The 59,200-nt window shown below is 40.5% G+C and overlaps 4 protein-coding genes across 4 annotated transcripts; 3 read left to right on the top strand and 1 right to left on the bottom strand.

Moving 5' to 3' along the window:
• Window positions 1-16,981: 16,981 nt before the first annotated feature.
• On the top strand, window positions 16,982-17,917 carry LOC311596613 (olfactory receptor 1f45-like; the record flags this gene model as incomplete). Its single annotated transcript, XM_084780230.1, has 1 exon — window positions 16,982-17,917. The coding sequence occupies one exon, from the start codon at window positions 16,982-16,984 to the stop codon at window positions 17,915-17,917; it is 936 nt and encodes a 311-aa protein (XP_084636356.1).
• Window positions 17,918-31,840: 13,923 nt separating this feature from the next.
• LOC311596608 (olfactory receptor 12D3-like) lies at window positions 31,841-32,785 on the top strand (the record flags this gene model as incomplete). The annotated part of the gene is made up of 1 exon (XM_084780222.1): window positions 31,841-32,785. One exon carries the CDS (start codon window positions 31,841-31,843, stop codon window positions 32,783-32,785), a length of 945 nt encoding a protein of 314 aa, XP_084636348.1.
• Window positions 32,786-37,491: 4,706 nt separating this feature from the next.
• Window positions 37,492-40,949, bottom strand: LOC311604434 (saoe class I histocompatibility antigen, A alpha chain-like; the record flags this gene model as incomplete). Its single annotated transcript, XM_084794360.1, has 6 exons — window positions 37,492-37,678; window positions 38,602-38,703; window positions 38,823-39,098; window positions 39,905-40,180; window positions 40,414-40,683; window positions 40,877-40,949. 6 exons carry the CDS (start codon window positions 40,947-40,949, stop codon window positions 37,647-37,649), a joined length of 1,029 nt encoding a protein of 342 aa, XP_084650486.1. The 3' UTR covers window positions 37,492-37,646.
• Window positions 40,950-54,190: 13,241 nt separating this feature from the next.
• LOC311604548 (olfactory receptor 5V1-like) lies at window positions 54,191-55,123 on the top strand (the record flags this gene model as incomplete). The annotated part of the gene is given in 2 exon segments (XM_084794506.1): window positions 54,191-54,634; window positions 54,638-55,123. Coding segments are annotated over 2 exon segments (930 nt in total).
• Between the last annotated feature and the right edge of the window lie 4,077 nt (window positions 55,124-59,200).

Here is a 59,200-nt window from a genome sequence, read left to right as displayed (position 1 = left end):
TTTGAAGTGGACTTTTCCTAGGCCTGGATGGAACAGGAAGAATCCTAGCTAACCCCCACAAGCCAGCAGGGGTTCCAGCACTCTAGGGTGGACAGAGACAAAGCCCCCAAAGCCCCCCTCCCCGTGCCCTAGGGAAATGTTTTCAAACTCAGCCGAAGACAGGAAAACAAGCTTTATCTACACTAGCTTGAACTGATCTTTGGGCTTCAGAGCACCAGCATCAGCCTTTTCTGACCCAGTGAAGAGCCCAGATTGTAAAGTAAAGTCCCCTGGAGCTGAAACCAGGTCACCTGCCTGATTCAAGGAAGGAAACCAGAAACCACCTCTCAACCTAAGAGACAGCAAGATGACTAAAGCTCAGCATAAAAACATAAACAGCAAAAACCAAAGCAATATGGCATCTCTAGATTCCAGCTTTCCCAAAGAAATCAACCCTGAGAAGTTAAACATAGTTGAAACACAAGAAGATGACTTGAAAGCCATAGTAATGAAGATGATAATGGAGGAAACAAATACAGGAAAATGCAGCCAAACAGACTGAAGACATTAAAGAGGCCTATAGAGAGACACTGGAAGAAATTCAGGAAAATAGAAACAGTCACATGAAGGAAATCAATAAAAGAGTTCAAGAACTGAAGATGAACATGGAAACAATGATAAAGGCACAGACAGAAGAAAACTGAGAATGAGGAAACTCAGATAAACAAGCTGGTAATGCAGACCTAAGCTTCTCTAACAGAATTCGAAAGATGGAGGAACAAATCTTGGCAGTAGAACTTGGTAGACTATGGTAGAACTTGAAACAACCATCAAAGAAAATGCTAAATCTGAAAATTTTCTGACAGAAAATATCCAAGAAATCAAGGACAACATGAAAAGATGAAATCTGAGGATAATAGAAATTGAGGAAAGAAAAGATGCCCGGCTCCAAGGCCCAGAAAATATCTTCAATAAAATAATGGAAACTTCCCCAATTTAAAGAAGTAGATGCATATAAACATACAAGAGGCTTATAGAACACCAAATAGAATAGACCAGAAAAGAAAATCCTCCCTCTGGATAATAATCAAAATATAAAATATACAGAATAATGAAAAAATATTAAAAGCCACAAGGGAAAGGGACCAAATAACATATATTGGCAAACCTATCAGAATTACAATCGATTTCTCAGCAGAGACTATATAAACCAGAAGGGTCTGGACAGAAGTCCTTAAAACCCCAAGAGACCACCGGTGCCAGGCAAGACTCCTTTATCCAGCAAAACTTTCAATAACCATCGATGGAGAAAACAAGATATTCCCAGATAAAAACAAATTCAAACAATACCTAACCACAAATCCAGCATTACAGAAGATACTAGACGGAAAATTCCAACCCAAAGTGACAAACTACCACCAAAATTACATGGGCAACAGACAACTTCAATGTTGCAAAAACACAACCACACAAACACTCTACTGCACCAACATCAAAATCAAGGGACTTAACAGTCACCAGACATTTATGTCTCTCAGCATCAATGGTCTCAATTCTCCAATAAAAAGGCACAGACTAGCTGAATGGATGTGTAAACACGACCCAACATTCTTCTGCATCCAAAAACCAAATCTCCACCACAGGGATAGACATTACCTCAGGGTAAAAGGCCGGAAAAAGGTATTTCAAGCAAATGGACTCAGGAAGCAAGCTGGTGTAGCTATTTTAATAGTCTTTAAACAAAAATTAATCAAAAGACATGAGGAAGGACACTTCATACTTATCAAAGGTAGGGTCAACCAAAATGACATCACAATTCTGAACATCTACACTCCCAATACAAGGGAACCCACATTTGTAAAAGAAATATTAACAAATCTTACCCCCACACATTGATAGTGCGAGACTTCAGCACTCTACTTTCACCAAAGGATAGGTCATCGAAACAGAAAATAAATCGAAAAACAATAACATTAATCAATATTATGAATCAAATGGATCTAACAGATATCTACAGAACTTTTCACCCAACAAAAAAGATTATGCCTTCTTCTCAGCACCTCATGGAACCTTCTCTGAAATTGATCATATAGTAGGCCACAAAAAAGCCTCAGCAGATACAAGAAGATTGAAACATTACTTTGTATCCTATCAGATCACTATGGTCTAAGGCTGGACTTCAAGAGCAACAGAAATAACAAAAAGCCTATACACATGCAGAAATTAAACAACTCTCTACTTAATGACACCTGGGTCAGGGAAGAAATAAAGAAACTGAAGACTTCCTAAAAGTCAATGAAAATGAAAGAATAACATACTCAAATTGGCACCACATGGAAAGTGGTGCTAAGAGGAAAATTCATAGCACTAAGTGCCTTTATAAAGAAATTGGAAACATCCCACATAAGCAACTTAATGACAACTCTGGAAGGCCTAGGAAAAAAAGAAGCAGAAACATTCAAGAGAAGTAGACATCTGGAAATAATCAAATTCAGGGATGAAATCAATAAATTAAAAACAAAGAGAACAATTCTCAGAATCAACAAAACCAGGAGCTGGTTCTTTGAGAAAAATCAATAAGATAGACAAACCACAAGCCAAACTAACTAAAAGGCAGAGAGACACTATCCAAATCAACAAAATCAGAAATGAAAAGATAGACATAATGACATGCCGATGCTGCTCCTGTCCAGCAGGAAAGACACCAACACCGGGAATTCTTCTTGCAGCAGTTTTTATTCAGGATCCTGGAGTGACCCCGGGAAAAGCTCCCACAGAACCTTTTATAGTGTGCCTGTCCTATCAGAAACTGCCACGTCACCACTCCTGGTTGGTGCATTCAGATCACACCACCTCACGCCATGCCTTCAGGCATGCGCATAAGGGGCTTGCTCACTGCACACGTGCAAAGGTTTACTCACTGAGCATGCACAAAAGGCTTTCTCACTGCGCATGTGCAAAAGGGGGCGCATTGGGCCGGTGAAGCAGCAGGGGGCGCTGCTATCTGTGGCTCTCCACGATGACAGACACTGAAGAATTACAAAGAATCATAAGATCCTACTTCAAAGGCATATATGCCACAAAATTTGAAAATCTAAGAGAAATGGACAATTTTATTGATCAATTCCACTTATCAAAATCGAATTGAGAACAGATAAACAAACTAAATCGTCCCATTTGTCCTATAGAAATAGAGGCAATCACTGATAATCTCCCAATGAAAAAAAAAAGCCCAGGGCCAGATGGTTTCAGTGCAGAATTCTACCAGACCTTCAAAGAAGAGCTAATACTGACACTATTCAATCTATTACAAAGATAGAAATGGATGGAACATTGCCAAATTCATTCTATGAGGCCACAGTCACTTTAATACCTAAACCTCACAAAGACACAACAAAGAAAGAGAATTTCAGACCAATTTCTCTTATGAACATTGCTGCAAAAATACTCACTAAAATACTTGCAACCAAATACACATCAAAGATATTATTCACCATGACCAGGTAGGCTTCATTCCAGGCATGCAGGGATGGTTTAATATATGGGAATCCATCAATGTAATCCATCATATAAACAAACTGAAAGAGAAAAACCACATGATCATCTCCTTAGATGCAGAAAAAGCATTTGATAAAATCCAACACCCATTCATGTTTAAAGTTTTGGAGAGATCAGGGATACAAGACACATACCTCAATGTAAGAAAGGCTATATAAACTCTATATACAGCAAGCCAATAGCCAACATCAAATTAAATGGAGAGATACTCAAGGAAATTCCTCTAAAACCAGGGACCAAGCAAGGCTGCCCACTCTCTCCATCTCTTCAATATAGTTCTTGACGTTATAGTCAGAGCAATAAGATAACAAAAGGATATCAAGAGGATCCAAATGAGAAAGGAGGAAGTCAAATTATCCCTATTGGCAGATGATATGATAGTGTACATAAGTGACCCCCAAAATTCCACCAGAGAACTCCTACAGTTGATAAACACCTTCAGAAAGCTGGCAGGATACAAAATTAACTTTAAAAAGTCTGTATGATAATTTCTAGTTCAATTGATTTGTCCAAAAATTTTGGAAATTCCTTGTTTTTAATAGCTGAGTAGTATTCCATAGTGTATATGTACCACAGTTTCTTTTTCCATTCTTCAACTGAGGGACACGTAGGCTGTTTCCATGTTCTGGCTATTATGAATAAGGCAGCTATGAACATGGTTGAGCATATGTCCCTGTTGTGTGGTAGGGCATTTTCTGGGTATATTCCAAGGAGTGGAATAGCTGGGTCTTGAGGAAGCCCTATTCCCATTTTTTTCTGAGAAAGCACCAGATACATTTCCAAAGTGGTTGTACTAGTTTGCATTCCCACCAGCAATGAAGGAGTGTTCCTCTCTCCCCACATCCTCGCCAGCATGTGGTGTCAGTTGAGTTATTGATCTTAGCCATTCTGATGGGTGTAAGATGGAATCTCAGTGTCGTTTTGATTTGCATTTCTCTGATGACTAAGGAGGTTGAGCATTTCTTTAAGTGTTTCTCAGCCATTTGATATTCTTCTGTTGAGAATTCTGTTTAGTTTTGAGCCCCATTTCTCAACTGGGTTACTTGGTTTGGTGATGTTTAATTTCTTGTGTTCTTTATATATTCCTACAATACATTTTAAAGACATTGAAAGATCAATTCTCAACTTCATATGGAAAAACAAAAAACCCAGAACAGCTAAAACAATCCTGTACAATAAAAAAGCCTCCAGAGGACTCTCCATATCTAAATCTCAAGCTGTACTGTAGACCAACAGTAACTAAAATAGCATGGTACTGGCATAGAAATAGGCTGGTTGGTCAATGGAATTGAATCAAAGACCCACAAATGAATCCACACACATATGATCACTTGATTTTTCACAAAGAAGCCAAATCTATTTAATGGAAAAAGGATAACACCTTCAACAAATGGTGCTGGTCTAACCAGATGTCTACATGTAGAAACATGCAACTAGACCCATATTTATCACCATGCACAAAACTCGAGTCCAAGTGGATTAAAGACCGCAATATAAAACCAGAGACATTAAATTGGTTAGAAGAAAAAGTGGGGAAGAGCCTGGAATGCATTGGCACAGGAGACAACTTCCTGAACAGAACACCAACAGCCCAGACCTTAAGGTCAACAATTAATAAATGGGACCTCATGAGGCTGAGAAGCTTCTGTAAAGCAGGAGACACTTTCAACAGAACAAAGCAACAGCCTACAGACTGGGAAAAGATCTTCACCAACCCTACATCTGGCAAAGGTCTAATATCCAAAATATATGAAAAACACAAGAAATTAAGCGCCACCAAACCCAATAACTCAATTAAGAAATGGGGCTCAGAACTAAACAGAGAATTCTCAATAGAGGAATACTGAATGCCTGAGAAACACTTAAAGAAGTGCTCAACATCTTTAGTCATCAGAGAATTGCAAATCAAAATGACTCTGAGATTCCATCTTACACTCATAAAAATAGCTAAGATGAAAAACTCAAGTGACACCACATGCTGGTGAGGATGTGGAGAAAGAGGAACACTCCTGCATTTTTGGTGGGAGTGCAAACTTGTACAAACACTTTGGAAATCTATCTGGCACCATCTCAGAAAACTGGGAATAGGGCTACCCCAAGACTCACCTATTCAGCTCCTTGTAATATACCCAGAAGAAGCTCCAGCACACAACAAGAACATATACTCAACTGTGTTCATAGCAGCCTTATTCATAATAGCCAGAACATGGAAACAGCCTAAGTGTCCCTCAGTTGTAGAATGGATAAAGAAACTGTGGTACATTTACACTATGGAATACTACTCAGCTATTAAAAACAAGGAAATTCCAAAATGTGTGGACAATAAATGATCATCCTCAGTGAGTTAACCCAGGAGCAGAAAGGCTCACAGGGTATAGACTCACTTATAATTGGGCACTCCAAAAGGGAGTCCTACTGGGACTCTAGGTAAGAGAGATATAGAAGATAGAAGATAGTGAAATAGGGAAGTAGAAGGACCCAGAGGGTCCTAGAAACCTACAAGAAGAACATCATGATGGGTGGATCAGTGCCCAAGGGGGTCTGGTCAAACTATTGCACTAACCAAGGACAATACAAGTAGTAAACATTGAACCCCTACTCTGATCTATCCAATGGACAGGACAGTCTCCACAGTTATGTGGAGAGCAGGAACTGATTCTGGCATGAACTCTGGTGCCCCATATTTGACCATCTCCCCTTGGTGGTGAGGCCTGATGGCACTCTAAGAAAGAATAAGCAGGCTACCAAGGTGGGACTTGATAGCCTATGACCATATAGTGGGGGAGGAGGTCTCCCTCGGTCTTAGACCTAGGGCAGGGGAATAGAGTGAAAGCAGGAGGGAGGGAGGAAAGGGAGGATACTAGTGAATGGTATAAAAATTTAGTTGTAATCTGAATAAATTAATTAATATTTTTTAAAAGAAGAAAACAAAACAAAACAAAACAAAGGAAAAAATAGACCTAACTTTCAAATTTGTTGTCTAATTTTACGTTATGATGCATCTTTGGTATTCAGCAACCAATATTTGAATTTTCTTTCTTTCTTTTTCCTTTGAGTTTGCTTGTCATTTGTTTTTGGGTGAAGCCACCAGATAAGCACTGATAACTTAGCTGCTCTCAGGAAAGACTATAGTGAACAGAGAAGCAGTGATTACTTAGAGGGCACTTTAGTGTGGAACAAATATTCACATGCTCAGTAAAAAGAAGAGACTCCAGCTATGTTTCTGAGAAGCGTAGTTCACACTTTAGGGTTTGATTTTCATGGGAGGAAAATAAGCAAGCACTCATCAAGGCACATGTCATACTAGGAGGTGTGTGGAAACTCACCAGATTCTTTTTCTTTTTCATTTGGATACATCTGAAAAAATTATTTTTTTCTTTTCCTTTTCCTTTTTTCTTTTTTTTACTTAATTAATTTATTCAAATTAGACATCCAGTTAGACCAGCACTATTTTTGAAGTTGCTACCCTTTTTCCATTGAATAGATTTGGCTTCTTTGTCAAAAATCAAGTGACTATATGTGTGTGGAGTCATTTATGGGTATTTGATTTGATTCCATTGATCAACCTTTCTATTTCTGTGCCTGTAGCATTACTGATGCTCTACAGCACAGCTTGAGATTTAGATATGGAGAGTCCTCTGGAGGATCTTTTATTGTACAGGATTGTTTTAGCTATTCTGGGTTTTTTGTTTGTTTATTTTTCTATATGAAGTTGAGAATTAATTCTTCAATGTCTTTATAAAATTGTGTGGGTATTTTGATAGGGATTGCATTGAATCTATAAATTGCCTTTGGTAAGATGGCCATTTACACTGTTAATTCTCTCAATCTATGAACAAAAGAGATCCTTCCATCTAGTTCAATTATCATAATGAGTGAGTTCACCCAGAAGCAAAAAGAGTTAAATGGTATATACTCACTGATATCGAGACACTAGTCCAAGGGGTATGTCCCCATGAAAAACTTTACCTACCAGGAAAGTGGGTCAGAGGGGAGGACATCCTATTGAGACTTTAGGTGAGAGAAGCCTGGGAGAATGAGGAAATAGAAGGATCCAGAGGGTCCTGGAACACTATAAGAGGAACTGTATGACAGGCGGATCTGGGCCCTGGGGTCCTCCTCAAACTATGGTACCAGCCAAGGAAAATATAGGCAGTAAACTTCAAACCCCTACCCAGACTAGCCAATGGACAGGACATTCTCCATCACTAAGTGGAGAAGGAGATCTGACTTTCACACAAACTCTGGTGCCCCATATTTGACCATGTCCCTTGGATGGGGAGCCTAAGTGTCCCTCAGTAGAAGAATGGATAAAGAAACTGTGGTACATATACACTATGGAATACTATTCAGCTATTAAAAACAAGGAATTCCTGAAATTTGTGGATAAATGGATTGAGCTAGAAATGATCATAATGAGTGAGTTAACCCAGAAGCAGAAAGACTCAAATGGTATATACTCACTTATATCTGCATACTAGCCCAAGGGGCATGTCCCACGAAAGCCTTCACTTACCAGGAAACTGGGACAGAGGGGAGGACATCCTATTGGGATTCTAGATGAGAGGAGCATGGGAGAAAGGCAAAGTAGAAGATCCAGAGGGTCCTAGAAACCTACAAGTAGAACATTATGATAGGCAGATTTGGGCCCAGGGGTCCCGCTCAAACTAAGGCATCAGCCAAGGACAATACAGGTGTTAAACTTTAAACCCCTACCCTGATCTAGCCAATGGACAGAACATTCTCCATAGTTGAGTGGAGAGTGGGGTATGACTTTCACACGAACTCTGGTGCCTCATATTTGACTATGTCCCCTGGAGGGGGAGACCTGGTGGCACTCAGAGGAAGGATAGCAGGTTACCAAGAAGAGACTTGATACCCTATGAGCATATACACGGGGAGGAAATCCCCCTCAGGAACAGCCATAGGGGAGGGGAATAAGGGAAAAATGGGAGGGAGGGAAGAATGGGAGGATACAAGGGATAGGATAACCATTGAGATGTAACAAGAATAAATTAATAAGAAATTAAAAAAATAAGGATAAAAAAGAAAGAAAAGTGCAATTTAAAACTCACACATCAGTTTGAATGGTTATTTTCTGAGGCCAGGAAATATTATGACACATGCACACTATTCGAGCTTTCCTTAGGTAAGAAGGTAGATAAATGACTAGATATATGGTTCCATGAATTTTAAATACCTTTCTGATTTCACATCTGAATCATAAACAAAAATTTATGGGCTGTTTAGTGATTTTATGCTTCAAGTACATCTACAGGCAAATTTCTGATGAAAATTTATTGCAGATTGTCATTAATGAGTAACTCTGGGAACTGACTCTCAAAGGCTAAGAAAGATTTCTTTCATAGGCAAACCTTTTCTGATCCCTAGAGAGCTAATGCAGATAATTTTAGGCCTCTAGATTCCATCATCTCTATATTCATAGATAATCTTAGCAAAGTAAGCAAAGGGCAGAATGATTTTAAGTCTGAAAACATTGGATGGGGTGGATGTTTCCAAGTTCATCACTCATTACTGCACATTAGAGAAGTCAGAAGTGTCTACAAAGGCTGCTTGAATAACAGAGGTGAGGAACACATACAATGGGATGTGAAACCTATTACTCAGCTGAAGTGACTAGCCAGCATGGCATCGCATTAGGCTGCACAAGCAGAAAATTAAATAGACTAGAAAACACAGACAGACCTATGTGTACCTGACCACCTACTTGAGAAGTCAGAAAGTAGGTATGGAATATAGTATTTTATGGAGTATGAACTCACATTTCATACTGGAACATAGAAGGTATAGTATAAGATATCATTTAATTTGTATGTTAGTTTACAAAGTTGCACGTAAACAACCCCATCTAAGAGATAACGTCTTTCACAGTAATATTGCTCCTATGAAGAAATTAAATATATATGCATATATGATACAAACACACATATATTGTGTATATCACATATATGATATCTATCTGAGGAAATACATTTATAATTAAACAGATATAAAATATATATTATGTTTTTTCCTCAAGTATAGATATTTTTTCCAGGGTCACACAAAGAAAGGGTTTGAAGTAAAGACAAAAATTTTCAAGGATTTTTGAGCAAACAAGTAATAACCAAGGACTGTAATTTAAAACTGACATTGATGAGAGTTATTATGGGAAATACAAGCGAAAGGGCTTGTTTTAGGAAGGTTCAAGAAGATAAAACTATTGGATTTGAAAGTAGCTAGTGATTGAAACAGGAGTATTTGGGTGAATATTGCATAAAAAGTGGAAAAATGAGGCAATAGCTCTACAAGCCAAGGGTTCATCACACATTACTATATAGTCCATCTGAAGTTAAGTGTTTAGATGCAATCACAGATGCTGAGCTAGGTCTCAGTTAACCTCAATACTTCATCTTATTTCTTTGAGATCCAATATGATCTACGTGTTTTAGAGGTAAATAGGTTTGAGATGAATATGACAGCAGTGAGAGTGTTTAACTTGGGGAGTGACAGCATGAGAGATACGTCATTGCCTGATGGAGGAAGGATTGTCTAAGAAAGAGCTTAAGAGTAGATGTAACCTCATGTGAAAACAACATCCTAATTCCCAGTACAAAGGGGAAATAGGTAGATGAAAAACTGAGTATTGCAGGTATGACTGACAAAACAATCTGCATTAAAGAAATCCAATACAGCTACCATGGAGAGTCAGCCAAAGGAAACACAGATTCTCGTATCTCACTCCAGTCTCCTAGCCAGAGTCTCTGGGATGGAGTGTGAACCCCTGTAACTTCAGCATCTCCAGGTGAGTGTCAGTTTTGTGAAATTTTGAATTTCTCTCTTTTCATTTAAAAGCACATTCCCAGAAAACTCATGTCTCCTTATTCTGAAGCATTTATCTATTAGGACATCTACATATTGTGAGCGGCTGGAAGTTAATGAACATATAAGGAAAGGTGGGTGCTGTGGTTATACCTACATGAGTCTCTTGTCTTTCAGGTATAGATCCTCACAGTTAGCATAGCCTTTTATATTTTCAGAGCCCTTTATATTATCTCTACTGTACACTATGAAAGACAACCTGAAACAACACAAATCGTAACATCCCCCAACTAGGACTTAATTCCTCACATAGTTTGAGTATAGAATGTGTGCTCCTAAAGCTCCACAAAGACAGGTGTTCTGCTCCCTCCGTCCTTCCCTCCCTCCCTCCCTCCCTCCTTCCCTTCCTTCCTCTTCCTCTCCCCCTCTTTCTTTGATCTTTATAGTTTTCAGAGGATTTATCTACATTTACACCAATTTAAAGACATACATATGTACATTACAAGCTAGAATCTGCATTTGAGAAAAAAAGTATGAGGTTTCTGCTCTTTTGAGTCTGTATCACTTCAATTATTATGATAATTTCAGAACCATTCACTTCCTTGTTAAATTTTCTCATTATTCTTCATCAGTGATTAAAGTCTCATTATGTACATGTAGCATATTTGTTTTAATTGGTAATAGAATCATCGTTCATACAATACATCTTGACATCAGTTTTTCCTTCTTCTAGCTTTAACATCTCCCCCTTGAACACTCCTCTCTCTTTCTCTCCCAGATCCACTCCCCTTCCATTTCCTTTCAGAAAGGATCAGGCCTCTATGATATAACAACTGCACATGGCAATAGAAGATACAAAAGACAGGGAGAAACCACTCCTACTGAGGTAGGACAAGGCAAACCAATAGGAGGAAAAGAGTCTCTTGGGCAGGCAAAAGAGTCAGAAACACACCTGGTCCCACTGTTAGGAGTCCCACAGAAACACCAGGTAACAGCTCTAACATATATTCAGAGGACACGATGCAGATCCATGCAGGTCCTGTGCTCACTGCTTCAGTCTCTTTGAGCCCATATGAACCCTGCTCAGTTAATTCACCAGGCCATGTTCTCTTAGTGTCCTCCAGCCCCTCTCACTTTTGAAAAATTTCCTCCCCCTCTTCCACCATCTACTCCTTTTGGGTGTGATTAGAGTGTTTTGTTCTAGAGCTTCCAGGCAGGCTGCCAAGTTGCTAGCATGAGATGTCTCAATTTTTTATGTAGGCAATTAGTGATGTGAACCTTCCTTATAACACCACTTTCATCATGTCCCGTAAGTTTGGGTATTCTGTGTATGCATTTTCATTGGATTCTAGAGAGTCTTTGCTTTCTTTCTCTTTCTGTCTCAATCCATTTTTCATTCAGTAGAGAGTTGTTAAGTTTGCATGAGCTTGTAGGCTTTCTGGTGTGTTTGTTGTTGTTGATAGCCAGTTTCCATCTATGGTGGTCTGATGGGATTCAGGGAGTTATTTCAATTTTCTTGTATGTATTGAGACTTGTTTTGTGTCCTCTTTTTAAACGATACTTTATTGTAAAGTACATGGTGTGTGTGTGTGTGTGTGTGTGTGTGTGTGTGTGTGTGTGTGAATGTGTGAGTGTGTGTGTGTGTGTGTGTGTGTGTGTGTGCAACTGTACACATGAGTGTAGAGTACCTGTAGAGACCCCAAAAGAGTTTTGGATACCTTGGAATTAGATATGGATGTGAGGAGCCAAACTCAGGTCTCTTGGAAAAGCAGCAATGCTCTTAAGTATTGTGCTATCTCTGTAGCTCCAAACACATCTCTCTAAGTTATATCACCCAAGGATATCTTTCTTTTCTATCTACATGTTACATAGACAAATGACCTCATTATGGGAAGCAATTGATGAGCAAGAATACTTTTCTTTCTCTCCTGCTAGAAGTAGAGTTGTAGCCATTACATCAACACAATGGATTCCTTACTTTATCGACATCGTTTTTCCATTCTTCTCATAAGAGAAAGAGTAAAAACATAATTAAGTAGAAAATACAGTGAAGCAAAAAAATGAATGCTGAGGTCTGAAGAAAAGGGGAATCACAAAAAAAAGAAAGAAGGAAAGAAAGAAAGAAAGAATAGAAACAAGATAAAAGGGACAAAGTGTTGAAGAAGACTCTGTCAGCTCACTTCTTACTAGTGCATACTACATTTTTCTCCACATTTTAAAAATATTATTTCACTTCCTTGGTGGGTTTTCAAAGCCATAATTTTTTTGGAACAGAGTCACATTTTTCTTATTCTGACTCTCCATGACCAGGTCATATGGAAGCAACTTCCAGATGACCATCTTATTCTGAAGACCAGTAATAAGCCTTACAATAGGCATGTACTCTTTGACCTTTTAAACAGAAACTATACCTTCTACTCTCAGGAACTTCACTATTTATCCAAGAACAGAAAGCTTATGTATCACAGAAACCAGAGAACCTCCTCAGACAATATCAACATAAGCTCCAGATCACCCTGTCTATATTTCTAAGAAGAAATAAGAAAATAAAATGCAAAGCATTTAATAGTAGTTGAATTATGGGGAAGAAGATAAAAATTACAGCATACTCTTGAAGCCCTGGAAAAACAAGGAAGAATTATCAGGTGAGAAAAAAAATGGTGCTTAGTGCTAATAAGAGTGCGTGATGTCAGGAGTGACAATTAGTGCAACTTTGGATGGCCAAGCAGAAAGAAAAGACTGCCTTCCTAGGGGTGGACCAGGTAGGCAAAGGCATACTTAGGACTTCCCAGTCACCGGGCACAGTAGAGTATTATATAATTAATAAGAAATAAGAGAAACTAGACGGTCAAAAGGTTTGCAGCTTAGAGTACAATGAGTGCAGCTGCTATATTGTTGATGCAAGAAGCTTTGGTTGAGTTGATAAGACAATGTCCAGTTAATATAATAAAAGAGAAAGTGAGCAGTAGACTGAAATGAGGAAAATTTTGTGGAGAACGTTTTAATACTTTTTAGATACCACAGAATAAAAGAAATGAACATGAGTCTTTTCAAGTCACAAGAGTAGGACAATGACTGGAGAAAAGGTGTTTTTCCCCCCTGAAATCCTAAAGTGAAAATGAACCACAGAAGGAAACAGTGCAGTGACCTTGTCTGCTTCCAATCTCTGCTAGCAATTTATCCTTTTCATGATAGGCAGTTGCTGCTTTTTAAAAAGTTTACAAGCATTAGGCATACTTTGAGAGGAAAATTCTTCTCTGCTCTATCACAATATGTCTCATTTCCTTGTGAAAGAGGCAAATACTAACTTAAAACCTTACTAAACCTGTCTGTCAATTTATCATGTATGTATGTATGTATGTATGTATGTATGTACGTACGTACGTACGTACGTACGTACGTACGTACGTATGTATGTATGTATGTATCTATCTATCTATCTATCTATTATCTATCTATGTATTATCTATCTATCTATCTATTTATCTATTTATCTATCTAGTGTAACATCCTCCATATCACATCTGTGGTAGTCTATGAAGGCTCAGGGTAGATCTTCCAATCAAAAAAACATAAGAAAACTTCTCAGGGAAAAACTGAGTGTGCAAGTATAAACCCCATGGCTTGTATTATCTCTCAGGGTCATATCAGAGATCAATGAGGTGGTCAGATGGTGGAAATCGAGTCCGACAGTGGTGGAACTTTTCTTTCTCAATTGCATTAGGTAAAGAGGTAATGATTAGAATGATTAGACATTAGTGGCTTAAGAATCTCAGACACAAACTTCCCACATCTTTCAGTGTGTTACTGTCTGATGTCTCAGACTCCACCATAAGGGGTTCTATCTTTTCCTTGACCTTGATCCAAAATAAATGCTTTTTATTACTTAGTTTGTAATATTATTCTAGGAACAGAAACTGACCAAGACAGAAAATTCATGCCTAGAAATGTTACTGTTGCTGATACATTGAATCTGGACAGTGAGTCATGATGGGGCTGATGAGGCATCCCCAAATCAAAATATTCAGACCCTTAGAAGCAACACCAGGATTTATACAGTTTCATTAAGTATAATTATCCAGGTGACTTCTTTTAAGCAAATAAGTCGCATGGTCTTATTCTTTTGAAGGAACAATCTTGGCAGCACTGTGAACAATATATTAGATGAGGCAACAGTGGCCATGGCAAGTCACTCAGGAACACAGCAGTATTCTCCTCAGTCATTTGGAGCTGTAAGCAGAGGGGCAACTCTGTGGATGGACAGGAGCATGGTGGCATATGTGTTTAGTGCCAGCACTTGGGAGGCAGAAGCAGAAAGACCTCTGTGAGTTTGAGTCCCATTTGTCTACAAAGTTAGTCCAGGACAGACAGGAGCACAAGAGAAACCCTGTCTTGAAACACCAAAAACAACAACAACAACAACAACGAAAACAAAGACAAAAACAAAAACAACTTCAACTCAATGCAAAACCCTAAGTGCTGCCTCTGCCTTGGAAGGAATCATAGTTACAAGATTCAGAGGAAAGTGATTGTTCTTTCAGGTAACACGATGTTCAAATAGTAAAGCTTCTGCCTACAGTTGCTGGAAGCCACTGCCTACCCACAAATGGTTTTTATGTCTCCCTAGGGAGCCATTTGTAATGAACACTGAGTCCTTTTTCTTAAGTATTTCTTTATTTTTAACATATACATTTATATTATTACACATATATACAATAAACTACCTATAGCAAGAAGAACCAGGACACAATCAGTAATTATATAAATGTTACATTCATAGTGTTTTGGCTATTTGTATTTGCAAGCCTTGAAGAAAACATCTTTCCTATCTTGGTGCATCTAAAATTCTGAATGTAAATCAATATCTATTATATCTTGTCATTATCAACTTAAAACATCTATTTATACCTAAAAACATCTTAACCCCTAAAAATGAAGTTTAATTGTAAAACTAAACTATCTGGTCTTCAACACAATCAGAGGCTTGAGACAGAATAAAATTGATTACCTGAGTATACCAGGAGTGAAGGTTAGTAGCTTTCTAAATGAGACAGTTTGTTACCTGAACACTTACCCAAAATTATAACGTTGGAGCATCATCTTCAGCCTTCTGACCCAATATATCTGACAGACATATTTGTGAGTCAGAAACTATTTAGGACTTGCTTACCCTGTCTTGGCAGAGTTTGGCCATTGACTCTTCCGGCTTCCAAGCTTGCCCTTTTTTAGTCAGAATTCTTTCTGTGGTAGAAACAAGGACTTTTTTCCTGGTGGCTTCTTTGCCACATTTGAAGCCATCTCCATAAGGAGGTTATTTGTTGCTCATCATCCTCTTTGAGATAGGCTAAGTGTTGCCAGTAGTTAACCTGTCTCATTGTCAGTGAATCTTTAAAATAATAAAAACATTTAAAATGCCATATTCTGTAGGTCTCTGGGGTTTTTGAAGACCTTATCTAACTATTTTATCTTATCTTTCTATAGAATCATGTCTATCTGTTGCACCTAAGATGTATATTTTTGTAATAAAAATAGACCAGTAATTGATATGACCATGATTTGATCAACTAACAATTAACTTGTATAACATTTATCTTACACAGGCTGAAATAGCACTTTCAAAGTATTGGAAATAAACCTTGTATTATAGTTGAGTTATATAAGTAAAATACTTCATATTAGAGTAGAAATATTTATAATGTGTGAAGAATAATCTTACACTTGAATTCTATACCACTGTATCTAAAATTAAACTTATTTTGCATCTATATATGAAATTCTATATCAGTGAACTAAAAATAATCTTAAGAGTCACATTTAAGGCATTAATTTGAGGAGTAGGTTCACTAATCTACTTTTTGTTTTATCTTCTCTATATATGTCTATATTTCCCATTCTTTCTTTTCAACCCCTACCTCCAAACCTAAGAATGGACGATAAAGGAAAAGAGAGAAGTCTCTGAGCCCAACATTGTTTTATCTCTAAAGAAGACCAATAATAACTTATAACCAACTCCCATTGAAAATAACCCTCTCTAGCCCAAGAAAGCAACCAAAAACCTGGCCTACCCCCTTATAAGAAATAGGGCATCATTCTCTTATGGTTTCTTCTGGATGATTTGGGATGAATAATACCTTTGTAGGGGACCAAGTAAAATTGGGGAAATGGTTAAACAAGCTAGGAATAGCAGTTGTAGTCCAGTTTCTAGATGTTGAGAAATTCCAGGCTTAATTGGAGTCCTCTGTCACACAGGCTGAAATGCTGGACCAATTGGGATTGGAAGCTTTCTTTGAAGGTGTCCTGGGAGCTGTCCTATTCTGATGAGGAACAGCAACTGAAGCACTTGGTTCTGGAACATGAAGGATGCAGGATGTCAGTGTCCAGAATGCTGAGAAGAATGAATCTTGTCAGGTCTGATCCAATGTCAGTGTCCTGTTCTTTTGTTCTGAAAATATTTCTCAGAACAGCTCTGAGTCTTGTCCCTCCTTTTGCTATTCCAGTTTCCATCACTCAATAAGTGCTGTGAGGGAGACCCACTGCCAAGGGACCAGGCCTGGGTTGATACCCATTCTTGCCTGTGTGAATTGTCTTTGCACCAATTTCTTCTTGAAGCAGAAGACCAAGGATGAACTGTAGTCAGGCTCCTGGCTTTATCCTCTTGGGACTGTCCAGTGACCCAGAAAAATGGCAGCCTCTCTTCAGCATCTTCCTAGCTCTCTACTTGCTGGGCCTCCTAGGAAACCTGCTACTTCTGCTAGCTATTGCAGCTGATGTCCACCTCCACACCCCCATGTATTTCTTCCTCAGTCAGCTCTCCTTTGTGGACCTTTGCTTCATTACCACCACAGCCCCTAAAATGCTGGAAGCTTTGTGGACTGGAGATGGATCAATCTCATTCTCTGGATGTCTGACTCAGTTGTACTTCTTTGCTGTTTTTGCAGACATGGACAACCTGCTTCTGGCCGTCATGGCTATTGACTGCTATGCTGCTATCTGCCACCCTCTGCACTACCTACTTCTAATGACTTCTTGTAGATGTAAAGTTCTGGCCAGTGGGTTGTGGGGAGTAGCTCATTGTGTGTCTCTGGCCCATACCTTGTTACTCTCCAAGTTATCTTTTCATACCAATGAAGAGATTCCTCATTTTTTCTGTGACTTTGGGCCTCTTTTATGGCTTTCTTGCTCTGATGTCCACCTCAATGAGGGCCTGATGATGGCATTGGCTGGGCTTTTAGGAATCAGTGCACTTGTCTGCATTGTAAGTTCTTATGGTTATATTTTCTATGCGGTGTCTAGGGTTCCATCTACACAGGGGAAAAGGAAGGCCCTGGCCACATACAGTTCCCACCTTTCTGTGGTCCTACTATTCTACAGCACAGTCTTTGCCACCTACCTGAAGCCTCCATCTAGTTCTCACTCCTCTGGGGAGGTAGTAGCTGCTGTCATGTATACCCTGGTAACTCCCACTCTGAACCCCTTCATTTATAGTCTGAGAAATAAGGATGTTAAGAGTTCATTGAGAAGGATCCTTAACATAGAGAAGTCTCAGGACAAAGTATAGGCCTAAGTTTGTGTAGTTTAAATTCTGTTTTCCTGCCCAAAATTGTGTAAACTCTGCTCCTCAAATGTTCCTCTGATATGTTAATAAAGCAGTTTACAGCCAATTGCTAAGCTGGAGAAAGAATAGGGATGGACTTCCTGCCAGCCAGAGGAGAAGAGTTAGGAGGGGTTTCAGCCATGGGTAGAGGTCAAAGGAAGATCAGGAGGAAGGAGCCAGAGCTGAGGAATGTTACAAAGTGCAAGTACTGCTGGAATATTTTCTCAGAGTAAAACAAAATAGTATAGAGGGTTAAGAATAGACTTAAAATTCTCAAGACTGTGTAGTGGAGCCTTGTATTATAAAAGAGTCCCAATTATTCGTGTGATAGCTGGGTTAATAAATAAACTAAGAGAAACAAACATTGTTTCATAAATATAGCTTCAAGAACTAAGGATCTATGTTGAGGTCTTTAATCCACTTGGATTTGAGTTTTGTACAAGGTGACAAATATGGGTCCAGTTGCATTTTTTTACACATAGACATCCAGTTAGACCAGCACCATTTGTTGAAGATGCTATCCCTTTTCCATTGAATGGATTTGGCTTCTTTGTCAAAAATCAAATGACCATATGTGTGTGGATTCATATCTGGGTCTTCGATTCGATTCCACTGATCAACCAGCCTGTTGCTGTGCCAGTACCATAATTACTATTGCTTTATAGTACAGTTTGAGATCAGGTATGGAGATTCCTCCAGAGCACCTTTTATTGTACAAGATTGTTTTAGCTATTCTGGGTTTTTTGTTTTTCCATACGAAGTTCAGAATTGAACTTTCAATGTCTTTAAAAAATTGTGTAGGTATTTTGATAGGGATTGCATTGAATCTGTAGATTGCTTTTGGTAGGATGGCCATTTTTATTATGTTAATTCTCCCTATCCATGAGCAAGGTAGATCCTTCCATCTTCTCATGTCATCTTCAATCTCTTTCTTTAGGGTTTTGAAATTTTTTTCAAACAGGTCCTTCACTTGTTTAGTAAGAGTAACTCCTAAGTACTTTATATTACTTGTGGCTAATGAGAAGGGTGTAGTTTTCCTAATTTCTTCCTCTGCAAGCTTGTCATTTGTGTATAGGAAGGCTACAGACTTTTTTGAGTTTGGAATATACCCAGAAGATGCTCCAGCACACAACAAGAAAATTTGCTCAACCATGTTCATAGCAGCCTTATTCATAATAGCCAGAACATGGAAACAGCCTAAGTGTCCCTCAATAGAAGAATGGATAAAGAAACTGTGGTACATATACACTATGGAATACTATTCAGCTATTAAAAACAAGGAATTCCCGAAATTTGTGGATAAATGGATTGAGCTAGAAATGATCATAATGAGTGAGTTAACTCAGAAGCAGAAAGACTCAAATGGTATATACTCACTTATATCTGCATATTAGCCCAACGGGCATGTCCCACGAAAGCCTTCACTTACCAGGAAACAGAGACAGAGGAGAGGACATTCTAGTGGGACTCTAGATGTGAGATTCATGGGAGAAAGGCAAAGTAGAAGGACCCAGAGGGTCCTAGAAGCCTACAAATAGAACATTATGATAGGCAGATTTGGGCACAGGGGTCCCACTCAAACTAGGCACCAGACAAGGACAATACAGGTGGTAAACCTTAAACCCCTACCCAGATCTAGACAATGGACAGAACACTCACCACAGTAGAGTGGAGAGTGGGATATTACTTTCTCACACACTCTGGTGCCTCACCTCTGACCATATCCCCTGGACGGGGAGACCTGATGGCACTCAGAGGAAGGACAGCAGGTTACCAAGAAGAGACTTGATACCCTATGATCATATAGAGGGGAAGGTAATCCCCCTCAGGAACTGTCATAGGGGAGGGGAATAAGGGGAAAATGGGAGGGAGGGAAGAATGGGAGGATACAAGGGATGGGATAACCATTGAGATGTAACAAGAATAAATTAAAAAAAAAACTAAGGATCATTACTCAGATGGGACCATGCTTCACATCACTACCACATGCAATATAAGTCAGTAACACCATGTCTCATGGTACTACATGGCTGCTATGGCTCATCTTCCTTGTTGACTTCACTAGATTTAGAATCATCCAGAACACACACCTCTGGGCATGTCTGTCTCTGGAGAGATCTCATTGAGGAAGAAAAATCTGTCTTGAATGTGGGTGGCAATCCTTAGAATGCTCCTGGCCTGACTCAAAAAGGAAAAGGAAACCCTTAGCTCATTTTCACTATTCACCTGTCTTTGCTTGTTGAGCACAGATGCAATGTGACCCACCACCCCTCCTCTTGCCGTGCCTTTCTCATCCTTATGTATTGTGTTCTTCAAGCCATGTGTAAAATGAAACTTTCATTCCTAAATAGCTTCAGCCATGTATTTTGCCACAGTAAGAAGTAACAAATACAGTGACTTATTGGAAATAACACTGTGCTGGGTTTGATATTCTTTAATTTGTCTTGTTTTCTTGTATTCCTCAAACATGACTATCCATTGCAATCACTACAGTCATTTGATATTTGTTAGAATTTCTACCAGTGGCTTAGTAACAACAGCTCCCTGATACCCTCTTAGGCTTTACAGTGTCTCCTATCCTGGAGATCTAGTAAATTTAAGTATCTCTGTCTTTTTCTGTTTCCATCTTCCAGCTGAAACTGGATGTCACTGACTAATCATGCTAAAGGGAGCTTTATAATTTAGAGAAGTTACACCATAAATAAGATAAAATGAAATAAAAAATTGCATCCATCATCTAAGATAGTTGACTAATGGTCTTCCCAGAGAGGAAGCATGGACAATTCCACCTAAGACCTGGAATCCACAGATGAAAAGGATGACTCAGGCTACCCCTTTGCTTACCTGAGCCCTTCCTCTTGTACACCACAGAAGCTGTGAGCACAGATCCTAGCAATTATAGCCATGAAGAGAATAGAGGATTTAAGGGACCTCCTGGGGAAGAAGTGGAGTGTGAGTTCCTTAATCCCCAGTTAACTCTCAATCCTGATCTGACCTGCACTCCTACTTTCCCTTACTCTGTTGTCCCTACCGTCCTTACCCCATTTCAGGGCAAGGGTTTCTGTTAGCCCCTCATGTTGCACATGGCATGTGTATGTCAGCTCCTCTGCAGAAGGCACCACCACAGTTGCCCACTTCTGGAAGGTTCTGTCCCCTGCAGGCTTAGTCTCCACAAGCTCCATGTCCTGAGTCCAGTCTTCCCTGGCTGGCTTCCAGACAGGGTGATGTCAGCAGGGAGAAGCCCAGGGCCCAGCACCTCAGGATGACATTACCTCAGGTCTAGGGTGATGGGTCACATGTGTCTTTGGTGGGTCTGAGGGGAAGAGTTAGAAAATTCAAGCATTTGGGCATCTTGGGGGACTCCTTGGGGCTCATGTGAGCACCCTTGGAATGGACAAAATCAGGGTAAGGAGGGGTGCAAGCACTATATGGGAGCCTAGATCCAGGTATCTAGCATGATCTATTCCTTGGCATGTTCTTGGGTGTGCTGGATAGTTTTATGTCGACTTGAAACAAGCTGAAGTCATCTGAGAGGAGGGAACCTCAGCTACAAAAATGCCGCCATAAGATCTGGCTGTAGGTAATTATCTTAATTGCTGGTTGATGCTGGAGGGCCCATCCCACTGTGGGTGGGGCCACCCCTGTGCTGGTGGTCCTGGGTTCTTAAGACAGCTGGCTGAGCAAGCCAGTAAGCAGCACCCCTCCATGGCCTGTGCATCAGCTCTAGTCTCCAGATCCCTGCCCTGTTTGATTTCCTGTTATGACTTCCTTACATGATGAACAGTCCTGGAAGTGTAAGCTGAATAAACCTTTTTCTCCCCAACTTGCTTTTGGTCATGATGTTTCTTTGCAGCAATAGAAGCACTAACTAGGACAGTGAGACAGTACCAAGTAGGAGACACCAAATTTCCCACCTCTGGCCTTGATTGGGCTGAGCTGAGAGAGTGAGTCAGCGTCAGTGGAGTTTGATCTCCAAAGACACTGGGAGTGGGTAGAGAACCATGCTTGAGAGAGGTCATGGTTCTCAATGGGATGCAGACTGAATCGAACTTCTTGATTGTTTATTTCAGGGATGTTTCCTTCTTCCATCCTAGGACAGATTGAACTGTTCTGAAAGAAGGGTGAGCTGTGGGAAGAGTCACTGTCTGCTGCCAGATCAGGAAAGCCAGCAGCACTCTTCCTCCTATTGATGCAGAAGTCCAGCTGATCCCTGATTTCATCCCGCTCCAGACAACAAGATCCTCACTTCTAGGTTTGAGGAGATATCCTTGCCTATGGAACTTGGTTGTTGTTTATACCTGCTAGCTGCAGAGTCCCCTTCCCATTCTGCAGGAATCTGCGAAGCAGCTAGGGGCACTCTCCTTCTCCGTAGGCCTTGAAGTAGTCCACTGCACCATTGGACTCTAACTTGTGCCTTGAGATCTGCGCCATCACATCCCCTGTGGTCCAGGGTGAAGGAAGCTGAGCCATCATAGGCAGACTGATAGTATGCGACAAGAAGGCATGCGTCAGGCCCCACATCACAGCTAATCATCCACTGGAGAATGTGAGAGCCTGGCCACAATCAGCTGTCAGCCTGGGCCGTCCAACTACTCTCCGCTCACCTGCAGGATTTGGACCAGCTTCAGGGTATCTGAGGGCTCTGAAGCCTACCTCCGTACCTCGAACCTGGGACCTAGGGCAACTCGGGCTCCTCAGTGGAGAAGTGTAGGAAGGAGTTGTGGCCTCTGACCCAGGCCTGGGGTCACTCACCTTCTCCACTCTGGCCCTTTGTACAATGACTCCGAGTTTCAGCTCCTCCCAATACTCCCGGTCCTTCCTCCTCCACCCATGGTACATGTGGCTCCATCCCAGGAATCTCCACATTGCTATCACAGCGTTGAAACTACACGTCGTCGATGTAGTGACAGAGATGTGCTGCACCTCCTCAGGGCCCTGCCATGACAGGGTGGTGTGGAAATAGCACAGCGATTGTGAGCTTTGGAGCAGCGCAGGGTGAGATCATGACCCTTACCAGAGAACCTGCAGGTGCGTGAGGTGTGGGGTGAGTGGGCGTGGATGAAGGTGGGAGCTCAAGACTGGGTGGAGAAGAGCCCTTGCTCCTTCACTAGAGGTTGTTTCCTTTCCGACTCCCCTCCCTCAACTCAGCTGATTGGGTTCTCTAGGTACCCACCGCCCAGTTGTAATGGGGACTGGGTAAGTGTCCATCAGTGTCCATGTAAAAGTCCTAGACAAAGGTTGAGTTATGGAGAAGTGAATGGGGAGACCATCCAATGTGGGGTTTCTCCCTCCCTTGACTTTCGCTAGACAAGGCATTTCAGCTACAGAAAAGCGATCTGAAGGCAGGCAGCAGTTTCAGAGCCAGCCCCTACTCCCATTGTTATGGGACCTACATGATGATCAGGCTGTACACGTTACATGTGTGTAGAGGGGCTAGGTCTGGCCCATGTAAGCTGTTTGGTTGGTGGTTCAGTCTTTATGAGTCCTTATCGGGCCAGGTTAGTTGACTCTGTAGGTCTTCTTGTGGTGTCCTTGACCTCTCCAGCTCCCTCCATCCTTCCTCCCACTTTCCCACAAAACTCCCAGAGCTTGGCCTATTGTTTCCATCAGTTGCTGGATGAAGCCTCTCAAGAAAGTTATGCTTGGCTTCTGTCTTCAAGCACAGTAGAGTATCATTAATAGTGACAGAGGCCTGCTTTCTCCTGTGGGGTGAGTCTCTAATTGGGGCAGTCTTTGGTTTCCCATTCGCTCCATCTCTATACCATCTCTATCCCTACATTTCTCATAGGCAGGAAAAGTTTTGGGTCGAAGGTTTTACGGATGTGTTGGTGTCCCTTCCCTCCAATGGATGTCCTGCTTGGGTACAGAACATGACAACTTTGGGTTCCATATCCCCACTGTTAGGAGTTTTGGCTAAGGTTATCCCCATAGACTCCTGGAGACCTCCCCTTGTCCCAGAAATGCTCCCCTATCCATCTCTGATCTCTCTCCTGGTCCTCCCCATCCTTTCCCCTCCTCTCCTGCTCTCCCTACACCTGATCCTCACCCCCATTTCCCTCCCACCCCCTTTTTCACACCACTCTCGCTCTCTACCTCATCTACTTCAGATGTCTATTTTATTTTTTCTTCTGAATGAGATTCAGGGATCCTCCCTTGGACCCTCCATGGCTTGTTTGGGTGTGTGTATTGCAGCATGGTTGTCCCATGCATAATGGCTAATGTCACCTATAAATGAGTACATGCTATGCATGTCTTTCTGGGTCTGTATCACTCAGGATGACCTTTTCTAGTTCCATCCATTTGCCTGCAAATTTCATGATGTCTGTGTTTTTAATCACTTTGTAGTATTCCATTGAGTAAAATGTACCACATGTTTGTATCCATTTTTCAGTTGAGGGACACCTAGGTTGTTAGGTTGTTTGAAGTATTTCAATAGGTCCACTTGCCACTTCTGCCAAGTGCTATATAAACAACAGTACCCACAGGCAAATTAGCCAAGCTCACTCCCATGGTTGATCATAAATGAACAACAGTGTCTGCAGAATGCAGCCTAAAGCTCATCTTTCTAATTTGCAGTGTATTATTCTTAGTTTTGTGACTTTTTGCATTTACTAGATGCTAGGCTTCTCAAGGAATGCTGTGAGGTCATCTCACCTTTGATATTATTACCACCCTGTTCTCCCTCATAATTGGCAAAATTTTATTATTTTTTTAATTTCAGTGAAACGATTTGACTAGAAAAAAAGCAAAGAAATAAATTGATACTTATGGGAAAAGAAATTTGGACAGAGCAAATCCTTGGAGAGAATACTCCAAGATGCTAATGCCCCAGACACTGCTGGGGAAGTATGAGAGGGTTCATCCTGGATCCCTCTGTCAGAACGGAAGGTGAGATCTGTTGAGATTTTAAATATTGTAATTACAGATAAGTTCTTACATCCATTCTAAAGTATGTCCAGCAGCTTAGACTAAAGGCCAGTTGTTATACTGGCAGAAAATTCCTCTCATTTCCCCTCTTTCTCTTTCCTTCTTTCCTTCCTTCTTCCTTGTTTTCTCAGACAAGGTGTCATATAGCCCAAGCTAGTGAGAAAATCACTTTGCGGCCCAGCTGAACTCTTTGAATTCTCTATCCCCTCCCTACTGAGGGCTTGGCTTATGGGCAATGTGCCTTCAGATGGACTGCTAGGGTCACTTGTTTTCTGATGAAAGGAAGTTCAGATCATGGGTGAGTGAGGTTAACTGAGGACCATCTCTGACTACAGTGCATGAAAACCATAGCATGTTTCAGATCCTAGGTAGGCTGTGTGACCACGCATAGGATATGTTGTACATATATGTCAGAGTGTGGATCGTGTGGTAGAGGTGGGCATGTGTGTTCATGTAAGGATGAGCGAGGGTATAAGGAGAGAGAGAGAGAGAGAGAGAGAGAGAGAGAGAGAGAGAGAGAGAGAGAGAGAACAAAGAATTAGAGGTTTAATCTCTTGGTGTCTGTCAAAGTTGAGATGTGTGTGTTCAAGTGTTGGTAAGAGGCTGGTTTGTATTGGGTGTTAAATAAATGCATGACTCTATGGGAGTGTTTTCAGTGGAAGGGGGATGGTTCTATTATCAGGAAAAAATGAAAATACTTAGCAAAGTATAATAGGATATACCTTTTACATTATTTCATGTGTGTAACCCTAAATCCTTGACCATGTGCTCAGTTAATATGTCCTTCTGTTCTGTTTATGAGTCTTGAGATTCCTTGTCATCAACAGTTATATATATTCAATCCAGGATGTAGATAATTTGTGTGTTCTGATGTGTGTTGTTTTCATGTGCACTGGTTTTTTTTTTCAGTTTAGCATCACAGCCAGGGGAATCTTGTGGATAAAGTGTAGATGCAAACTCTTTTTTTGTCCTATTTTTAATGTTTCTTTTTAAACATATATATTTATATTAATAGACATGAATAAAATAAACTACATACAGCTGGAAGAACCATGAGAAAATCAAGAATTATATAAATGTTACATTCATAGTAATCTGGCTACTTGTATTTGGCAAACTTGAAGTAAACTTTCCTATCTTGCTGGGTCTAAATTTCTGACTGAAAATCAATATCTATCATATCTCATCTCTATTAACTTAAAACAGCTATCTTAATCTAAAAACATCTTAACCCCTAAGCAACTAAGCTTAATGTAAGACTAAACAGTCTGGTCTTCAACCCCATCAGAGACTTGAGAAGGATCAAAACTTAGGTACTGGAGTGAACTGGAAGTGCAGGTTAGCAGCTTCCAAAATGAAAAAAAAAAAGATGGAGACAGTTTACTGCCTGAACAGTCATCCTACACTCTCTATAACATTGGAGCATCATATTTGGCCTTCTAGCCCAATATATCTGACAGACATATTTGTGAGGCAGGAATTACTGAGGACTTGTTTATCCTGTCTTGGCAGAGTTTGGCCTTTGACTCTGCCTGAATCTAAGTTTGCCCATTTGTAGACAGAATTATGTCTGTCGCAGAAATGAGGACATTTTTCCTTAGTGGCTTGTTTGCTACATTTGAAGCCAACTCCATAAAGAAATTCTCTGATGCTCATCATCTTCTTTGAGGCAGGATGTTATTAGTGGTTTATACAGAGAGAAAACTAGGTTGGACTCAGGGTTGTCTCTTTTTTCCTTTATCTTTCTTTTGTAGGTAAGAGATAGGAGCTGAAAAGAAGGAAATGGGGATATAGTAATATAGAGGGAGAATACAACAAAAGGCAGATTATTTAATCTACTCATCTCAAGGCCTTAACTGTTACTCACAAATAAGGTTACTTTTAATTCACTGGTATAGAACTTTGTATATTGATGTCAAATATTGGTCTAATTTTATCACAATAATATATATCCTAGGTCTAACAGATAGATATAATTCTATAGATATATAAGGTAAAATAGTTAAATATAGTCTTCAAAAGCCTCAGAGACCTACAGAATATGGCATTTAAAGATGTTTTTATTATTCTAAAGATTCTTTGACAACAAGACAAGTTAAGTCCTCACAACACCCAGCCTGCCTCAAAGAAGATGATGCAAACTCTGATAAAAGGTAAATATGATCTCCTATACATGTGTCAATGGCAGGCATCTCTTTGCTGCCTGTGTTGACTAGACGTATGTTACCAACTCAAAAGGTAGTCTATTTGCAGATACAACCAATGTTAAAAATGTAAAAAACAAATCAATGAAACATTAATAAACACAATATCATGCATTTGCTAATAAGAATTTACAGCTGCAGTTGCACTATAGTCCCTTAAAAACATCAGCCTTTCCCTCAGTAAAATGAAAGTCTTATACAGTGATGTTTATAGAATAGTCATATATATACATATATATATATATCAAAGTATATGTGTATATATGTATATCAAAGCTGGCAGATCTGGACCCAGGGGCTCTGAACAAACTGATGCACCAACTGAGGACATTACAAGCAGAGGGCCTAGATCCCCTGTTCAGATATAGCCAATGGAAGCTCATTCTCCAAATGGGGATGTGCAAGGAGAGTGAGGACTGCCTTTGACAAGAGCTCTGGTGCCCTTGATTTGTTCACTGACCCTTAGCAGTGGGAACAGCAGAGGAGGGGGATGAAGGCTATTAGAGGAGACCTGACCTGTGGTCAGAGGGTAGGGGAGGAGGTCCCCTTCCCATCAGCGGTCTAGGGGAAGGGAATAGGGCGGAAGAAGGAGGGAGGGTGGGAATAGGAAGATAAGAGTGAGGGGATTACAATCCAGATGTAATGTGAACAAATTATATATATCAACTCAAAATATAATAGAAGTCCTTTAGTGATTAAATAGCACATCAAATTGTATTATGAGTTAGAGAAAACAATTCTACAATAACAGGAATGAACAAACTGGATGTGGTGCCTCATACTTTCAATCCCAGCACTTGAGAGGCTGAGGCAGGAGGATTGCCATGAGTTCCAGGCCAGCCTGGGCTAGTGAAACTCTGTCTTTTAAAGCCAAAATCCACTACAAGGAAGGCATGAACAATTCAAATATCTGGGGAAGATGTTTAGCTTTAGCCTCCCCCAGGAGGATTTACACTCAGGGTTTGTGCTTGTGTAGTGCATTTTTAGAAGCTGAGAACAGATAAGACGTTTCCAACATTGTGGAATGAGGTGTAAGAGGGGCAGCAGTGTGGCTGTGGACGTAAAAGGGAATAATGACTGGCCCTGTGGTGAGCACACTATTCTGTATTTTCCATGGAGTGCTAAATTTAGGGACACACAATGAAATTGCAAAGAAGTAAAGACAGACACAGAATGGATGAGTGCAAGGACAGCTGGGTGATCACTGGACTGGTGAATTGCAACAGTTTAATCATCTGGCTGTGCCCTCTGTCATATTTGTTACACAGCATTTCTGCATCATTTAGCCATAACAGCACATTGCAAAGATTACGGTTAGGACTGTAGTTCATATTTTTGGCAGCATCAACATGTTGACAGAAAAATTGTATTTCTTTGAGGATATTTAAATAGGAATTTGTCATGATGGAATTTTGTACTATTTATATGAAAATAAATTGCCGATTCTATTAGCATTGACAGTTTTCAATTGCATGCATTATAATTACAACTCACCTGGACAAGTTCCTCAACATGTTGAAGATTACATATTATACCATTATGTTCATTTGACCATTTTAAACACAAGTGAATGGAAATAATCTAAATACCCAAAACTACAACTAAATTATTACATTTATAAAAGAAAATAGTATGTAGAATTTAAGTACATATGCATATGCAAATATGCTCAAAATAAGACTTAACTGCCAGATAAACTCAGAAAAATTTAAAAATCCTACCTGCTTTTAGATATGCATACATGGAGACATAAACATAAGGGCATACGTTCAGAATTCCAGGATGCTTAAAATCAAGATTCAGTACGAGGTGATCAATGTGCTGAGATTTCTCACTGGATCTTATTTGTGGGTGGACAGTCCCTCTGAACACACCAGGAGCAACCACTACCAGTCATGATCTCGATAAAGGGGCCTGGATGGCAAGTGGACTAGGGTGCAGGGAATGTATTCCTTTTAGAACACTTTTTAATTTTGTAAAATATTAACATAAAATATATTCAAAATATAAAATCATTTGTTTAAAACAAGAGGGGGAAACTGTGCAAGACTAGAGTGTTAAAATGGAGAAGTGGGTTGAGTACACACAAGTTTTAGTCCACTTATCTCATTCAAGAACATTGAGATTCGGAGTGATTCATGCTCTATACTGTGCAATCTTTGAAAGAGAGATTATTTCTGCATACCTCTTTCTCTCAAGAGCAATAACCTGCAAGGTATAAACTAGAAATTTCACTAATTCTACAGTCACGTACTCTTCTAAGTATAGACCCACATTAATCTTCTTCGCCACAGCACTGTGGTGACCTAAAAGATCCAACACCACCTTCTTCTCCCTCTTTCCTTTCACATCTCTCTCCGCCCTTCAACTTCTTGTCTCAACCACACTGAGCTCCAAGTCAGTGTCAGTTCTCTACTGGGGTGAATATTCTTACACTTGATAAATCTACATGGATAATTTCATCATCTCTTCCAGGTCTTTATCCTGAATTCTGTATTTTCTGACTACTTCATGTGAAGACACACATTCACGCACATGCACACACTACACACATGCACACACACATGCACACACTACACACACACACACACCACACATGCACACACACATGCACACATAAACACACTACACACACACACACACCACACATGCACACACACACATGCACGCATAAACATACACTACACACACGCGCACACATACACACGCACTGTTGCCCTTCCCTGCTCTGTTGTTATGAATAGAATGTATCTTTATTTGGGGTGCTGCATCTTACTATACAGCTTTAACTTAAATGCAAGTTCTCAAAAGAAACAAAAATGTTTTCTATCTTTACAATACTGTAACACTGGCATCCAGAACAACACCTATTATTTTTTCCTCCCTTTATGCACTTATTGGGTTCACTAACAGCTTAATATTGCCTGTTAAGTGTTTGTAAAGAAACCTTGTATTTACCTTTTATAACAGTTCTCATCTACATTTTATCCATAAGACTCCCCTGGCTGTGATGCTAAACTTAAAAAACATCACAGTAGATGAAAATAACACACCAGAACACAAACAACCTATGCTCTGGATTATATAAGTGACTTCAGCAATAAAGCAATAGTTGTTTTGACACTTTGTTGTCTGACATGGCATACTCAGATTAGTTAACATCAAAAGCAAATATGAAAAAATTTCCACGATCAGTGAGTCAACACAGACAGCTATAATTTTCTCTCTCCCTCTCTCTCCTTCTCTCCTTTTAAAAAAACATCTCGCCTCAGGTTTACTTATAGAAACAGCATAGGACACTGGTCATCTGTAAATAGTGTGTAGGTAGGTGTGTCACACCTGCCCATCTTTCTTTGCATTGGCAGAAGCCTTTTCTATGGGGCGTTCACAGGGACCTGGGCACTATTGGGAGCCTGAGTTGGGGCTGAAGCCTGGGCCTTAGCTGGAGCTGCAGCCTCAGACTTGGTTTGCACCTTGGGCTTTGGTTGGCAGAGCCTGTGACCCTTGGCCATGTAGCTTCAGATCTGCTTCACAAGCTTGGGATGAGCGATGGAAGCAAGATGGCTGAGTTTGCAGCTGGGGCAACAATATTATGAATTCCTTTGTTCAGTGCTTTACACGTGTTAACCAAATTGTTATGATGTTCAGATGTTCACAGTCTTACATACTTTTTGGCTGGTTGTATAGAGAAGTATGTTAAAACATCTGATTGTAGATTTGACTACATATTCTTCATTTTTTTAACTCTTAAAGCTATTTACTGGGAGTTTGTATTGGATTCTGATATTCTGGACCACTAACTAGAAGAGACTCTTCCTGTGCGTGGTAGTGGAAAATAGACCATTTTCTTTTTCCAGTGCCTCAGCACAGCCCAAGGGGTGTTCCTTCTGTCAAGTCTGTTGTTGCTTTTCCCCCCTCAAATGGCAGTATCCTTAGTTCTCACTTTTTGCTTCTTTTCTTCACCCTCAGTGTTTATGTTGTCTTTTTCCTGCCAGCTCCCCTCCTCTCAAGAAAAATCTCTCTGTGAGGTACGTTCCTGGGCTGAAAATGGGGCGTTGTCATATTGGTGGACCCCTCGGTATTTCGAGGTTTTCTTAGCTATACTCAGAGGTGTGCTGCAGTCCTGTGATGCAAATTACTCTACTTTTCCTTTACTCACAAGATATTTGAAGTTTGTAAGCTCTCCCTCCCCCCTCCCTATACTTTCTGTTGTCTTCTCCTGCTTATTTCTCTTTCTCCTTCTATTGAAACATGGTTTCACATTGTAGCCTATGGTGGCCTCAAACATGCAATCCTCCTTTTATCTCATGAAAGATGTAGGTGGCCAAGGAGGGTGTAGGGATTCTGTGTTGACTGGGTTCAGGAGAAGTAATGCAATTCTCACTAGGCCACAGATTCTCAGGACCTAAAACAGAAGGCAAACAATTACTCCCTTAGTCTGTGTGCTTTCAACAGGTGCAACCCTTGATCCTAGTGCTGTGTATGAGGTTATGGTAAGATCCTGTAAAAAGTATCCTTATTAATCTGGTTTAGTCCTAACATGATTCACTGATTAGTCGGACACCATCTCACCAAAGCAGAATTCATCCCTAAGTCCACTGTAAGTAAATGAGCCCATGACCCCTAGATAAAGACGCAGGAGCTCACCCTAGGCTCCTCCATAGAGTCAGCTCAGTCTTCACTTAGTTGCTACAGAGTAATGTTTTAAATTCAGGAAACATAACCCATTGTTTTTTTTTAATGTTTTCCTTTAGTGATGGAGAATGCCTCTTCAGTGGATGAGTTCCTCTTGCTTGGCCTAACCAGTGTTCAAGAGCTGCAGCCCATCTTTTTTGTGGTGTTTTTAACCATTTACTTGCTGAGTTTGGTTGGAAACGGAGTGATATTAATGACCATCACTTTGGAGAGAAGACTCCACTCCCCTATGTACTTCTTCCTAGGAAACCTTTCCTGCCTGGATATTTGTTACTCTTCGGTGACTCTTCCCAAGGTTCTCATCAACCTTCTCTCCAGGCACAGGACCATATCTTTCCTAGGCTGTATCACTCAGCTACACTTCTTCCACTTCCTGGGAAGCACGGAGGCCATCTTGCTGGCTGTGATGGCCTTTGACCGTTTTGTGGCCATCTGTAGCCCACTCCGCTACTCTGCTATCATGAGTCCTCAGTTGTGCGTCCTGTTGTCAGCCATGGCCTGGCTCACCAGCTTCCTCTATGCTCTGATGCATTCTGTTATGACTGCTCACTTGAACTTTTGCCATTCTCACAAACTCAGTCACTTCTTCTGTGATGTCAAGCCCCTCTTAGAAGTGGCCTGTGGCAACACAGCACTAAACCAGCACCTTCTTTCCATTGTTACAGGCAGTATATCTATGGGTGCCTTTCTCCTCACACTCCTTTCCTACTTCTACATCATTGCCTTTCTTCTGCTCAAGAACCAGTCCTGCAGAATGCTTAAGAAGGCTCTGTCCACTTGCACCTCCCACTTTATGGTGGTTTGTCTTTTTTATGGGCTGGTTGGCTTCACATACATCCGCCCTGCTACAGTGTCAGCCTCTTCCATGAGTGAGGATCGGATGGTGGCTATCATCTATAGCGCGGTTACCCCAGTGCTGAACCCACTGATATATACTCTCAGAAACAAAGAGGTGATGTTGGCTCTGAAAAAGATCTTTGGGAAAAAATTGTTTAAAGGCAAATAGCTATACAGAAGATGCCAATGAGGCTCATATCTTATGTACATGAAGGGACTTCAATCTAATAATGATGTGTTAACTTGATTTCCCCTCTATCTCAGGAGTTATGAACATTTCAGGCGAGACCAGAAGTTCGAGTCACATGGGAATTAAAAAAACAACTCTGTAGTATTTTAAAATGTGTATTTTAGTGTGTCAAATGGGTTTCATAACATCCACAGTACGTATACCAGGGTAATTGAGTACTGTGGAAATATGAAAGAAGGCAGAAGTAACTGAGAGATGAGACCAGATTTTTGATATATTAGATAACTTGTCTGGTCTTTGCCCTGGGTTCTTGGAATAGAGCTTCAAAAACCTTAAGTGTTTTAGTAACTCATGGGTCATTTGGTTCACACCTAAGTTTATATTCACAACAAGCTTTAAGGTAGGCTCCAAGCAACCTCAGATGGGCCGTTAGTTATTACAGAAAGATTATATGATTAGATCTGGGGATTGGGACTTGGTGACAGCAGCTAGATTCTTTAGTGAGGGAGATTAAAAGTTAAGTTCATCTATGAGGCCAAAAATCTAAATGAAGCTATGTAAGGAAGTCTCAGTAGAAACTCAACATCAAGGTGAGGCCCAATGCTCGAACATTGGTGATTGGAAGGGTTGTGCACCTTGAGAAGCTCACAGAAGTTTCTCTGCATCCTTTCCACCAGCTCTAACGTGTATCCTTGTCTATGATAAACTAAAATAACAAGTGTAACACTTTTATGAGTTCTGTGAGTCTTTCTCTAAACAAAGGAAAGCTATTCAATGGAAAGGAGGAAGAAACGTATCATTAGAAGGACATAGACAGAGCTGGAGATTAATGTGAAATGACATATGCCAGGCATACAAAGACAGCAGGTGGTACTGTAAGAATGGAATCTACTCGTGGGTAAAAACATGCCCTACTTTCCTTCCTTAATGGTTAGTCTAGTGTGGCTGGTTAAGAACTTGGCTAGGGACTAACCCTAAGAAGGTGTTTTCTCTTGTGATAATGTATTTTTCTTTTCCAGAATTCATGTCCACTAGTATAGTTCCTTAAGCCTAGGCTAGTCCTCCATGAGACTGGGCTAGGTCGGCTACCTTTCTGACTCCTCATTCAAAAAAGGTGTAACCATTTATTTTTCTTTTCTTCACCCTTTTTTGTTTGAATGCTGTCCAGAGCCTAAGTATGCTAGTAAACTCTGTAACTATGACATTTGTGATGCCTTATCTCAAGCAACATGGCTTTTGTTTCTTTGCTTCTCCTTGTTCTTCCTTCCTTCCTTCCTTCTTTCCTTCCTTCCTTCCTTCCTTTTTGGCAGCTGTGAAATTTGCAACTTGCCTGTTCTGGTATTTTCTCTTAAGCACAAATAAATTTCCCTCTAGCTCCCATTTGAGTTGCTCTTTTCCTTCCAGTTTCACTGTCCTGATGGTCAAGGACAGAGGAGGTGAGAGTGACCTGGTTAAGGATGACTACATGTAGACTTCGACCTTTTCCAAACCTACTTTATTTGGAGTTCCTTAATTCTTACACCTCCTTTCCAGCCCTCATACCCTAGGTAAGAGAGAAAGGAGGTTTATGGGAACAAGAGAAGTAGACCTTTTTAATACTCTCTTCCTTGGAACGATTTCCCTGGTGTAGTCGGCAGGATTTCAGCAGACCAGCACTTCCACCAAAGTTGCTGCTGGAGCCTGGAACAGCAGCCAAAGCCCAGAGCAGCAGCCAGAACCTGGAGCCCCAAAGCGTTCTTTGGAGCGGTCTCTCTAGGAGCGTCCTGAAGTGGAGGGATGAACAGCCAAACAATACCAAGACCAAAAAAAGCCCACACTCCTGTTTTGGGCATATGTCCTCTCAGAGTCTGTACTTTTAGCTGGCAAAAACCAAGCCCCCACATGAGGTGGTTCATCTAATGGATAAACAGCACCTGTTCTCTCACAAGTCTCTTCCCCATCCCACACTTGGAATCAAAACAAAAACATGGGCACATCCACTACAACTACATCCAAAACCACAGAAGACAGTGCACTGACCACGCCCAGCCACATTCTGCAGCCTTACTCTTTTCTCATCAAATCTGTAACACACTCAATACATTAAACACATGGGTCTTGGATATCTTCAGATTTTATTCCTTGTCAAGTTTTGTGAATAGCCGCCTCTTTCAATGAATCTATACACCACACCTTATATCCAGAAGTTAAAAAGCAAACCCATACCTACAGCTGTTTTTATTTTTAAAACAAGGTCTCACTATGTAGCTTTTGTAGGTCCAGAGCTTGCTATATAGCCCAGGCTGCTCTCAGCCTCACAAATATCTGCCTGCCTCTGCTTCCTGAGTGCTGAGGTTAAAGGTGAGTACCACCATGCCTGGCAACATCCCATAGGGAAGCAAGAAGCCGCAACTCAGGGAATGCCAAAGCTCGTAGGACATGGAGACTTCCCAGCCCTGCATTTGCTGGGGCGGGAGTGGGTGGTAGGTCAGTGTTGAGATGGGGTTTGGTGCTCTAGCCTGGGCTGGGCTCCTTATTTTCTGACATGGTACTACAGTAGACAGACACTTGAACACAGTCAAATTGTAACTGGTTACATAAAGAGAAGTCAGGAGTTCTTGCAAGCATCATACCTAGGATAAGCGATCCAAACAAACTCAGTGTGGCTGTGTATAACACACAGCATGACTTTACGCTGTGGAGAAAATAATCAGAAAGTAACTCTGATCAGTCACTGTGATTGGCGATATTTTGAGTAGACTGTTACAAACTCTCAACGCCACTTGAGTCCCCATGCCACAAACCAGGAGTCTGTTCTCTGCATCACCCTCCTTTCATGTCATATCCTCTACCCTATGAGAAATGCATCAGAGCCTTCAAGAGCCAGAGGTGGGACACAAGACCTGGTTCAAGGGGGTGGGGCTAAAGAAAGAATTATCAGCTGGCTGAGCTCCTCTGTGCACATCCCCCCACCCTCCACCATAGCACTGACATCCTAAGCATAGCTCTGTTTTCTTCTGAATGTGGGAAGAAAACAACCCATGAAAGGCTAGAGAAGCAGCAGGGCCATTAGGATATATGAAAAAAAACCCTAGTCCTGACACCAGGGAACTTGAGAATTCTGACTGCAGATCCCAAGGAAGAATGAAGAAGCAAGTGGAGTGATGTGCAACTGCTCTTCTGGAGCCTGCCTTCAGAGGGGCCTTCTCCTCTGACCGCTGTCTGCTGGGAAACAGGATCACAACACACATAGCAATGAATCTGTCCTGCATTTCCTGTGTTATTTGTGATGGAGTGTCTGCACACAGGTCCAAGTTTGCACATGCATGTGATGTAGTCATTACATCTCAGTCTGTGCTGATCATAATTCTTAAAGATTGCACTGAGTACCACAGACTCTAATACTGAACATTTAGTGTGTGTGTGTGTGTGTGTGTGTGTGTGTGTGTGTGTGTGTGTGTGTGTGTGTGTGTGTGTGTGTGTTGTGTGACCTGAAGTTACAGGACCTATGTTCAGGCACTCTATCATAACTGAAAAATGTGTGTGTGAACCTCCTAATGTGGGTACTGGGAAACAAACCACAGACCTCTGCAAAAGCAGTCAGCACTCTTTAACCACAGAGCCTGCTCTCCAGGCCCAATAGTGAACATCTTAAAGGATTTAGAACTTCATGTGTCTGAAGGAACTGAGATATCTGTGGTTTGTTGGCAAACAAATTTGTGCATTGAGAATGTCTTGGCTGGCCAGTTGTGTGTGTGTATTTGTGTGTGTGTGTGTGTGTGTGTGTGTGTGTGTGTGTGTGTGTGTGTGTGTGAACTTGATGCAAGCTAGAGTCATTTGAAAGGAGAGACCTTCAATTGAGAAAATGCCTCCATAAGGTCTAGCTGTAGCCAAACCTGCAGAGCATTTTCTTAGTGGTTGATTGGGGATGGCCCAGTCCTAGGTGCCATAAGAAAGCTGACTGAGCAAGTCAGGGAGCATCGTTGCTCCATGGCTTGTGTATCATCTTTTACCTGTCCTGTGTGAGTTTCTGCCCTAACTGCTTTCAATGACAAACTGTTATTGGAAGTGTGAATGAAATAAGCCCTTTCCTCCCCAAGTTGCTTTTGGTCACGGTGTTTTCTCATAGCTGTATAACCCCTAACTAAAACAGAGGATATGAAAGAACATATGGAGCTATGTTGCCCACTACCACATCTCTTTATGCCAACTTGTGGTGCACGTAGTTGCACAAGTGCACGTAGAATGGGCTTCTGCATATGGAGAAGTGTGGCACAGCAGACTGGCAGGCGTAAAGGAAATGCTCAGCTCAGGGTCTGTTATTCATGTGCGCAACTTGAAACTCATCAGTAACACATGGAAGCAAATGTGCACATATTCTCTAAGGACATCAAGAGCAAGGAAGAAAGAGCTGCTTTTCATTTAGATTGATTCACTATTGTTCATGATCATCAAGGATAAGTCCCTGAGGGCCAAAGGGTATTGTGCTCCCCTGTGTGGGGAACCAGGACTGGGTGTTTACACTCAAGAGTAGTGCAAAGACAGCATTTCTTGCTTTTATTATTAAAGCAATCAAAACATGTTGGGATGTTTACAGTTACCTTAAACAAATACAAATACAATGAGAGAATACACATAATGTTTTGTCTAATCATCTTTGACCATGCGAAAGGAACCATGAACATTCCTCCCAGGCCTTTCCCTTTCCCACAGAGATATTTGGAGATGCCAGGGCATTTTCCTCATGCTCTTGCTTTGAAGTACATTAATTTATCATAGTTTGTGCAATTCTTTTTAGAAGACCACTTTGTGGGAAGAGCATTCTTCACTCTGTCTGCTTCATCCATAGTTCACAATTTTCTTACACAGATTCCCACACATTATGACGTAATCCTTCAAAGTATAATTGACAATTACTAAAGCCCGCCAGCTCTATGAACCATCCCTGATCTAGCCCTGTGATACCTTTTTCCTCCCCCACATCAATTTTAGTTGTTTCAGTTTTATTTAAAATCCTTAGCATTACATAAATAAGTATTATTTATTCCATTCTTTCATTATTTCTAACAATGGAGGTTCAAATTGTGTAAAGATTTTTTTCCTAAGGGTTCTAATTCAGTTTACATATCTGGCAAAACCGAGCCTATGAAGATGCATTAAGTGTGAACTTTGTGAGCATGGTACAATATGAAAGACGGAAACATCGTCAATATGTGGAGATGGCCTTTTTGTATGTCTGCATCTGTATAAGATAAAATTTATCAAGACCTTTGGTCTTTGGTGACTGAATATTGGTGGTACTCCACTATGGATTTTATGGAAATTTCCCAGAAGACTTATATTGTCTGTCCCAGTAGTTCAGACAACTTCAGGTATAACGCTCCTTGCACACAACTGACAACCATAGGGATATGTGTTTATACATTTTGTTTGTCCACCTAGGTCTTTGTGAATATGGTTCATATGATTTCAATGCCACATGAGCGTGACTTTTATTAGTGTGTCTGAGTCCACACACATGCAAATGTTTATGTTAGGACTGATTTTATTGAATAACAAGCCCCCTGTTCTGTCATGCTTTTATTTTTTAAAGTAACTACCCCTTTAAGTATAGCTTAATGTTTTTAGCTGAATTAAAAATATATTGATTTGGGGGATTTTGATCTTTTGGGATTTAAATATTTGTGACTATGACATTCAGAATGATAACTTCAGGAATAATGGGCATCACTCTTCCCAGTAAGGAGGCCAAGAAAACTGTCTGGGGCTTGGAGTCCCTCGGTGGGAAAGAAAACTCAGGCTTCCCCCTTCCCTACCTGAGCTCTTCTTCCACATTACAGCAGCAGCCACTGAAGCTCCCAGGAGAACAAGGCCAACAGCAGCTATTATGATTGGGATGAAGGACTGGGGAGGCCTGCCTGGAAAGGAAAGAAAGATGTAGGACCCTGACCCAGATCTCAGCCTTGACCCTGCTTAAGGTCTCCAGAAGAGCTTGTTCTTCCCCCGACAACAGATTATGTGCCCACACCCTACTTACTCCATATCACAGTGATGGGCTCAGGCAGACCCTCATGCTGCACATGGCACACATATTTCTGCTCTTCTCCGGAAGGCACCACCACAGCTGCCCACTTCTGGAAGGTTCCGTCCCCTCCAGGCCTGGTCTCCACAAGCTCCATGTCCTGGGTCAGGTCCTCCCCATCCCTCTGCCAGGTCAGAGTTATCTCTGAAGGGTAGAAGCCCAGGGCCCAGCACCTCAGGGTGGCGTCTCCTTCAGGTCTGGGATGATGGGTCACATGTACTTTGGGGGGATCTGAGAGGGTAGAGTTGGAAATTTTCTCAGGACTAAGTGCTATTCTTGTAATCAGTTTAGGAACAGACAGAAAATAGGGTGGGAGGTAAGCAAACCTACCCATCACCCACTACTCAGGCATCTGGGGAAATAGATTGCTTGAAAAGTTCTAGAATCAGAGTGAACTAGCCTAGGGTAGGAGATTCTAGGCTAACAGGAAAAATACACCTCTTGTCCTGACTGAGTGGGGCTGAGAAACTCTACATCATGGCAGCCGTACCATACCACCGAGTGTGGGCAGAGACTCTAACCCGAGACAGGCCATGGTTCACAACGGACTACAGATGGAAGGGAATGGCAGTTTTAGAGATCTTTTCTCCTGTGCTGAGATAGACTGAGAGAAGAGTGAGCCCTCTGGAGAGTCATTCTCTGATGTTGGGCCAGGAAACCCAGGATCATGCTTCCCTCTCCTGGTGTGTGTGTGTGTGTGTGTGTGTGTGTGTGTGTGTGTGTGTGTGTGTGTATGTAGAGAGAGAGAGAGAGAGAGACAGACAGACAGACAGACAGCAACAGAGAGAGGGAGACAGAGAAAGACAGAGACAGAGAAAGACAGAGAGAAACAGAGAGACAGAGAGACACACACAGAGACAGAGAGATGAGATAGAGGCAGAAACAAAGAGAGACAAAGTCAGAGACAGACATAGACAGACAGACAGAAAGACAGACAGACAGACAGACACAGAATTCCAGTTGTTACTATTTTCCTTCCTTCTCAGGAGACATGGGCTCCAGTTAATTAGAAGGAGTAAATTCTTTGCTCCTCTTACCTGCACACAGTAGAGTCTCATTTCCCATTTCCAGAAATTTAAGGAGTGACACCACACAAAGGCCCTGCAAGTAGTCCCTCCAGAATGCAGCCTCATTAGTTGCCTCCAACTCTCTCTTGGTGATCTCAGCAGCCATGTCTGCTGCAGTCCAGGTGCTCAGATCTTCGTTCAGGGTGAGGTAATCGTGCCCATCATAGCCAAACTGACGGTGTGCATGAAGCAGGTGCCCATCTGGTCCAATGTAGCAGCCGGTCATCCTTTGGATGGTGTGAGAACCTGGCCCCGTCCCACAAGTCAGTCCCATGCACTTGTCCCAGTCCTTTAGTCCTCCCTACCCACCCCACCATATTTGGACCTAAACTAAGAACCATAAAGGGCTCAAAGTCCCTTTAGCTCTTCTGGGTCAAGGCTCTCTGTGGTCTCATAGCCTCAGCATGAACCTTGCACCTGGGGATGTTGGGATGTGGAAGAGGCTTGACCGGCCGTCACCTGAGCTCAGGGCCACTTACTGTTCTGGTTCTGGTGGTAGTAGCCTCGCAGTTTTTGAAAGTACACTCGAATCTCATGTGCTGCACATATGCCAACACGTGTCTCATCATCCCAGTACTTTTGTCCCACATGCTCCATCCAGGGCACCCGGGGCTCAAACTTAGGATTTGCTGTCTCAGTGGTGAAATGCACGAACTCTGTGTCATCCACATAGCCAATAGTCATGTAGAGGGGCTCCTCTAGGCCAGGTCTTGACACTGCGATGTCGAAGTACCTTAAGGAGTGGGAACCTGAAGGAAAACAAGGGACTGATATCTGGTTTGACCCTCCTCACACGGGGACCTAGGGCAGGTGGTAGAAGGGAAATAGGCAGTGCAGGGCTCAAGGGAATCCGGGTGTGGGCAGCCCTGCTGGAAGAGTCTGTCTGGGTGGGCTTCCCAGGTACTCTCCTTGTAAAATGCTACCCTCAAGACCGGCACTCACCTTTAAAGGTCTGGGTCAGGGCAAGGGAAGCCCCCAGCAGCAGGTGCACAGTGAAGAGTGCTGACATCTCCATTCTCTGGATTTGGTGAGAGCCAGTCTCTGTGGGTTTGTGGTGACTATATAACAGGGAACTCCTACAGTGTTTCTTTAGGAACTTGGTACCCAATGGGACAGAGAATTTGAGTCTAGTCATCAGTGTCCATGCAGAAGATCTTCCCTTGGCTTACAAATGAAGGGAAACTCCAGGATTGTGAGGAATCCCCTTGCTGGGCTACCCAAGCAGATCTCCAGAACCTCTGCCTGTGCCCTGGGCCCTTCTGCCAGACCCCTAACCTGCACCCAGTGCTCATTGTTACATTGTTTCCCCCAAGTCTTGCTAAGGTTTTAGTCTCTCTGTATGCCTTTAAGAATTAGGGTGAACTCCTAATTGTGGGTTTTCTCTATCAGTATTTATCGCATTAGAAATGAAACTTTAAAAGATAATTTACTTGTGCTGGAGAGATGGCTCAGTGGTTAAGAACACTGACTGCTCTTCTGACACCCTTACACAGGCATACATGCAGGCAAAGCACCAATGTATATAAAATACAAATAAATTATTAAAATAATTTACTTAAGAGATTTTAGTAACGTATTAAGGAATATTATTTTATGAAAAATAACTACTACCCAAAATATACTGAGAAGACTGGATTTTTTTTATCACATGCTGCAATTTTTCATGTCTTTCACTGCTGGATTTTTGTATATACTTCTGTCTTTATTTAACCTGTTATACTACAGGTTGAAGTATATGAAGGAAATCATTAAAAACAGTATGTGTGGGATATTGCTTTCAGTAATGTGGATGTCCATAGCTTATTCAAGGCTATTAGCAATGCAGAGTCTCAAACACTACCATGTGAGCCTGTCCAGGAAAGATGGTGGTGCACAGACACCTACAGTGTGAAACAGAATGTGAGGTGTGCATGAATCATGTGGAAATGTACAAGCAGTGAAAAGCAGACACAGAGGAGGGGAAATCCATACACACTGACCCTTGGATTAGTAAAAGAATACAATACATCTTGACATCAAGCACTAGACAAAAGCAGCAGAGAAGGGGAGGAGTATGCATTGGAAGGACTTTTCAGCTAGTAGAGAGGGAAAATGTTTCCAAATTCCATAGGTACAAAATGTAGGACTCTGTACAAACATGGTTTAAGATATGGGCAGCAAACAGCACTGGCAAGGGATCCACTGCAGCTCCTAGTGTGTTCACAGCTTGTCTAAAGGCAATCTTTAGGTTATCAAGAGCAGAAGCTCATACAGTTTTTGTCTTGAAATTATAAACGCCTTCCCTCTCCAGTTGATAAGCAAGCGAACCTCCTTCTCCAAAGAAGCATTATATTCCCTGACTTGGGCACAGAGTTACAGACACATGTCAGGGGGAGTAGACAGTGCTGCAGGAGAAGCTAAGGATGCAACTATATGGGAAAGACTGCTGCACCCCTGGGAAAATAACTCTTAGCTGTATTTGAAGAGTAAATTTACTGACCAGGTAAATTCAGTGCCTCTGTCTTGTAAACCAGAAGAGATTACCTTGGTTTCACTGCTTTCTGTACTCTCATAGTCCTAGAAAATATTTAGTGGAAACCCAGCAGTTGGAGAATTTCCTATGCCCATACTCTTAGTGGTGTGTTCCTGTTAGTATGCGGGGATGGAGAGTGGGTGATTTATGAGAGAAGGTGGAAGGTGACTTCTGAAGTTGTAGCATTGCTGAAGGCATTCAACTCAATATAGGAATCTGCCATCTGCATCAGACAATACACCCTGACAGGAAAGTGGGAGAACCCTTCCAACACACACACACACACACACACACACACACACACACACACACACACACACACTCCCTTTCTGATCCAACCTGTTAAATTTCCCTCTGAAGAGAGGGAAAAGAACTTCATATTTCCCCTACCTGCTTCTATAAAAGTAAGCTACAATAAACGATACATATGGCAAAACTATAGACAACATTATACTAAATTAGAAAAAAAATACAAGCATTATCTCTAAAATCAAGGACAAGACAAGATGTTCCTCTTATGCTTATTCAACATAGAACTTGAGGTTGAAGCTAGGGCAATAAAGCAAGAGAAAAAAAGGAAATACAAATAGAAAAAGAAGTCATTTTATCCTAATTTTTTGGTAACAGGAGCTTATGCATATAAGATCCTAATGACTTTTCCAGAGCGAAGCAGGCAACATGCAAACCAACATACAAAAATAACTTTCAATATACCAGTAATGACTTTGCTGACAAATAAGTCATGGAAAAGCTCTCATTTACGCTGGTTTTCTGAAAGATGAAACATGTAAAAGTGAATCTAATGAAGGAAGGGAAAGACCTCTACCCAGAAAAAACTTAATATACCAAAGCAAGAAACTGGACACACTAGGAAACAGAATGTTCATGGATTGCCAGAATTAATGTAGAAAAATGGATATATTACCAAAATTGTAAAGTTTTAACCAAACTATAAAACAATCACAAGGTCCATACAGAATCACTATAGACTCAAAGAGCCAAAAGTATTCTAAACAGAAAGACAATCTTGGAGACATTACTATGCTTGATCTCAAATTGCATTACAGAGCCACCATTACAGACAAACATGACAATAACAAAAACCCACACTGGAACAGTGAAATAGAATTGAGGACACAGAAATAGTCGCAAACCCCCAGGGTCATTAATGTTTGATAAAGATATAAAGAACATGCACTGGAGAAAGCTCTTTAACATACAAAGGGTGCAGAACTGAATTTCTTCACAGACAAACTACTAGATCCATATCTCGCACTCTTGGTGGAAATCACTTCAGATTGGAGCAACAATGTAAGACGGAAGCTTTGAAACTGTTAGAGAAAAATGTCAGGAAAAATGTTTCAAGTTTTCTGAAAAAGATGGTAGTATTATATTTTTTAAAAGCTTCAATTGGCAAATGGGATTACGTGGAATAAGAGAGTTTCAGTGCAGCAATTGTAACCATCACAGAATGAAGAAAGAGCCTGTAATACGGAAAACCTTTGCCAACTCTGTATTAGAAAGATACATAACATACATAAGGAATTGCAAAGTTAAGCACCACCCCCTTCCACTGTGCAATCAATAGACAAGTTAGGGAGGTGAACAGGAAGTTCCTAAAAGGAGAAATAAAAGTGGGCAATGATACTTGAAGCAATGTTTCACTTCCAAATCCTGGGAGATTACCTGTTAGAATTGCTTTGAGATTCCATCTTGTCCCAGTCAGAAAGGCTGTCATAAAATATATGACAACAAATGATGGCGTCAATACTGTAAACTGGCGCAGACTCTATGGAGATTGTTATGAAACTTTCTCAAAAACTAAAACTTAAACTACTACATGACCCGACAACGTCCATCTCTTAGGTAGGTGTTAGAGGAATTTAAGGCAGCATGTGAGATACTTGCACATATTTGTTTGTCTTTTGCTACACCTTGTCTAAAATATCTATGAAACAGAACCAGCTCAGATGATATTAGCAGATGAATGAGTGGAGCAGGTGTGGTACATATACGTAGTAGACTTTTTAGACTTTTACTTGAAATGAAACCACAGCATTTGTAGAAATGTGGTCAAATATGGTGCACCCAAGTTCGTATGAAAGTCAGTCCCCACTCTCCACTCTCTACTCAACTGTGGAGACTGTCCTGTCCATTGGCTAGATCTGGTTAAGGGTTCAAAGTTTACTGCACATATTGTCCTTGGCTGGTGCCATACTTTGAGCTGAACCCCTGGGCCCAGATCTGCCTATCATAATGTTCAAGAAGAACATTTTCGTAAAGGAGGAGGGAGAGGAGAGACTTGGGAATGGATCACATGTGACGTAAGTATGAAACGTGGGACTACTTTGTGTAGAGGAAGTAGACCAGCAGCTTGTGGCTTTAGGTATGAGGGAACAGAATGTAGGAGGGATGATAAAGTGGAACAAATGTGTCACATGTTTCTCAGTGTAAGAATAAGTAAATAATTTCCCATGCTATCCTAAAACATTAATAAAAAAGACCAAAATATAGGATCAACAGAGAGAATGAAAGAAAAGAATAGCTAAAAATAGAGGCTTTCCAGGTGGTGGTGGAGCACAGCTTTAATCACAGCACTTGGGTAGCAGAGGCAAGTGGACCTCTGAGTTCAAGGCCAGGCTGGTCTACAGAGAGAGTTCTCGCACAGCCAGAGTACGCAAAGAAACCTTGTCTCAAACATAGAAAGGAAGGAAGGAAAGAAGGAAGGAAGGAAGAAGGAGAGAGGGAGGGGAAAGGAGGGGATGGAGGGGAAGGGAGGAGGGAGGGAGGGGAGAGAGAGAGAGAGAGAGAGAGAGAGAGAGAGAGAGAGAGAGAGAGAGAGAGAGAGAGAGAGAGAGAGTCTTTCTAGGCCATTGACATTGGTGACTGCCTAGTCAGCTTGACTAAGAAGGGGTCTCATCTGGAGTGCACTGTGTTTCCCTCTTCTCACTGTACAGTGTATACTGTTTGAGGCTAGACGCTTCAGAGCATGTTAGTGTCAGGGCTGCATTTTCTTTAGAAGTTTATCTTGCTTTGCATTCCACAAACTACTGCTTGGTACCATGATCTTTGCAGCCCATAAGTTAGACTAGCTTTCACCTGTTCCAGGGTTCCCCAGTTTACACACCCAGTGGGAGCAAATGTCCAAACCAAAGTGAATATAAAAAAGGAGATATTTTATATACCTATTTCAGGGCAGAGGGTAAAACTGTAATACTGAGCTCAGCATTGGATGGAGAGATACGAAATGTGTGAGCACTATGTTAAATTTTATATATCATCTTTGTAAATGAATCTTTTTTCTTTTTATTAATTGTAAATGAATCTCTTAACAACAATTTAAATATAAAACAAACCCATATCCACATCTTTATTTTCAACAAGGAAACTGATGCCCAGAGAATGTGAAATTTTTCATCAGAGTGTCACCTGGGGAAGAGAAAAGGGGAAGTGTGGAGAAAGGCACAGCACTCAGTGGTTTTGTCACTTTCTCACATTGTACTTACAATACTGACGCTTGGGCAGCCACAGTACCAGTTTCAGAAAGAAGTCAGGAGCTCTTGATGTCACAGTAGGGAAAAGGGAAACCTGAAAAAATATTATCTGCAGCTCAGTTCCATGTAAGGCAGATGTCTCATCCTGTGGAAGAAAATAGGAAAAACCAAACAAAACCAGGATGTGGGACTCTCTGCGTCTGGAGGGTCTTGTCTCGTGAACTTGCCTACAGAGACTGAGGCTGCTCGTGGCACTCTGAGTCTCTCCAGGGATTACTCTACACCTTTTAAAAGCAGAACTGCATCAGCTCTTGGAGTCTGCACTGCGATCCCTGCTGAGTGTTTTTGATCACAGCTAAGAAAGCAGTTTTTGTTTGCTTAGCTATAACTCCATTACTCTCAGACATAGAGTTTTCTGCCCTGATCTGTTGATGAAAGACTGAGTGCTGGGACAAAAGGTGTAAGAAGCAGAGGGCTGCCCAGGTGAAGAATCCTAACGTGCCAATGTTCCCTCAGGGCATGAGTGGGTTGGTGTGCACACCATGGAGATTCTCTAACTTTTGTTAATTTCTATGGAATGCAATGGGATATCTTTGCCAGAGTGATGATCACTTATTCAATAAAGGACACTAAACTACTGGCTGGATTACAGACAATATCAGGAAGACAGTTTGGGTCTCTCAGCAAAATTGCCTGACACTGTTGCGTCTATCTCTTATTTAGTTTTGGGATCTTGTAATGACAATTTTACATGCCTCCAGTGACAAACAACAGATAACTCAGCCCCCGCCCCACCACGTGCTCTGCAGAAGACATAGCTTAGATTATCTGTGCTACGTAAGGGTCTGCATTCCTAAGGGTGTCTTCTTGAGCACTCTTTAAAGAGATATTAGATCCCTTTGAATTAAGAGTCCCCAGACAAGGAGATGCCTTTTCTCATGACTGTTTTGAATACATATCCATGTGAGTGCTTAAAGTCATTCTTGAGGTCTTACCATGTAAGATTACTTTAAAAACATTTTGTTTTCTTCTTGTGTTATACTGCTGTCTAATTTTGCAAGAGGAGAAAGACGTTGTTTCTCCTGTATCTCTGAGTATTTCTTCTTTACATGGTGATTTATTTTGCTCAGGCGGTTTTGTGTTGAGTTAGCCTATTTCATTTGGGGCCACTTACAGGATCTTTGCTCTAGATTTGGAAATGAAAAGATTGCTTTTCTGATTTTACTGTGAATTTATTGACTGTGTGACTTCATCAATTTTTATAACAATACATTTTTAACTCCTTTGGTTTATATATGAATAATGATGATGTGCCTTTTAGGAACTTTTCCTCATTCTATTGACCATGTAAAAGAGAAGCACATTACCTCTCTCTCTCTCTCTCTCTCTCTCTCTCTCTCTCTCTCTCTCTCTCTTTCTTGGAAATCTTACTAATGTCTGACATTCCAAAGGGTTTGGGGTATGACTAAATTTTTTTAACACATACATACATTATCCTATCAGGAAATACATAAGAGAGGGTATCTATTCTGAAGAGATTTATGGCCAGAATTGGAGATAAAAGTCAAAAAAATAAACAGATAATACTTGTTTTATAGCTGATGTTGAAACAAAGCCCCCTAGAGTTTGCAGGATGGGAGAAACATCTTTTGTAACTGAAGAGAAAGGTGGCATTTAAGTTGAGGTTTGAATAAATAAAGATTGACAGACAGAAACAGGGTTAGGGAGAAGCATATAGGCTGAGTGTCTGTAAATACTAAAACTGTGAATCCTGTTGTAGGAAAAGTTACAAGGCAAGTAACCTTGGTGGAGAAACATTCATGGTTTCAGTTATTCTATCTATCTGCTTTATCAGTATCTATCCACCATGTGAGAGCTTGCTCATGGACTGGGCAAAGGAAGAGAGAAGGAGCTCAGGGCACAGGAGACATGACCTTATGTGTCAAAACATGTGCTTCAGGGTCTTACTGGGAGTTTGTTCTCTGTGAGGCAGATGCTGAAGTGGAAGGTGGATCTGTGACCCAGTTTCTTCCTCTGTCACTCATCTGTAGGTGGATTGCGGCTGCCGGGACATAGGAAGGGACAACCATCATCAGAAAAAGCGCCTCGTGAGAAACAGTCAGGTAGGGTACCTAGGGCTTTTCTTTTTCTAAAAATATATTTTATTAATTTATTCATACTACATTTTAATTGTTATCCCATCCCTTGTATCCTCCCATTCCTCCCTCCCTCCCATTTTCCCCTTACTCCCCTCCCCTATGACTGTGACTGAGGGGGACCTCCTCCCCCTGTATATGTTCATAGGGTATCAAGTCTCTTCTTGGTAACCTGCTGTCCTTCCTCTGAGTGCCACCAGGCATCCCCATCCAGGGAATGTGGTCAAATATGGGGCACCAGAGTATGTGTGAAAGTCATACCCCACTCTCCACTCAACTGTGGAGAATGTCCAGTCCATTGGCTTTACTTGTATTTACAAATAGCTTCCAAGTTTTTATACTTCAACCCTGATTCAGTGCTTTCCTGGACTTTTTCATCCTATTACTTTTTTTCCTCATCTGTCTTTTGTTTAGTTAATCAGTGTGGCAAGTTCATTGAGACCTTCAGAAATGTTCAAACCCATGTTCCTATCTTTACTCGTCCTCATTCGTTCACATGCACGTTGATGTATTACAATTTGTCTCTCCAGTACATACATTTCTTCTGAAGTTCAAGAACCAATTCTCTTAAGAAATATTTTCTTGGGTACCTCAAAGATGCCTCCAGTTTAACATAGCCACAGCTGAACCATGATCTGCCCACTGCTTCCTGCTGTCTTTGTTTCAGTGAGAAACTCCACAGACCATTTGTTAAACCAGGACTACAGCCCACTCATTTTGGCTTTAAACTGACTGAAACTCAACATTGCCATTTCTATCAGTATCATTTTAAGAAAATAATTTAATCCTTGTAATTTATTTAGCCTTTTGATTTTAACATGGTATATCTATTTTATATTTTTTTGTACTGTGTGTTTGTTAGAATGAGATGCCCTGAGACTTATCACATGGTCCTTTAAAAAAATGTTTAACTTGTTAAACTTGTGTCTTTCTTCCCCATTTTGAATTTTAAAGATTGCATCCCCTGATGTAACCCAGCTCCTCCATTACTTTCTAACTCAGCTTTCTAGTGTGAAGTTCCATGACCCATTCCCAAATGACCGAAGTAGTGAGGCCAGCATGCTCATTTTTTTCTGATTCTTCCTCCTTCATTTCATTATCCACATGCTTGGTTTTTTGTTTTTTTGTTTTTTGTTTTGTTTTTTTGGACAGATATGTAATGGTTTTATTTTGGAACACAGTTTTTTCCCTCAGAATAGAGGCGTCTCATGTCTGATCTTTTCCCTGTTTCTCTTAGATCCTAACAATTCACTCTTTCCCAGAAGAGTCTTTTTCCCCTACTTTCTGAAGTGCAGCATCTTTGCCTCTGTTAAGGTCTCATGCTTCCCCTACACCTGGGTCATCTGCATGTGCCCTTCTTTTTATGTGAAGAGATTTGTACATCCAGCTTGCCTGATCCACTCAATTGCTGTTCATCCATGGGGCTCAAGTAAATCTTTTCTGGGAACTTTTGTTCAGTAATCTCCCAACAAGGCATGTCCTTTACTTACTGGTCTCCTTTAAAGAAATAACTATGATTATTATATATTACAAATCCTAATCTATAAATTGATATTGTAGAGTCAATATATCATTCTAGCCCATGATCAAATGCTGGCTTTTTGTCATCTTTAGTAAACATGCCCATGTGTGGCAGGCAGAAAGTTATAAAAATATGCTTGCTAAATAAAATGAACAGAAAACATGAGCTACAGAGTTGGGTTAATTCTGAAGTACAATTTTTAAAAACACCATGAAAGCAGAGGCAGAAATGAGAAGTGGGATAAGTGCAGATTAGAGGACAGTACTTGGAGATTCTTCCTTTGTGGAATGAATGTTGTGCTTCAGAATTCATTTATTCTGGTGATGAGGGATATTGCATTATAAAAATACAATTTGCATTTCCCACCACTGAAAATCTTCACAGTTAGTTCACAAGAAGTGAAGGAAGCAATTAAAAATACAAACTGCCTTTCAAACATGTGATTAAAATGTATAAAACTGTGTATAAGTCAGGGAAAATCAATAAAATACATATTTTGAATAAATATATACTATCTTTAATTGAAATTCTCAAAATATTTCTATAACTTGTGTAACAAACACCAGGCACATGAATATATAGTATAATTTGGTAATTAGATTGTTATGTGATAATTCTTCTTGGAATTAAAATTTTTTAATTAATTGATTCAGCCTAGGCTCTGAAAAAGTATCACTTAGTAACACAAACATAGAATTTGAAATAATGTTCAGCTTGGCCAAGAAATGCAAAAATGCACTAGAGCTTGATTCTTTAAAATAAGCATTCAAGTAGAACCTTAGATGCTTGGTAACAATCAGGTTTAATTATTGGTTCTGTGGAAGTGTGCATAGAACATTAATAGTTATAAGGACAAGTTATAAAAGGTTGTAATGTTGTGGCTAAAATATGCAATTCTATGACCTTTAATTGTCTTAAAAGCAAGAAAAATGTTTTAAAAGAGGATTCTGTTCTTACTAGGTAAAACTAACCAACTGTATGTACATCCTCGTGAGAGAGAAGGTCTTCTCATCTGCTGTGTTTCTTATCCCAGAATTTATCTTGCTGAGACTACGATTCATTCTAGAAAAAAGGGCGAGGTAATGCTGGGCACACCACTGTGTTTGTGTAGCAAGTCAGCTGGAGCAAGGGGTGGTGTCTTTAGTTCCCGGTCTTTAGAGCCACAGGCAGGCAAATCTCTTATGAGTGTGAGGCCGAACTTGTCTGCATAGTGAGTAGTGAGGCTAGCCAGGGCTACAGGGTGAGACCCTGCCTCCAAAACAAAATAATCAAACAAAAATGAGCAGCTGAGATATTATGTGGAAAGTTCTTCAAAATGATCAGAAAACTCCATGTAGTACTTTCAACGGCTCATCAAACAGAAAAGGAGTCTTGAATCAGCCAATGGCTCTTGAATTTTCCAGAGTGCTATTGTGTTGGTTAGTTTTTTTGTTTTGTTTTGTTTTTTGTTTGTTTTTTGTTTTTGTTTTGTTTTGTTTTGTTGTCAGCTTGACATAAGTTAGAATCATTTGGGAAGAGGGAACTAGATTGCGAGAAAGTTTGTAGAGCAGCTTTTTTGTGTTTTTATTAGTAACTGTTGTGGTAAGACCAGCTCAGTGTGGGTGGTACCGTCTCTTGTTAGGTGGTTCTGGCTTGTATAAGGAAACAAGTTGAACAAGCCCTGGGGAGCAGCACTTCTTCATGGCTTCTGCTTCATTTCTTATCTCCAGGTTCCTGCCTCGAGTTCTTTATTTCCCTCAGTGACACACTATAAACTAAGCTGAAATAAACTCTTTCCTCCCCAAACAAAAAATTCAAGAAGCATTGGCTGATTCTAGATAACCTGTTTCTTTGATGAACCATAGAAGGAACTATATGACTTGGACCATTTTGAAGAATCAGCTGCTGTTTTTGTTTGTTGCTTTTGGACATGGAGCTTATCACAGCAATAGAGGTCTAATTATAGCAGGCATTGATATTTGGAAATATTGTTTTTTTTTCTTTTTCTTTTTTTTTAATTAATTTATTCATATTACATCTTGATTGTTATCCCTTCCCCTGTTTCCTCCCATTCCTCCCTCCCTCCCACTTCCCCCCTTCTCCCCTCCCCTATGTCTGTGATTGAGGGAGACTTCTTCCCCCTATGTATGCTCTAAGATTATCGAGTCTCTTCTTGGTAACTTGCTATCCTTCTTCTGAGTGCCACCAGGCCTCCCCATCCAGGGGACGTGGTCAGAAAAGGGGCACCAGAGTTCACGTGAGAATCAGATCTCACTCTCCACTCAACAGTGGAGAATATCGTGTTCGTCGGCTAGGTCTTGGTAGGGGTTCGAAGTTTACTGCCTATTTCTCCTTGGCTGGTGCCTTAGTTTGAGGAGGACCCCAGGACCCAGATCTGCCTGTCATAAACTTCTTCTTGTAGGTTTCCAGGACCCTGTGGGTCCTACTATTTCCCCATTCTTCCATGCTACTCTCGCCTAAAGACTCAATAGGATGTCCTCTCCTCTGACCCACTTTCTTGGTAAGTAAGGTTTTTCATGGGACGTATCCCTTGGACTAGTGTTTTGATATAAGTGAGTATATACCGTTTGTCTCTTTTTGCTTCTGGGTGAACTCACTCATTATGATAATTTCTAGGTCAATCCATTTGTCCACAAATTTCGGGAATTCCTCGTTTTTAATAGCTGAGTAATACTCCATAGTGTAAATGTACCATAGTTTCTTAGTCCATTCTTCTACTGAGGGACATTTAGGCTGTTTCCATGTTCTGGCTATTGTGTATAAAGCAGCTATGAACACCAACCCTTCATCTGACAAAGGTTTAATATCCAAAATATATAAAGAACTCAAGAAATTAAACACCACAAAACCAAACAACCCAATTGCAAAATGGGGCTTAGAACTAAACAGAGAATTCTCAACAGAGGAATATCAAATGGCTGAGAAACACCTAAAGAAATGCTCATCCTCGTTAGGCATCAGAGAAATGCAAATCAAAACGACACTGAGATTCCATCTTACACCCATCAGAATGGCTAAGATCAAAAACTCAAATGACACCACATGTTGGCGAGGATGTGGAGAGAGAGGAACACTCCTTCACTGCTGGTGGGAATGCAAACTAGTACAACCACTTTGGAAAGCTATCTGGCGTTTTCTCAGAAAAATGGGAATAGGGCTTCCTCAAGACCCAGCTATCCCACTCCTTGGAATATACCCAGAAAATGCCCTAACACACAACAGGGATATTTGTAAATATTGTAAAAGTACAAGTGACAAGATTCCAAAGTCATGGAATCTAATTTAGCATGCTCTCTACTGAAATTTATCAGGTCGCAAGTAAATTGAACAATGTTATTGATTAGTAAGGATGGGAGACACAAAAAGATTTAATATTTTAAATATTTAAAAGTTTAATAATTTAAATAACTTCTAATGCCAATGCTGTTCAGTAGAATCAGAAATATAAATAATACAGGATAAAAGCAATATAATGCTTTACTATTTATTTTGTTGTTTGTTTTTTAACATGGGTGTTGGTGTGTTTCATGGCATGTCTGTGTAGAGGTCAGAGGACAGCCTGAGGGAGCTTACCCCTTCTTTCTACCTCATGGGTTCTGGAGATTGAACTAAAATCCTCAGACTTTTCTGCAAGGTTTTTTTACTTGATGAGTCATCTCTCTGGACCTGTAATTACTTTATAAAACTATTTTTCTTTAAGAAACTGAAGCCATTTGCTGTACCTAATGTCAGACCAGCATTTCTGATTCATTTCTAAGTCGGGAATGATCCATTTATGTGAGATACCATCAACTGATCCTTTACCATAAAATTTCACTGCATATATGTACCACATTTAAAAAGAATATAATCATCTGTTGATGGATATCTTGGCTGGTTCCATTTGTGATGAGTACAGAAACCAACATGAATGTGCAAATATCTATGTGGGATGTGGAGTCTTGAGTCTTTCTGCAAACATTAATTTCCAAGAAGAGACTCAATACCCTATGAGCACAAAAAGGGGGAGGAGGTCCCCCTCAGCCACAGACATAGGGGAGGGGAGTAGGGGGGGAAGCGGGAGGGAGGGAAGAATGGGAGGATACAAGGGATGGGCTAACAACTGAGATGTAATATGAATAAATTAATAAAAAAGATAAAAGGAAAGACACTTATTGTATGTCCTTATCCAAAGATAGAAAGGAGGAGCAGAGATGACTGTACAGTAGGATCTGAAGCCCAGGCATTCTGTATACTATACCATGCAGATCGCCAAGAAAAGGTGGAAAAGCTTGACCTAGCCGTTATCAAAAGAGCACTCTTAGAAGACAGAGAGTCCTACTATGGTGTTTTTCAGCTTAAAATGGTATTACTATGTATTCCACAGGGACTTAATTCCTGGGAGAATCACTGAGGGTCGATCCATATGTTCTGAGTAGCAGAAATGGGTTGTGTCTTGCAAAGAAGTGCTCCACTGTGGTTTGGTATCCAATTTGGTGGTGACATTGCTAGCAATAACACTTGTTTTCTTGTTTTGTAGATATTATTTATGTATCTTTTTGTCAAATTCACAAAGGGAAATCAGCTTACATCATGGAAGGAAAGAATCAAACAGCTCCATCTGAATTCATCATCCTGGGGTTCTCCAACCTGAATGAATTGCAGTTTTTGCTCTTCACTATCTTCTTTCTGACTTACATGTGCACTTTAGGAGGGAATGTTTTCATTATCTTGGTGACCATGGCTGATTCCCACCTACGTACACCTATGTATTATTTCCTAGGAAATCTCGCCATCATTGACATCTGCTACACCACTACTAATGTCCCCCAGATGATGGTGCATCTTCTGTCAGAGAAGAAAATTATTTTCTATGGAGGCTGTGGGACCCAACTCTTTGCATTCATTTTCTTTGTAGGATCAGGGTGTCTCCTCCTGGCAGCCATGACATATGACCGATACATTGCTATCTGCAAGCCCTTAAGGTATTCATTGATCATGAACAAGGCCCTGTGCAGCCAGTTAGCAGCCTCGTGCTAGACAAGTGGTTTTCTCAACTCTGTGGTGCACACAGTTCTGACCTTCCATCTGCCCTTCTGGGGTAACAACCGGATCAATTATTTCTTCTGTGACATACCCCCTTTGCTGATGTTGTCTTGTGGGGATACTTCCATCAATGAGTTGGCTTTGCTGTCCATTGGGGTCTTCATCAGTTGGACTCCTTTTCTGTGCATCATCCTTTCCTACCTCTACATTATCTCCACCATCCTGAGCATCTGCTCCTCTGAGGGGAGGCACAAAGCCTTTCCCACCTGTGCCTCCCACTTGCTCATTGTCGTTCTCTATTACGGCAGTGCCATATTCACATACGTGCGGCCCATCTCATCTTACTCGCTAGAGAAAGATAGATTGATCTCGGTGCTGTATAGTGTTGTCATGCCCATGCTCAATCCTGTAATTTATACCCTGAGGAATAAGGACATCAAAGAGGCCATGAAGACCATAGGGAGAAAGTGGCAGCCATGAGTTCTCTCTTCTGATTTGTGACCTCACTTGCCTGTAGTCAATAACCTTACATTAGAAAGTTAACATTTTCACCACTCAGTTGTTGCTGATATATTTCCCCCAAATATGATTGCAATATTTGGAAACATAATGAAGAGTTGGCACACTCAACCCTAAGTGTACATGCCCAAGCTTTCATTAGTCTCTTATGAAGTTTCTTCTTTTAGTTTCTATCATTTTTGTTTTCGCTTCCATTTTGAAATCCATATCCAAAGATGGTTCCTCTCTCATGCCATATTTGCTCGACAGACTTCATGACTTATTATTTGCCATGAAAGACTGTATTTCAGGCCAATCAACTGCCATCTTGAGACATGCAGCTGCACCCTCTTGCAAGTGATCATCACATCTGGGACTATTTACTCTTTACACCCTCTCACAGAGGGGTGGGAGGGTCCCTCGGCCCCACCTCAACATCAAGGTTCTCCCTGCTACCTGTTATATACAACGTGATCTCAGGGAGGGGCTAACATAGGTTAGAGGACTTAGGGAAGACAAGGGGAGGAATCTCCAACTATAGGGCTGTGGATACTTCATTCTTTCTGGGAAGTGCAGGTAAAGCCTATTGGCGGAAGCACATCCACACCACTGTAAATTATCCTGTAAGTAAACTCAGTAAACTAATAACCAGAGTGAAACATGACAGAATTGTGCCTTCATTTGCTCTTGGGACCTTAGAAGAAAGTGTAGACATTGCTTATATTTCCTACTGGTAAGGAATTTTAGCAACTGTATTTCCTATGTGTAAAAGAATGAGAGAGCTATGAAATGACCCAGCAGGTAAAAACACTTGGTGTCTAGCTTGATGGTCTGAGTTTTTGATCCTAGAGTCCCACATGACCACCCGAAATTTGTTCTCTGGCCTTCATTCACACAATGTGGCATGTATATGAATGCACACACACAGACACACACACCCCACACACACCCCACACACACCTGTACTACATGAGCCATGAAAAATTTAAAAAATATGAGTAGCATTCCTTGCTTTTCATATTTCTTTCCATTTTTATTATGTTTATTTTTTAATATAAACACTTATAGCATTATACATAAATAAAATAAACTACATACAGCTGGAAGAACCATGAAACAATCAGGAATTATATACATGTTATATTCATAGTGATTTGGCTATTTGTATTTGGCAAACTTGAAGTAAACATCTTTTCTATCTTGTTGAGTCTAAATTTCTGAATGAAAATCAATATCTATCATATTTCAACTCTATTAATTTGGAACATCTATATAGATCTGAAAGCATCTTATCCCCTAACCAACTAAGCTTGACTGTGAGACTAAACTATCTGGTCTTCAACCCATCAGAGACTTGAGAAGGAATTACCTGAGTTAACTAGAAGTACAAGTTAGCAGTTTCCAAAATGAAAAAAAAATGACAGAGACAGTTTACTGTCTGAACAGTCACTCAAAACTGTCTATAATATTGGAGCATTGTCTTCAGCCTCCCAGCCCAATATAGCTGACAGACATATTTGTGAGGCAGGAACTATTGTGGACTTGCTTACCCTGTCTTGGCAGAGTTTGGCCATCTACTCTGCCTCATCTAATATTGTTCATTTTTAAGCAGAATTCTATCTGTGGCAGAAATGAAAACATTTTGCCCAGTGGCTTGTTTGCCACATTAGAAGCTATCTCTGTAAGGAGGTTCTTTGATGCTCATCATCTTCTTTAAGGAAGTCTGGGTGTTACCAAGAGTTAACTTGTCTTATTGTTAAAAAATCTTTAGAATAATAAAAAACATTTTAAATGCCATATTCTGTAGGTCTCTGAGGTTTTGAAGATCTTATTTAACTATTTTACCTTATATAGCTATAGAATCATATCTATCTGTGAGACCTAGGATATATATTCTTGTGATAATATTAGACTAGTATTTGACATGACTATGATTTGTTCGCTATTAGCTTGTATTACTTAGTTATACTAAATAGCCTGCAGCACCACTTTCAATGTAATGGTAATAAACCTTGTATTATAATTTAGTTGGATGGGTATAATATATTAGAATATAGATATTCATATTAGAATATATATATAATCTTAGATTAGAATTCTATACCTATATATTAAAATTACACTTATTTTGCATCATTATACAAAAATCTAATCCAATGAATTAAAAATAACCTTATTTGTGAGTAACAATTAAGGCCTTGAGTTGAGGAATAGATTTAAAAATCTACCTTTTGTTCCATCCTCCCTCTATATTTCTTTATACCCCTTTCTTTCTTTTCAGCTCCTATCTCCTTACATACCAAAGAAAGATAAAGGAAAAGAGAGATGTCCATGAGTACAACCTAGTTTTCTCTCTGTATAAGACCAATAATGACTTATAACCACATCCTGATGAAAATAAGCACCTGTAGCCCAAACAGAAACCTACCCAACCCCCCTTAGGGGAAATGGGACATCCTCCTCTTAATGTTTCTTCAGGCTGATTTATGACAAAAAATACTTTTGAAGGGGCCCAAATAAAAATGGGGAACTTGGTTAAGCAAGCCAGTGAGAGCAGACTGAAGTGCTGGGCCAATCAGGACCAGAAGCTTTCTACTATGTTGTCCTCTTTTGATGAATAACAGCAACTGAGGTGCCTGGGGCTGGAACATGAAGGATACAGGTTGTCAGTGTCTAGCAAGCTAAGAGGAATGAATCCTGTCAGGTCCAATCCAGGGTCAGTGTCTGGTTCTTTTGTTCCAAAAACATAATTTCTCACAAGCATTATACAGTTCTAAAATTATAATGGCAGTGCCTAATGCACACCTTGTTTGATCAGCAGCACAGAAGTGACTATTCTACAACCTAAGGACCAATATGAGAAGCACAAAACACCCACAGTGGTGACCCACAGGTAAGAGGGGTCCAAATTTTGTGGAGGAAGGTTGGGTCCAGCCTCTGGCCACCTGGGAAACCACAAAGTCTCTGGTCCCCACAGAAATGGGCACACAGCCTCCAAAGTCTACTGCCACACACCTGATTGGTGGACAGCTCTTGAACTCTCTGGGGCACAGAACTAGTGGGGGACTGCAAAATTACCAGCATCTGTAGGTTCTAGCACTGAGGAGACCCTACAGGTGGGATTACAAGTTTGTCATTTTTTAAAATTCTTTTTGTAGGTAATATTTTCTATATTTATTTTTAAAAATGATAGCTTAACATATAGAAGAAATGATAGCTATTATATGCTATTATATAAGAGTATACTAGTTTATGCACTGTTTACCACACCATATTAGGTAAAATGAATAACAAAGAAATTCAACATTTAGTTTCTACCCCTTTTTTCTTTTTTAGTTTAAATTTTTTACAACATATTTTGATCATGTTTTTCCCTACCTCAACTCCTCCCAGATTCTTTCTACTTCCCACCCACCCAAATTTATATTTTCTCTTTAAAAAAACCTACAGAAACAAACGTCAAAACAAACATAGATGTAAGCAAGCAAGAAAACAAACAAACAAATAAACCCAGTAAGATAAAAAGACCAAAACAAGAACTACACACACACACACACACACACACACACACACACACACACACACACACACCTGGCATTTTGGGCTTTTTGTTGGCCAATTACTCCTAGAGTGTAATTGATATACCTAATATCACTCCATTGGGTGACACTAATTTTTCTGTTAGCAAATAATTTCTTGGGTAGGGGAGGGATTTTGTGTTCATTTGCCATTCTCAGTGCTGGAATTTTCTCTGGTTTGAACTTTTACAAGCCTTACGCATGCTGCTACATTATCTATAAAATTTATATATGCATTTAAATGATTACCACTAGATCACATTCAGTGTATTATTTTATTTTGACAGAGAAATATAACTGTGATGAAGTAATGTTTCACTTCCAGATCATTTGGTAATTAATTTTGTCACCTGCTACATGGGCCAAATTCAACACTGTCATGTTGGAAAGATGGTCAAGTATTTTAGTTCATATTCCTAACTCTACCAAAGGTTGAACTATTCCAATTGGATTTTTTTATGTTCACATAGCTATTTTGTAG

This window comes from Acomys minous (genome assembly GCF_964271855.1).
Source record: "Acomys minous genome assembly, chromosome: 1".
Lineage (NCBI taxonomy): Eukaryota > Metazoa > Chordata > Mammalia > Rodentia > Muridae > Acomys > Acomys minous.
The sequence above is the reverse complement of the archived record's forward strand: the minus strand, read 5'-3'. Positions and strand labels throughout refer to the sequence as shown.